At 41.4% G+C, this 72,089-nt stretch overlaps 1 protein-coding gene across 4 annotated transcripts; it reads left to right on the forward strand.

The window, feature by feature from the left end:
- The first annotated feature begins 3,887 nt into the window (after nt 1-3,887).
- MRPS31 (mitochondrial ribosomal protein S31) lies at nt 3,888-38,068 on the forward strand. 4 transcript variants are annotated; one of them, XM_077867941.1, is made up of 7 exons: nt 3,891-4,085; nt 8,797-9,081; nt 17,073-17,231; nt 18,373-18,510; nt 21,688-21,767; nt 25,073-25,216; nt 37,768-38,068. In XM_077867941.1, exons 1-7 carry the CDS (start codon nt 3,961-3,963, stop codon nt 37,995-37,997), a joined length of 1,161 nt encoding a protein of 386 aa, XP_077724067.1. In that variant the 5' UTR covers nt 3,891-3,960; the 3' UTR covers nt 37,998-38,068. The 4 variants fall into 4 exon arrangements, with proteins under 4 accessions (XP_077724068.1, XP_077724069.1, XP_077724067.1 ...); XM_077867944.1 differs by lacking the exon at nt 3,891-4,085 and adding an exon at nt 4,743-4,975; XM_077867942.1 differs by lacking the exon at nt 25,073-25,216 and having other exon boundaries at nt 3,888-4,085.
- The last annotated feature ends 34,021 nt before the right edge of the window (nt 38,069-72,089 follow it).

Genomic DNA, 72,089 nt, shown 5'->3' on the forward strand with positions numbered 1-72,089 from the left:
GGTGGCATATTCTGCTACCCTTCAGAGGCCATGTGGAGAGAGAGAGCAACCGAGAAAGAGAGAGAGAGAGAGAATTACCAGCCAGGTCCTGTTTCTTCTAGCCATCCCAGCTGCACCATTAGATATGTGAATGAAAAAAATATCTGGGACATCCAATCCAGCCTAGCTGCTATCTGACTGCAACCACATGACAGACCCCAAGTAGCAATAGCCCAGCCGAGCCCAGTGAACCACACAACTGTGAGAGAGAATAAATTGTTTTATGCCACTAAGTTTTGGGGTAATCTGTTATGCACCAATTGATAACTGGAATATAGAATGATTTTGTTTTTTCTGTTCATGGAAGGCTTGTCAAGTTAATTAGTGCAGAATTTCATGAGATATTTAGGACAAAGTCACTGATGTATATCAGGATCTATTTCAGTTGATTTGTTGCCTCCTGCCAAAGGCACATTATTCTAGAAAGTGTATTTCAAGGGGGCACTGAGAAGAAAATGACTAGCAAGTCCATGCCAAAATAGAAGAAGGAGGGAAAACATTTTCTATTTTCAGGCTACATTTTTGTTGTTCTCATAAAAGTATTTTTATGAGATTGCTCTAGACAATTGCACAAATTATGTTTTTTAAAAAGACAGGTTTTTCTTTTCTTAGGATATATTGAAATTCTCTGTGGTTTAATTGCAAATTTCTTTTTTTTTTTTTAAATTGCAAATTTCTAACTGCTTTAGTTATCTGTTTTGTTGAAGTCAGGTTTGCTATCAATTATATACAATAAAATTCATGCATTTTAGGTGTACAAGCCTGTGAGTTTTGGGAAGTGTGAAAGGCCATGATCCCCACCAGAGCCAAGATATAGAGTATTTCAATAAATTCAAAAAGTTCCCTTATGGGAAGCCTGGGTGGTTCAGTGGTTGTGCGTCTGCCTTCGGCTTGGGTTGTGATCCCAGGGTCCTGGGATGAAGTGCTGAGTCCAGCTCCTTGCAGGGAGCCTGCTTCTTCCTCTGCCTGTGTCTCTGCCTCTCTTTCAGTGTCTCTCATGAATGAATACAATCTTTTTTTTTTTAATGGTTTTATTTATGTATTCATGAGAGACAGAGAGAGAGAGAGAGAGAAAGGCAGAGGCACAGGCAGAGGGAGAAGCAGGCTCCATGCAGGGAACCCGACGTGGGATCTGATCCTGGGTCTCCAAGATCACGCCCTGGGCCAAAGGCAGGTGCCAAACTGCTGAGCCACCCAGGGATCCCTCCTGGTAACTTTTGAGCTGTTCTGTCCCTATAGCTTTATCTTTTTCACACTGTTATGTAAGCGGAATCATACAGTGTATGGTCTCTTAGGTCTGGCTCTGTTCACTGAGCCTAGTGACTTAAATGTCCATCCAGAGTAATAGTCTGATTATTACTTTTACTATTGTATCAATTATTGTTGTGCCCAAGATTGCGAATCCGAGAAACCACTGAGGAGCCGACACCGATGCAAGTACACGAGGGTTTATTAACAAGCTCAAGCTTGGGTCCAAGTATACCCGACACAGTGGAGCAGGGACTTGGACCCCAAGGGGGGTTACAGGTGGGTTTTTATGGGCTGGTCTAGGGGATTTTTAGAAGAGGTGGAGGAATTTCTTTAGCTCTGTTTTCTTCTTTTTTTTTTTTTTTTTTATGATAGTCACAGATAGAGAGAGAGAGAGGCAGAGACACAGGCAGAGGGAGAAGCAGGCTCCATGCACCGGGAGCCCGATGTGGGATTCGATCCCGGGTCTCCAGGATCGTGCCCTGGGCCAAAGGCAGGCGCCAAACCGCTGCGCCACCCAGGGATCCCTTTAGCTCTGTTTTCATTCCAATATGGGACTTTCTGTCTCTGTCAAGGGCGTTCTGAGCTCTGTTTTTATTCTGATATGGGACTTTCTCTCAAGGGCATTAAGCTCTGTTCTCATTCTGATATGGGACTCTCTGTCAAGGGTGTTCTGTGGTTTTTCCTGTAAAGTTCAGCTCTTATTCCCAGGGGCCTGAGATGGCTATACTTGTGCTAACGCTAAACTTGAGGTGGAATGGCCTTAATTTTTCTCGGCCTCCACAATTATAACACTTTTTCTTTATGTGTGTTCTAAGAGGATACAGAGCCATGAATAGCTAAATAAGCCAAATCATCATTGCAGTGTTTCTCAAAGTTTTGTCTGAAGACCACCTGCACCATAATCACCTGGGTGCTTGTTAAAGTCTCAGGTTCAGATCTTCTGGGCTACTCAGTAATGTGTATTAGGAGGTGTCCACACATGACTTGTACACATAAGGAAGATCATAAACCATCAGCTATTCTAGGATGAACAAGAATATCTGTTAAATGTTCTGAGTTTGAGTCTAACTCTGCCATTGATTAGCTGCAGGAACTTGAGTGAATTAAATAAACTCTCTGCACCTACTTTTTTCCTTTGTGCTTGGAAATAATTCATTCACAAAATATTTTTGAGCATCTATCGTATGACAGGCATGGTCCTAGGAACTAGAATTGCGGCAGTGGATAGGACAGAGTCCACTCCTTCACGGAAAACACATTCCGTCGGACAGGTAACAAGTATTGAAGCACGTAGATGTGAGAGAAATTTCACCTAGTGATGCTCCGTGGAAATGAATCAAGATTCTGACATAAGAGGGTACCTTAGTTAAGATTCAGTCTAGACACCGAGTCACAAGGAAACTCAAAAATACATTTACACAGGATGGAGTGGCCCCGCCCCGCCCCGCCCCGCCCCGCCCCCGCTTTCTCTCTGTCTGGAGGAGGTGGCGGGACGGGTAGGGCGGCCTCCTGGGCGCCTCTGACCCTCCCCTCTCCCGGCCCCAGCTCCTTCAGCTCCTGCCATCCCGTCTGTATCCCGACTAAGAGGAAGGAGGAGAGGTTTGTGGGCATTTCTGCCCATGTTTAGGGCACATCGCTTCCGTTCACATCCGTTGGTTGGACGCAGAGGTCCCTGCCCGCAGGCAGGCGGGGAACGGGGCGTCCGGCGGCCCCGGAGCCGAGCCCCGGAGGGAGAGGCGGGCGGGGGCCGGCGGGCGGCGGCGATCCCCGGCGGAGGGCGCGGCCGGAGGCGCAGAGGCCGTGGGCACCGAGCCGACCCGGGCGTCTCCGGCGCGGGCGGCGGGGGGAGGCCGCGGCCCTGCGCGCAGCCCTGGTGCGGCGGGGCTCGGCGGGCGTCCTTCCCCGCCGCCCGCCCCGCCCCGCCCCGTCCACGCCCACCTGCGGCCTCCGGAACACACCAGCACGTCTTCCAGGGCCCCGGGGGAGCGGCGCCTGCTCGGCGCCCGCGTCCGCTCCGTCCCGACGCCGGGGTCCCGAGCCCGCCCGCTGCGGCCCCGCCCCCTGGCTCGCGATGTCTGTCAAACCAATGAATGAATGAATGAAGTCTTTTAAAAAGCGAACATTTTACTTAAAAATTAAAAGAGAGAGAGAGAGAGACGCGCGGGCCGCCCGGGGGGTTGGGTGGTTCGCCCGGCGCCGCCTCCGCCAAGCCTGAGGGCCCGGCCTGTGGCTCCGTCACTCTCCCGAATACATAGAATCTTTATTAAAAAAAAGGACCCGACCTTAAAAAAAAGAGCCAAGACTGAAAAGAAATACTAATCCATCGGGCGGCATGTCCTACGACGATCTTTCTTTTTACCTTGGTGGCCACGGGCCGTTTCGAGAACGCGGCGAAGGCCGTGAGTCCTGCCGCCCCAGGGCCCCGCCGATCGCTCCCTCCGCCCTCCGGCTGCGGCGAGGCGGGGCCGAACCCCGCGTCCCGCCCGCCCGGGCCCCTGGGGCCGCCCCGGCAGGCCCGGAACTCAGTTCCCGACTCCTGGTGCACGTCGGACCGAGAAGGGAGGAACGCGCCGGGCTGGGGGCGGAAGCGGGAGCGGAGGGCGGGTGTGGGGGCGGGGGCGCCGCTCCGCGCCGCTCCGCGCTGCCGCCGGGTCGCTGTGCTTGTCGGCGATGTTTCCGAGGGTCTCCGCCGTCCGACCGCTGCGCCCCCTGGCCCGCTTCCCGCTCTGCTCCGGAGGCTCCGAGGCGCCGGCGGCGGCGACTGTGCTCCTCGGTGCTCCGCACGCGACGGCCAGGTACGGCGCCCGGCGCTGTGGGCCCCGCCCGGCTTCGGGCAAGCCCCGGCCCCCTCGGTGCTCTCGGTGCGCGCTCTCCGGCTTCCGGGGTCCCGTGTCACAGCCCGAGCACCCGAGAGGCGGTTGCTTTAAATTTGAGGAGAGGGAAACCCCGGGGAGGTGAAAGGACTTGCCCAAGGGCATACCGCGAGCCGGAGCTGCGGGTGCGCGGCTGCTGCGTCCCCGCCCGCGCCTCCTCGTGTCTTTCAGTCCAGGGTCCAGGCCCAAGGTCCAAGGGCGTCTTCTTTACTTCCTTTTTATTTGCTCGTTCGTCTCGCTTCCCAAGACTGTGATGGCCTGGCTCCTGCGCCCGGTGTGCGCTCGGGCTCACGCCCCGACAGCCGCCGTCCGGGTGCGGCCGCCACGGCCGCCGGTCCCCGCGCCCGCCGCCCAGGTGCAGCGCCGCAAAGCCGAGATGCTGCGCGAGCACCCGACGCTTTCTTTATCCAAGTAGCGCCGGGTGAGCCGGTCGGGACCACTGGCCACCGCAGGGGGCGTTCGGCGTATCCTTTCTGCAAAAGGAGCCTGACAAAATCGAGGGGCCCCCAGGGTCGCAGCCAGCCACACAGGGCAAGTCGCTATCCTTGCTCGGTGCTGCTGCTTCTCCCCAGAGAGCCCTCATCGGGACAGGAAGCTAGCTCCGTTGCGTCCGGCCCATACAGAACCATTTGGGGCCAGTGTGCGTAGGCGTAGCTCTAAGCAGGTCAGTAGCCACAGGATGGAGGAGGCGACCGGGTGGAGGGGAAGCTGGAGGATCGGCGCACCGCCAGTGGTAACGGAAGATTGAGGAGCAGCTTCGAGAACACTTTTTAAATCGGTCATAGTTTTTAGAATTCCAAGTATCTGTTACGGTAAGAAGCCCTTTCAGTACAGAAAGGTGAACGGTGGGCAGCCGGAGAGGGGAACTCTGGAATGTGGTTTTGGATATGCTGTATTTGAAGTGCTGAGGAGATGCTCTAAGTGGAAACAAGCTCAGATGGGAGGGTATGACTGAAATTTTATTTTTTTAGTGTTACGGATTTACTGCCTATACATGATCTTCCTGAAATAAATATAGATTACATTCTGTGGCCCCGTAGCAGTCCTAGAGGGAGACATTGAAGGATGGAGGGTTATATGTGAGATTCATTCTCCTGATTGCTACCTTTTGTTGTAATATCTTTAATACTAACTTAACTTTCACATGTGAGATAATAATCAGAGCATTTTCCTAAATCAAACTGTATCATATATTGAATGATAGTATGAAGAAGATCCTGTGTACTGATTATAAGGCTACTAGTTAGGCGATTGGTTTTCCATTCTGAGTGTTAAATCCAGATTTGATGCTTGTTAAAGTCTGACGTTTTTATAAGTGGATCAAATAGTTTGTTTCAGCATTCTTGGAAATAGCCATTTTGTCTTTCGTTAAAGGGTCCCTAGTCTGATACTGCTATTGGCTAGCTTTGAGAACTTGATATAATAAGTAACCCAGGGGTCTGATGTAGGGTCCTGAGATGAGTTGTATCAGAATCACCTGGCATTTTGATTACATGCAGGTCCTTGAGGGATCCCTGGGTGGCGCAGCGGTTTGGCGCCTGCCTTTGGCCCAGGGCGCGATCCTGGAGACCCGGGATCGAATCCCACGTCGGGCTCCCGGTGCATGGAGCCTGCTTCTCCCTCTGCCTGTGTCTCTGCGCCTCTCTCTCTCTCTCTGTGACTATCATAAATAAATAAAAAAAATTAAAAAAAAAATGCAGGTCCTTGGGCCACATTCCAACCTAGCAACTAAGAATCTCAGGAATATATTTTATTTATTTTTAAAGACTTTATTTATTTATTCATGAGAGACATACAGAGATAGGCAGATACACAGGCAGAGGGAGAAGCAGACTCCCTGTGCAGAGCCTGATGTGGGACTCGATCCTGGGATCATGACCTGAGCCAAAGGCAGACACTAAACCACTGAGCCACCCAGATGCCCCTCAGGAATATATTTTAAATAAATGAGCACCCTGAATAATTCATATGATCCCTAAAGTTTAAAAACCACTGATTTAACCTCTTTGAGCATCAATTTCTTCTATAATACAGAAGTAGTAAAACCTGTCCTATAAGATTGTAAGGATTAAATGACGTACATAACATGACTTCTCAGATGGGGTGCTCTCATGGGCAGTATCAGAATTACTTGGAAACTTATTAGAAATGCAAACAGTTGAGCTCCTCCTCAAAGCTACTGAGTCAGAATTCCTTGGCAGGACCACAGAACCTGTTGGTTTTTTTTAAAAAAATCCTCTGGGTAATTCTTACGCATATTGAAGTTTGAGAAATAGTACTTTAGCCTGTTCACTTCAGAAAGATAGGGACCAACAAATTCTTATTTACTAATGTATTGTCAATGTGTAATATAGTGCCCAGCACAGAGTAGATACTCATTGTATTTAATGAATGACTTTTTATGCGTTATACCTTCTTAATCTAACACATTCATTATCTTTTTGAGTTCTTCAGTCTCAGGGCACCTGGGCGGTGCAGTCAGTTAAACGTCTCTTAACATGGGCTCAGGTCATGATCTCAGGGTTGTAAGATCGAGTCCCACATGAGGTTCCGTCCTCAGTGCTGGTCTGCTTGGGATTCTTTCTCCCTCTTCCCTCCTGCTCATCCTTACACTCTCTCTAGTTCTTAAATAAATAAATATATCTTTTTTTTAAAAAAAAGTTCAATATCAAGTATCAAAAGATTTTTAACACCACAAAATAAAATTAATAAAAATAATAAAATTACTTAGATTTGGCAAATCTAAGTTTGCATGAATTTGAAATAGGTATAATCATTTGTGTTGTTCTTTTTCACAAATGTATCTAATGAAGAAAGCAGAAAGTAGCTATTGAATATCCTTTTTACTGGTCCATTTTAGATTAGCTTACAAATAGTGATTTGTTAAATGACATGTAGCTCAATGAGAAAGTTGATCAGATCAGAGTAATACCCAGTCATGTTTTTTAAAAGAAATTTTTCTTTATGAATAGAAATTTCTTTACTTTTATACTCTTTAATGAGGTATTATTATATCATGTTAAGAGCAAAGACTTGTGGGGCACCCAGGTGGTTCAGGTGGCTAAGTGTCTGCCTTCAACTCAGGTCATGATCCCACAGTCCTGGGATCAAACCCTATGTTGCGTTGGGCTCCCAGCTCAGCAGGGAGCCTCTTCTCCCTCTGCCTGCCGCTCCCCCTGCTTGTGCGCGCGCGTGCTCTCTCTCTCTCTCTGTCAAATAAATAATAAAATCTTAAAAGAAAAAAAGAGCAAGGATTTGGCAGTCAGTTTGGGGTTTGAACATAATAAATTGAAATTTATTAATGGTTTTGCAACTTTTTTTAATGTTAGTTCATATCTTTTATCAACCTATGAACAATTCCTTTCCAGTTTGTTGAAGCAATAGGTCAGACAACATTTGTCACAATAATGTCTGTCAAAGTGGCCAACCATAAAAACTCCAGAACCACATTCATCTGAAGGGCATTCCTGACAAAGGTGACTGATTTTGCCATTCTCATCCATCTTATAGTATTTTAGGGGCAGCTAACTTAAATCTTCTTTCTCTTATGCTTATTCTTCTTGGGAGTGATGTAAGACTTCTTCCTTTTCTTAGCATCACCATGAAGTCTCAACCCAAGATGAAGAGTGGGCTCGTTTTGAATGTTGTGTCAGAGAAAGTACGTCCATATTCCAGTTGCTTGCCAGCAAAGATCATGCCTCCTGCTCATCAGGAGGAATTCCTTCCTTATCCTGGATCTTGGCCTTTACATTTTCTCTCACTTTTTTTTTTTTTTTTTAAAGAAGATTTATTTATTTATTTGAGAGAGAGAGAGAGTGTGTGTGTGTGTGTGTGTGTGTATGTGTGTGTGTGGCATGAGCTGGGGGAGAAACAGAGGGAGAGGAAGAAGCAGGGAGCCCAAGGGGGCTGGATCCCAGGACTCTGAGATCATGGCCTGAACTGAAGGCAGATGTTTAACCAACTGAGCCACCCAGGTGCCCCAGCCCTTACATTTTCTATTGTATCTGAGGGTTCATTCTGGAGAGTGATGGTCTTCACCATAAGGATTTTCACGAAAATCTGTATCTTGGTAGCATTTCCACCTCAGATGGCAGATCAGAAAGTTTTGACCTCTTTTAAATGTCACAGAATGCAGAGAAAATGATCTTTGTATTAAACCCTGAGATAAATGGAGGGAGGCAGTGAATAGAAGTACCAGCAGCCCCAGGCCTCACCCAGCTACCTCAAGGACCAGGTGATCAGTCAGCCTCAGCACACCTGTAACCCATTTGTGACTCACGAACATGTCTTAGGCCTTAGTGAGTGCAGAGCTACATGACCTTGGGTAAGTCACTTCACTTCTCTGGTTTCTACTTTCCTTATCTACACAGTGAGGATAATACTTACCTTATGGAATTGATGTGGGTTTGAGGAAATGTATGTAAATATGTTGCACTAGACCTGGCACATAGTACATATTCAGTAAATGTTACATTGCTGTCATTATTATAGTTGCGGACAATAATGATAAAAAGCAAAAAGGAAGGGTGTGAATTGGAAAATTTTTAAAACACATAGTAGCAGTGTTTTGAATCCTTGCCTTATTATTTTGCGTTGTATTTTTCATTTTTTTTCCTTTAATGCTTCTTTCTAGGACAAAAAATAATGTCCAAAGATATTTTGGCACTAACAACACAATTTGTAGCAAGAAAGATGAGCAGCCTGCTTCAATGCATGAGATTTCCAAGGAAACAGAGAGCCAAGAGAGTGTAAAGGAGAATACCAAAAAAGATTTGTTAGGTATTATTAAAGGCATGAAAATTGAATTAAGCACAGTAAATGTACAAACAACCAAGCCGTCCAGCACAAGACAACTTAAAAGTGTGGAAGCTACAATCAACAAGCTTCAAAAAGCTCCAGGAGATGCCCCAAAGAAGAGGTAAAATGAATTGAATTTCAATTCAGTAATTTTTGAAACTCTTTTTTCTTTTAGGAAAAAAAAAATGAAGTTAGAGGACCTGGAGATGCTGCATGAAGACTATCAGTCTGTAAACACAAAGAGACTCTAACACTTACTTGAGAGATACTGTTACCCCCTGTATCAAAATAGGAAGGGTAGAGGTGCCTGACTGGTTCAGTGGGCAGAGCATGCAACTCTTGATCTTGGGGTTGTAAGTTCAAGCCCCATGTTGGGCTCCACATTGGGCATGGAGACTACTTAAAAAGGCGGGGGCTGGGGGGAGAAAAAAAATTCTTTTAAATAAGTAAATAAATTGGAAGGGGACATCTGCAATCTAGAGCGGAAAAGAGTCATGATCTAATTAAGAATTCCACATGCTTTCTTACATAGTCATCAGTATAATTAACTGCCATTTAATTGCCTCTTTAAACCGTTAATTATCAAATCATTTATATCCTGATTTGAAGGTAGTGTTGTGTGTCTGAAGGACTTGTTTATTTGAAATTTCCATTTTAAAAAGTCCACCTAGGATTTAACCATATTGGTTACAACTGTTTTATATGACTTCCTTTGACCAGTAATTATCAGTGCTCTCAGCTTATGTGGTTTCCTCAAAATATTGTAATTACTTGTGCTTGTCAAAAGAGTATTACATTTTGCCGATTCTAAGTGCAATCAATAATATTTCAGTACTGTGTTGTAGTTTAAATGACAGTGTTTAGTTGGGTTTTTATTAAGATTTTATTTATTTATTCATGAGAGACACAGAGAGGGCAGAGACACAGGCAGAGGGAGAAGCAGTCTCCCTGCTGGGAGCCCAATGTGGGACTCCACAGGATCATGCCCTGAGCCGGAAGGCAGACACTCAACCGCTGAGCCACCCAGGCGTTCCATCTGTGACTTCTCTTAGCAGAATCAACAGATAATGTAGATTGCTCTTTTTCAGAATGACTTAATATTTTTGTGAAGCTTCTTGGTTTCTATATTGTATCACATTGTATCAAAATTACCTCTGGAAAGCATAATTGAGTGGTAGAGAATAAGCTAATTCACATAGTGAGTACCCATCCATAGGTACCTCCTCCTCTATTTATTTATTTATTTTTACGTAATCTTTACAGTGTGGGGCTCAAACCCACAGCCCTGAGATCAAGAGTCAGATGTTCTTCTGACTGATCCAGCCAGGTGCAAATAAAACAAAAACATTATATAAAAGTATGTAGAATTAAATGATAAAAACACATATATAAATACTTATCAAGAGTTTTATTTTAAGCTTCCAGACCTGTTTGTGACTCAATGTGGTTTTTATTATAATTATGTAATTTAATTATGTAAAATGAATTGAATGTTTTGCAAAGACTCAGAAAAGGAAATTTAAAAAATTCCTTTCCAGGGACGCCTGGATGACTCAGTGGTTGAGCATCTACCTTCGGCTCGGTCCAGGGATCAAGTCCCGCATCGAGGTCCCTGCAGGGAGCCTGCTTCTCCCTCTATCTGTGTTTCTGCATCTCTCTGTGTGTCTCATGAATAAATAAATAAAATCTTTAAAAATAATAAAAATTCCTTTCCAATTAGGTATGAAGAGATAAGCAGAAAAATGTAAGAAAATTCTGTACTCAGAATTCTTTGTTAAACATTTTTAAGTTCTTGGTCTGTGTTTCCACTTTAAAGAAACCAAAATTGGAACTCTTGAAGGATGGAGTATGAGTGCAGTGTATATATAAAAGATGTTTGTTGGAACTTCTACTCAAAGAAGGGCTTTGGCCTCGCATGAAAAGATTGGTGAATGAGATATGTTTCTTTTAAAAATGTATCTTTTAGGGTTTCCTGGATGGCACAGTTGGTGGAGTGTCAGACTTTTGGTTTCAACTCAGGCCATGATATAGTGGTCCTGAGATCCAGCCCCACGATGGTCTCTGCACTCAGCATGGAGTCTGCTTGTCCCTCTCTTTTTATTCTTCCTACACACACACACTTTCTCACTTTGTCTCTCAAATAAATAAATCTTTTTTTAAAAAGGTTTTATTTATTTATACACAAGAGACAAAGAGAAGCAGAGACATAGGCAGAGATGCTCAACCACCGAGCCACCGAGGTGCCCAAATCCTTTTTTTTTTCTTTCCTTTTAATGTATCTTTTAGGAGCACTTGGCTGGCTCAGTCAGTGGAGCATGCAACACTTAATCTTGGTGTCATAAGTTTGAGCCCCACACTGGGCATAGACTTTACTTAATAAAAATTTTTTTATAAATGTATCTTTTAATGATTTTTTTCCCCACCCCACCTTTTTTTTTTTAAGGGAACCCAGATGCACAGATTTGGGTTGATCATCACCTTTGCTTTAGGACTGTGGTGGCTCCATGTATGCCCTGCTTTTAGTTTTTTTTAAATTTTTATTATACATTGAATGGCCATTGATACAGTTAGTGTGGCTACATGACAGTTACTGTAAGACTTAGTGGCATAAAACAACGATTTTTTATGCTCATGGATTCTATGGGTTATTTTGGACAGAACACAGTAGAGAAGGCTAATTCTGCTCTATTCTGTCTCATTCTGAAGACTTAGAAGTCCAATGGCTGGAATCATCTGAGGGTTTGCTCATTCATAGCTTTGAGGGTTGCAGCTGGCTGTTAGCTAAGACCTTAGTCAGGACTGTTACCAGAAACACCTACATGTGGCCTCTGTGTGGCCTGGGCTTTCTCAGTACATGGCAGTGGGGCTCCAGAGGCTAGTGGACCAAAAGAAAGCGAGCCAAAGGAGTTTGTATTTTTATGATATAGCCTTGGAATCAGGGTGGATACTACCACTCTCATTTCCTGTTTCATATTGATTTCTGAGGGGACTTGCTTTTTTATCATGGCAACTGCCAGAACCATTCACAAAAATATGATGTCATCAAAAGGAATGCAGTAGTCTAGGGTCAAAACTGTGAACTACAGTTCACATGGTCCCTGAGAGATAGCTGTATTTCTCCAGGGTGCTCCAGGATGCCGTAAGGCACTGTTTGGGAACTTAAGTCCTACTCTACATTGAGCTCCCTGTGCAAGGCTGTGAGACCACACCCAGAAGTTTTTAGAATTCCTGTTATCTGTTTATAGGCTCTCTGAGGTACCATTTTAAATCTTTCTAAGATCTTGGGGTGCCTAACAGGCGCAGTTGGTAGACTGTAATTCTTGATCTCAGGATTGTGAATTTGAGCCCCACATTTGTTGTAAAGATTACTTAAAAATAAATCTTTGAAAAAAATAAATCTAAGATTTTAACAAAGGGTTTTATAGTGATGCCTGTGGCTTTATCGTTAGACCATGTTTTCCTGACATTGCCCTGAATTTGATCACTGTTCAGAAGCCATTTCTAAACTTTAGCATCATTTGCTGAGAATGAGAAATGTTTTATTTTTGATCCCGCCAGTCTTGACTCCTTTATATGATACAGTTCTTTCTTATCTCTTCTCACATTTTACCCTCGGCAACTAAGAAGCCAGGAGGCATCTTCTATACTGGAAGTCTCCTTTTACTGGCTCACCCAATTCACTGAGTATATTAACTATTTTTTACATTACTTCAAGCAACAGTATTGCTAAATAGAAGTCCCCTTTCCTGCAGCTTCCAGTAATATTGGTTTTCCCAAAGTTCTCCCTCATAGCGGCTTTGAGGGCCCTCAGGCTCAAAGGTCTTTCCAATTTCTACCCACTGCCCAATACCCAAATTTATCCCATACATATTGTTTTTTTGTTACAGTAGCACCCAACTTCCAGACCCTAAAATCTGTTCCAATTACGTGTTGCTGCATAACAAACCATCCCGAGGCTTGGGTAGAGTGTGGCAGAGGTAGCTGTGTCTGCCCCACTCTGCACTAGGGAGGGCCTGTGCACGGTGGTGGTTTGCTCACTTACATTCCAGTGGCTGATGCTGGCTTTTGGCTGAGGCTGTCTTTGGGGCTCTCTGTAATCTGCTAGCTGAGTTCTATGGACAGACATCTCAAAAGAGAGCCAAACAAAAGCTGTGTTACTTTATATGACCTAGGCTCACAAGTCACAGTGAGTCATCTCTATCATTTTGTTCTTGGAGGCAGTCATAACGGTTCCCCTGGTTTTAAGGGGAGGGGACATGGATTCCCTCTCTTGGGGATTTGGCAAGGTTTTGGAAGAGTTCGTGGGACCAGAAATATGCTGTCTCTGTTTTCTAAAAATAGAATCTGCCACACCTGTTAACCTGATGACTGCTGATGTCTGATGTACTGAAGGGAACAATACCATGATAAAATTGACCCCTGATTGCATTCAGATTGGGAAAACTATAGGTACCTATGCTTCCTTGAGTGCAGTTACTCCTATAACTGCATTCCATTGTAGGGACCCTGGAAACTGTGGCCTTGTCATAAGAGCGCACCAATTCCCGTGGAGCACTAAACGAAGCAGCTCCCGTGCCTGCATGGTGTGGATCCTCTGTCCTAACTTTTGGATGGCATGTACAGTGTCATCCACATGAGTGCTGACCTGAGATTACTCTGCCAGCCTACTGTTGTTCTGTCCTTTATCTTCTGGATAGACTGGGCCAGGCATGTTTGTGGTAGTCCTGTGAGTCTGAATTTGTTGTGGAACCTAATAAGACCCATGGTGAGTACAGCAATAACCAAAATTTCTAGCTCCTACTTTATCTTAACTAAGCAACTACCTGTTCTGATTATCCAATAAGAAGGTTTCAGCTAGTTATTAATTGATGAATCCATGAGTTGAAATTTAGATTATTTCTAGCTTTTCATTAGTATAAAATAATGCTATGATTAACGTCTTTCATTCAGCAACTTTAGATTGTTGTTATATCTCAGGCATTGTCCAAGGAGATGGAGGTAGAACAGTGAACAAAACAGTCTCAAAAAAAGTAAAAAAAAAAAAAAAAAAAAAGTCTCTACTCCTTACATAATGGCAGGGGAATCACAGGGTGGGAGAGAGTATATATACTCATACCACACAGACACAAAGGGATCCTGGAAGAATAGTGATTGAGCAAAGACCTGAAATAAAGGAGCACTTAGGTTGCTCGGTTGGGTGTCCGGCTTTTGATTTCAGCTCAGGTCGTGATCTTGGGGTTGTGAGTTCAAGCCCTGCATCAGGCTTGGTACTAAGCGTGGAGTCTGCTTGAGATTCTCTCTCAGCTGCTTCTTCTGCCCCTCCCCTCACCAAGCATTCTCTCTAAAAAAAAAAAAAAAAAAAAAAAAAAAGACCTGAAATAAAGTTATGGATAAAGCTATGCAGATATCTGAGAGGTGACTTGCCTTTCAGACACAAGGATGAAACTACTTAGGCCTTAAATTTGGAGTGTGTAGTATTTCTCAAATTCCATGTATGTATCTGCTTATTTTCTTTAGACAAATAGTCCTGGAAGTAGAATTGCTAGGTAAAAGGATTTGCATTATATTTTGAGCTTGCTTTCTTCTTTCTTCTTCTTTCTTCTTTCTTCTTTCTTCTTCTTTCTTCCTTCTTCCTTCTTCTTCCTTCTCCTTCTCCTTCTCCTTCTCCTTCTTCTTCTTCTTCTTCTTTTTTATTGAAGAGGGAAGGAGCACAAGCGTAAGTAAGGGAGAAGCAGAGGGAGAATGAGTGCACCTTGGGGCTCCTCCTCCTAACCCTGAGATCATAACCTGAGCCAAAATTAAGTCAGGTGCTCAACCAACTGAGCCAGCCAGCAGCATCCCTTAGTCTTTAGATATATGTGATCAAGTTGCCAAAAATTATGGTAATTTCTGTGTCCCCTTAATAGTATCCTTCCCCTAATTAGAATTTTTTTTCCAGGGAATCCCAGGGTGGCTCAGTGGTTTAGGGCCTGCCTTCGGCCCAGGGCGCTATCCTGGAGTCCCAGGATCGAGTCCCATATCAGGCTCCCTGCATGGAGACTGCTTCTCCCTCTGTCTGTGTCTCTGCCATTCTCTCTGTGTCTCTCATGAATAAATAAAATCTTTAAAAAAAAAATTTTTTTTTCCAAACTTGTGTATGCCGTATAGTTCATTTTAAACAAATTTAGGAAGTACAGAAGGGTATAAAATATGTTTTCATGAAATAGTCTGAATTATAGGAAAGAATAGATTGTTAAAGGTTACTTTAAAGTTCTCATCACCTTTTAAAAATCTATGTAGAAAGATCTCAGTGTGTAAAGATTGTCTTATTTCAATGATGGAGGCTCCCTGAAAATTTTTATTAATTAGAACATTTCAAGTTATAAAGCCAGAAGCTATGATTACAAAGAACATCATCGTGATAAAATGCATGGCTCTAGAAAATGAACACTCATCTATATTCTTTGTATATTCTTTTTCTTTCTTTTTTTTCTTTGTATATTCTGATCAAATATGTATATTAAAATTTGAAAACAGACCTCTCAAGTAGTTTCTGTAAGTAATTTGAGATAAAGTTCAGACCTTATTCATAGATAATAGTTTTGAAAGTAGCTCTTTTTTTTTTTTTTTAAACTAATTGTAATATGCCCTCTTTTATTCTCCCGTTTTTCTTCTTTAGCAATCAGATTTTAGAACTCTCCTATCTTAGGTAAAGTCCTTAAATCTTTATCCAACAACTTCAAGGATTTGGGAACTTTGATTTGCATATTAGACAACCGATCATTATGTAGAAAGTCAAATATAGTAAAACATTAACTTGGATTCCACTCACTGAGGTAGCAGTTCTTTGTGAGAATATGTAAATAAGCTAGATAATTTCTTTTTACATCTGGCACATTTTTGCATTAATTTACCCTGATTATTGCGAAGGAGCTTTTTTTTTTACAGCTTTTTCTTATGGAAAATTTAAAACAGTATCATGTTAATGAACCCCTTTGGACCTACAGAGTTTCAGTAACCAACATTTTGCCTTTCTTGTGTCATTTATATCTTTACCTACTTTCTATCTCATGCTAGATCATGATGATGATTTATGGTTCTTTTTTTTTTTTTTTCAGGTAAAATTTGTATACTTTGAAGCATGCACATCTTAGCTATAGGATTTTGTCAAATGGATATGATATGTCCATGTAGCCTCATGCTTATCAAGACACAGAGCATTTCTCATTTCTGTCTTCCTGTCAGTAGCCTTCTGCCTCACAACTATTCTGATTTTTTTTTCACCTTACATTAACTTTGCCTGTTCTAGAAGTTGATATAAATGGAATCATACAGTGCATACTTTTTTTTTAATCCAACTTTTCATTGTTTCATGTTTTTGGTGTGAGCTGAGTACTGTTATATGGATTTATCATGATAGGTGAATAGATTTAGCTACTTTAATATTTGCTTGCGGTATATATAGTTTCTGAAATAAATTGGCATCTAATTTAAAAATCCAGTAAATTATAATAGCCATTTTTTTCTTTTCCTCACCCCTCTACTTTAATATATTGTTCTGAGTTAGTATTATGCTTCAACGAGTATCCATTAACTTCAGCTTTTAACATTTTAAAGTTTATATAAGGGGCGCCTTGGTGACTCAGTTAAGCATCTGCCTTCTGCTCAGGTCATGATACTGGAGCCCCAGGATCCAGCCCCCCGACTCCAGCCCTATTGGGCTCCCTGCTAAGCAGGAAGTCTGCTTTTCCCCTCTGACCCTCCCCTATCTCATGCAAGCACACGCTCTCAATCTCTTTTTCAAATAAATGAGTCTTTTAAAATTTATATAAAACCAATATGTAGAGCCCCTGGGTGGCTCAGTGAATTGAATGTGTGGCTCTTGATCTTGGCTCAGGCCTCAGTGTCCTGAGTTTGAGCCCTACTTTAGGCTCCACCTTGTGTGTGGTACCTACTTAAAAAAAAAAAAAAAAAAAAAACCTAATATTTTAAAATTTTTGATTTTGTCAGAAATGGTATTTTTTGAATGGCAAAAAAGTTTTCTCTGAAAAAATCATTTTACTTTACACTAAACTAATGGCATAATAAGTAATGCCTTTTTTTTTTTAATTTGGTTTTCATTTTCTTTGTTAGAACCAAGTCCTTGAGTCCTGAGTTGGTAGCTGCTGCATCTGCTATTGCAGATTTTCTCCCTTTTGATAAGCAGACAACCAAGTCAGAGCTGCTCAGGCAGCTCCAGCAGCATGAAGAAGTCTCAAAGGCACAGAAAAATGGAGGAAGAGCAAAAATTAGGTTAGTGAATCAAATAGTTCTGTCTGTAATGCTAGTTTTTCAAAAGAGGCTCTTTTCATATGACTGGTGAGTAATGTACACAATATATTCATTTATATATATTTCTCCTAAGTGGAATATTAGTAATTTGCTTTTTTAAGAAAATTCACATCTTGAGGTGTCTGGGTGGTGCAGTTTGTTGGTCCAAGTTGTGGTTTTTGGCTCAAGTCTGATCTTAGGGTTGTGAGATCAAGCCCTATGTCAGACTTTGCACTCAGCAATGAGTCTGCTTGTGTTTCTCTAAAATAAATAATGAATCTTTAAAAAAAAAAGAAAAAGAAAACTCACATTTTAAGAAAGATTGCAGTTTTTAAAAGATCAATGGAGTTTGAACAGGGGTGCCTGGATGGCTCAGTAAGTTGAGTGTCTCCTTCCGCTCATGTCATGATCCTGAAGTCCTGGGACTGAGCCTCGCATCTGGCTCTCTGCTCAGTGGTGAGCCTGTTTTCCCCTTTCCTTCTGCAGCCCTTCCTGCTTGTGCTCAGTCTCCCTCTGTCAAATGGATAAATGAAATCTTTTTTAAAAAAAATAAAAGATCAGTGGAATGGTTTAAATTTTTCCCACAAAGTTACACAATTTCATGTCCCTGAAAAAGACAGTAAATTCAGTAATGTTATTAAAAACAAATAACAGAACAAGACAGTTTACTGAGAAAATTAACTTTTTCCTATTAACTAATCTGATCTTATACACAGTATCATGATCATCTTCAGTCCTGTTTCTTTCACTTGTTTCTCTTATCCTTTTAGCTGGCACCTTCTCAGGTAGCCTCTGATCTCATTACTTCATGCCAGGTTTGAAATTGATACACAACTTCAAATGTTTGATACTTTTTCATAAGTGACACTGATATTTTAAATGAACATTTCTAAAGAACACCTTCAAAAGTTATGTTTCAAAAGGAAACAAATCTTAGTGGTCTATGGAATGTAAATGTTAATGTGTGACATACAATCTTTCATTTAAACATAACATTTTATAATGTATTAGTGCATGGAAGTGAAAAAAAATGAATTAAGTGATATGAATCCCGTGTGCAAGAAAGTTTATTACTATCCTGTAGCTACAATTTCTAATATACTTGACCTTTTTCTTATTTCAGTGTCAGTAACATAATATCAGACATGAAAGTTGCCAAATCTGCCACAATTAGAGTTAGTACAAGACCAGTGCATCAAATTCAGTTTGATGAAGGATCTGATGACTACATGAGCCAAAAGACAAGTGATGTTAAAAAAAGGTATGCAGGCTTTGCAGTCTGTTTGGTTTTGTTTAATTCTCTGTATATGTACTTTATTCTGTGCGTGTTATTGCTGATAGATATTTGAGCATTATGGATGCATTTTTATCTGTCTTCACGCTCTGCATGTACCATTTCCTGTAAAGGAAAAGATGTTCTGGGTTTAGCAGTCTTATGCTTTTCTATACCATTAATCAAATTAGGCCCTGCCTTCCATTTATCCATGATGAATAGAAGTCTCCTGATTTAGGATAAGTGGAGCTGATTGAATTCTGAACAAATGAACATTTTGTAAGAAGCATCATTTTTCATTCTGATATGTATATAACAATGTATATTTATATAATCTTTATATCTCTCTGTATAATTATCATTATTCATACCTTGGAGAAATAATCCCCACCATCAAAAAAAAAGAAAGGAAGACCCATTATAATACCTTAACGTGGTAAATTATTTGTAGCAATTTGAATTTGGTAATTTGCAGACTTAAAGATGTTAAGCCATGCCTTATGTAATTATTCTATGATAGAAAGCTGTCTGTATTTATAGAAAGTTTGTTTTCTCTCCTTCGAGGCCAAGAAATGGTAGTTGAGAAGGGGGAACCAGATATTAGTATGCTCTAATGCTCTAATAAAAACTAATTGATCTTTGTAGAAGATGATGCTTACAGTTGGGAGTGTTTTTAGTGTGTTATGTGTTCTGTAGATTTTAAGTATAATCCCAGCAACTTGAGTTAGCTCCATTCAGAAGTTCAAGTACTAATTTGTACAGGACAATTGTAAAAGATACTCAACAGTTAAAAATGAAGTTCAAGAAGTTATTTATAGTTGACTTAGGGAGATTATTTGAATTACTAGTTTAAAGTGATTTTATACCTATGACATATTATTGAATAAAGTAGAATGTGTACTTAGTGTTTTACTAAGATTCCTCAAGAATATTTAATTTCAGGGGTCCCTGGCTGACTCAGTCAGTAGAGGTGGGACTCAGGAAGTTGTGAGTTCAAGCCCTGTGTTGGCCGTAGAGCTTACTTAAAAAAAAAATTGTTTTTGATTTGTCTTGTTTGAATTAGTCTTCTTTGAAATGATCCCATGTAGCTACATCAGAATGGTATATCATAATTTAATTCTTAATGATATTAGTTGTCATTAACAATTAGAAGGTGATGGGGCGCCTGGGTGGCTCAGTTGGTTAAGTGTCCATCTCTTAATTTCAGCTCAGGTCATGATCTCAGGGTTGTGAAATTGAGTCCCGCATGGGCTCTGTGTTGGGCATGGAGCCTCCTTAAGATTCTGTCTCTCCCTCTGCCCCCACCCCCACCCCCAATGCACATATCAAAAAAAAAAAAAAAAAAAGTTTTAAAAATTAGAAGGTGGCAAGGGAGAAGCTAAAAAATTAGGACAGGTGTTTATGTACATATAATGACTGTGTTAAAAAGCTGGCTGAAGGACTCTAGAGTAAGGGGAAGCCGTGGTCAGATACCAGTGTATTCACTGTGCTTTGTTGTGGGACAGCCTGAGACAGTCTTGGCCTGAACTGATCACCACAAATGTACTCTGGGCTTATTCTTTCAGCAAGAGACAGAGAGGGGTGAGGCACAGGGCACTGGAGTCATTCTGGCCTGCCTCAGAATCTTGGCACTGTGCCAGTGACTAATTCTGGGACTGGGGCAACTTCTATAGCCTCGTTGGTCTGTTTCCTTATCTATAAAATGCTAAAATTGAAGCCTAACTTAAATGGCTTTCTTGATAAATAGGAAAGGAATGTGCCAACTATATATAGTAGATGCATAGCAAATGACTGTTCCCTTCGCTTCCTCTTTAGTACATTCTAAAATTCCATACTTGACCAAATCATTCCCTCTTTACTGTGAGTTACCTTAATGCATCATCCTGTTTACCTGATGCAAAGTGAGGGAGTGCAGGTGGGGAGAAGAATACAAAGCACTGAGAAGAGTTGGGGAGCATAAATACCTTTATTTAAGAATACTTGAGGACCCAGACACCTGGGTGGCTCAGCCATTGAGGCTTTGGCTCAGGGCATGACACTGGGGCCCTGGGATTGAGTCCCACATCAGGCTCATGAATAAATAAATAAAATCATAAATAAAAGAAAAAAAATACTTGGGAGCCAGCTAGAGGAAAACTTAAGTGATTTAAGATCACTTTATCTAATTTCAATATGGTATTTAAATTTTTTCAGTTAATATAATTTCATAGAAGAAAGTAACTTGATTCAGAAGAGAATTCAAAATTATTTTAAAGTGAACTCTCCAGTTTTGCATTAGTTTTTAATCTACCAGTAAATTTATTCAAGTATGAATGTGAATTGATGCATAAAGCAGTTGATTAAAATACACAGGGAAAAGTTACCTATTAACTCCCTGACATTAATTTCAATAGTTAATTATAAATGTTATGTAAAAAAAAGTTAATCATTATGTTAAAATTGCAGAATGAGTGCCTTATAAGTGGGAATGTTTTGATTTATCTATTCCATCTTTTATAATTATAGTTTGTAATTAAACAGGCAGTGTTTTCTACCCTTAAACTAAGACAAATATTGGCTTTAACAGTTTATAATTTAGCATATTCTAATAGCTTTCTAATGTTGAGTTTTCTAAAACTTCAATATGAAATGGATCACATAAAAATTATAGCACATTAAGCTAATCTTTTCAGTTAGATATTTTGGAAATTAAGCTGCTTAAACTGCTTTATTGTATCATGATGCAAAATTTCAAGTGCATTTGTTCCAGTTTTTAGTTACCAGTTCTAAAGATCTGACAATTTAGTTAAAATGTCTGGTGTGAAAAAAATAAAAATAAAATGTCTGGTGTGGGTCAGTGGAATTTTTAAAAAGTTCTATCCTAGTCTTTCATATAAAATTTTTTTCTTGGGGATCCTTGGATGGCTCAGTGGTTTAGTGCCTACCTTTGGCCCAGGGCACGATCCTGAAGTCCTGGAATCGAATGCCCCATCAGACTCCCTGCATGAAGCCTGCCTCTCCTTCTGCCTGTGTGTCTGCCTCTCTCTCTCTGTGTGTGTCTTTCATAAATAAATAAATAAATAAATAAATACATACATACATACAATCTTTTAAAAATAATTTTTTTTCTTAAATAATTTTTTCTTGGCAATGTATAAAAATATTAAATTATTTTTTCTTTTTCAGTCTTAGGAAAAATATGCTCAAAGGGAAGAGACTTAATATTTTTGACCTTAAGGCAGTTACTGAAGAGACATCTGAAACAGGTTTGTTAAGAACACTATTTCTCAGGGATGCCTGGGAGGCTCAGCAGTTGAGCATCTGCCTTTTGCTCAGGATGTGATCCCGGGGTCCAGGGATTGAGACCCACATCGGGTTCCCTGCAGGAAGTCTGCTTCTTCCCTCTGCCTGTGACTCTGCCATTCTCTCTCTGTCTCTCATGAATACATAAATAAATCTTTAAACAAACAAACAAACATTATTTCTCAGGTGTAGAAACATCCCATCTTTCAAAAATCCTTAATGTTTTGATTGCACAATGTCAGGTATTTTAATAATCCATCCTGTCATTGGCCTGGATCCTGGTTATGAATGTAGTTGTTGACATTGCTAGTCTTGGTCAGATTCCTCCCTTGAAATGTTGCATTCTGTGGGACAATAGGAGATAGCTACTGCCAACTTCATAAATCCAGAGCTATCAGTTGGCTATTGATGTGGGTTAGAATATTAATGATCACCCCCGTTTGAAACTGTACTATTACAAAAGATAAACTGGGGTTTCTGCCCTAAGGCCGCTTGCTATCTAGAAGAGAAAATAGCATTTGTAGAAGTAACTTAATGAAGTGATTTAGTGATTGTGTAAGAGCTGGGAAGAAGAGCCTTCAAGAAATATATTTAGCGACCTGTGTGTGTATGTTTTCACAAAGAACCATGTTCTCTGTTCTTACCCCTTTTTTCTTTGGGTAAGAAGTCAGATCCTTCATATTTCCCATTTTAATTAATTAAAAGAGATATGAAAGTATCTTCTTCCTTGACATTAAATATGATTTACTGATTATTTATTTTAAGATTTTATTTATTTATTCATGAGAGACACAGAGAGAGGCAGAGGGAGAAGCAGGGTCCATGCTGGGGACCCGATGCAGGACTCGATCCCCAGACCGGGGATCATACCCTGAGCCAAAGGCAGACACTCAACCACTGAGCCACCCAGGCATCCCAATTTACTGATAATGTAAAATAAATGAGGAAACTCGATACAAGTGGTCTTCAGTTTACAAGTGACTTTCATTTCCAAAGATTAGAAGTTACCTTTTTGGACTTGATAAAAATAATTTTATAATTAATATTTAAGTTCTGAGGCTAGCCTCTAATGGCTCATATAATCCGTCAGTTACTTATATAAACATCTGATTTTTCCCACTATTCAGCAAACTCCTAAATATTAGGGGCTGGATTTCACTGATTTATGTATACCTAGAAGCACCTAGCCAAATGGCTGACAGATCATAGCAATTATCTTAAATCATAAATGCCTTTTTTAAATAAATTGAGCTATAAAATATCTAGCCATAGAGGAAAGGAGTTAATTCAATCAGTGTTCATTTAAACTGAAGATGGGGATCCCTGGGTGGCGGAGCGGTTTGGCACCTGCCTTTGGCCCAGGGCGCGATCCTGGAGACCCGGGATCGAGTCCCACGTCGGGCTCCCGGTGCATGGAGCCTGCTTCTCCCCCTGCCTATGTCTCTGCCTCTCTCTCTTTCTCTCTCTGTGTGACTATCATAAATAAATAAAAATTTTTTAAAAAATAAAAAAATAAAAATAAACTGAAGATGAGGGACGCCTGGGTGGCTCAGCGGTTGAACATCCGTCGTAATGATGGAATGAATGAGTTCTTCTCTCCCACGGTTCCCACATTTTGCTCCCCTCCAGGTTCCTACCACTCATCCTGGAGTAATCTAGAGCTGAGAGACAATATAGCTTTAGTGGAAGGAGTCTGATAGATGTGGATTATTCAAATTCAGTTTCTGCCAGACTAACTTCTCTGAGTTCCCTTTCTCCATCTAGAAAATGGAGCTAATACATACTTCTGAAGGATTAAATGAGGTAATATAATTAAAGTGTCAGGCACAATGCCAGGAACACAGGGTACATTCAGTACCGCGTTGTAGCTATGAGCAGTAATGATGATGGTGGTGATGATCATGGTCACAGAAAAGACATGAGTTGGTCAGTGTCCACTGAACAAATCTATAAACTGTGACTATAATCACTCAATTATTTTGCTGCTGTGATTACTCTTGTAGATGCGGCTAATTAAGTTAACTGATGTGATCTTTTCTCTCCCTCAGATTCCTAGGGCCCACATGCTTAATTTACAGCAGTCAGTACATGGTCAGGCCTAGTCACACATGAACCTTCACATAAAGTCTGTGTGGACACATATATTTTCTTTGGGGGAAATATCTAGGAGTCAGATAGTTGTACACTAAATGTATTTATAACTTTTTTAAGAAACTGCCAAACTATTTTTCAAAGAGGTTGTTCCGTTTTACATTCCTACTAGCAGTGCCTGGTGGAAATAGGATTCATTCTTGCAAGATGTCTTCAATTTCCAAAGCAAATAAATGATTGAAATGCAATATGATGGTGGTTATAACAGCTAACATTATATGAACTTACAGAGTTGGTAGTGAGGATCAAATGAACTAATGCATAAAACGCATTAACACAGGGACGTCTGGGTGGCTCAGTGGTTGAGTGTCTGCCTTTGGCTCAGGGCATGATCCCGGGGTCAAGGGATTGAGTCTCCCCACAGGGAACCTGCTTCTCCCTCTGCCTGTGTCTTTGGCTCCTTCTCTGTGTCTCTCATGAATAAATGGAAAAACATCCTAAAAAAAATAAAAAGCATTAACACAGAGTAAGTGCTCCATATTCATTAGTAGTGGTGTCATTATTTTTATGTTAATTTAATATATTTGGTCTTTAATGGTAGAACATTGTGATTTATCTTGACAGACTAAAAATAAATAGGCTGAAGTTTAAATATCAAAGTCACATGTTATATAAAAAATATTCACATTTGTGGGGCCCCTGTGTGGTTCAGTCGATAAAGCATCCAACTCTTGATTTTGGCTCAGATCTGTTCTCAGGGTTGTGAGATCTACGCTCAGCGGGGAGTCTGCTTGAGATTCTCTATTACCCCCCCTTCACTCATGTGCTTTCTCTCTCTAAAATAAATAAACCTTTTTTAAAAATATTCGCATTCATGAAAACATTCTTAAACAAAATATGCCTTTTTATTCCTTTCCAGTAGAGGGGGCAGTGAGACTTTAGAGATTGCTTGCCTAGCAGTGTAGTAAAACAAAAGGCTTGCAGTAATTGTCACTGTAGGCTTTTTATGTCATTTTTGTTTAGTTTTAGCTCTCAAGAGTGACCTTTCATCATATACTGTTTATTTCTAAGCCGCAGGGCCTGAAGTGTGTTACCAATTTGGAGTTAATTGTATTACATTAAAAAAAATAAAGATATATACATTGACTTGTGATGATTTGAAATGTTTCTATTATAGAGACTACACCTTCACTCTGGGATATAGAATTTGCTAAGCAGTTAGCTGCAGTAAATGAACAGCCGCTTCAGAATGGTTTTGCAGAAATGATCCAGTGGACGAAAGATGGGAAGCTGTGGGAGTTTCCAATTAACAATGAAGCAGGTAGGTCTTAATTTCAGAGGTTTATAAAATTCAGTATGGAAAAAAAATTCAGTATGGAGATGAAATCTGGCAGGTGTTCAGAGTCTAGATATTTACATGAATTTTAGAGCTTTGTATAAACATCCTTGTGGTGTCTGAAAAGAAATTTGACAGTTTGGGGCATATGGATGGCTCAGTCAGTTAAGTATCTGCCTCCAGCTTGGGTTATGATCTCAGGGTCCTGGGATTGAGCCCCATATTGGGCTCCCTGCTTAGCTTCTTCTCCCTCTGCCTGCAGCTCCCCATTTATGCTCACTTTCTCTCTCTTTGTCAAATAAATAAAATCTTAAAAAAAAAAAAAAAAAAAAGAGAAAAAAACTTTAAAACTTTAAGTTGGAATTTCACTTAATTCTAGGGTTGTTTGTTTTAAGATTTTTTTATTTATCCATGAGGGACACAGAGAAAGGCAGAGACACAGGCAGAGGGAGAAGCAGACTCCTCACAGGGAGCCTGATATGGGATTCGATCCCTGGACTGAGCTGAAGGCAGACACTCAACCGAAATTCTAGGTTTTTAATAAGGAAAAGAAAGAAGTAAAATTCGGGGGGCCTGGGTGGCTCAGTCGTTAAGTGTCCAACTCTTTTTTTTTTTTTTTTTTTTAAGATTGTATTTATTTATTTGAGAGTGAGCACAAGCAGTGTGGAGGGGCAGAGGGAGAGGGAGAAGGAGAACAGCTGCTGAGCAGGGAGCCCACCATGGGGCTTGTTCCCAGGACCCCAAGATCATGACCTTAGCCAAAGGCAGATGGTTAACTGACTGAGCCACCGATGCACCGCTAAGCATCCAGTTCTTTTTTTTTTTTTTTTTTTTTTTTTTTTAGCATCCAGTTCTTGATCTCCGCTCAGGTCTTGACCTCATGGTCATGAGCTCAAGCCCCATGTTGGGCTCTTTGCTGGTATAGAGACTACTTAAAAAAATAATACAAATTTTAAAAGGAAGTAAAATTATACAGCAGAAATGCATCATGAATTTTTACGTGACATGAAAGTATTGACTGGAAATGATGACAGTTTCCTAATTGCTGAGCAGGAGATTACCTGGAAAATCTCTTATATTAAATCCTGAGTATGAAATCAAATTTCAATTTTGGAGAACATTACAACTCTGAACGTTTTATGCTTAGTTATCTTTTACTCATAAAACTGTTGCATTAAAGAGATGCAAGGTTCTCCTGCTTGAAAGCTACCTAAAGGAAAGATGTTAGAAGGCTTCAAAATTTTTTGGAACTCAGGCTGCATACATACCTACATTCTTTGAATTACTAGATCTATTATCTACTTTCCTGAAGATTATTCTGGAGATGTTACCTCTTCCTCACTCAAAAGGGATATTGTATTACTGTGCTATTTATTTTATGCCATTTTTTATGTTATCATCAACTAAACAGTTTAGGTATATTTTCAATTAGAAGAGATTCATGTACAGTTAGCTAGGAATTGTAAACACCTCACTAAGTCGTAGGAAAATGTAGTCCATATTTTAACCTTTGTAGTATTATGCTGTCACTGTAACATTTTATTTTTTGAAAATCTCATTTGTTTGGATTAATAAGTAGAATAGAAGCTTAAATATCAGAAACATATTGTCTTGCATCTTCATAAAGTTTTACTTGATAGGAAAACTTTTTCAAGAATGATAATTCCTTTAACAAATTCTGAATATATTATGTATTTGTATGGTATATGCAGTAATAAAGGATGTTGTTTCATCTGTCACATAACATGAGTATTTCTCAAAGTATTATGCTTTCCATACTCTGGTGTGGGAATCAAGGAAAGGTGAAAAAAGCCCAAGGACTTTTTAGTTGGGCAAATCACGGTACAGATCCAACTCTCTTAGTGATTCGCCATTTGCCTTTGAGGAAACTATTTAACCTCTTGAGGTTAAAATACTAGTTGTGTCTCCTCGGTTGTAAAATTAAAGATATCTCATTGAAAGAATGTAAGAAGTAAGACAGTTATTTGAGTTGCTTAGCGCAGTTCTTGGTTTATAATACATATAAATGGTATTCACCCCCTGATGTGAACACAGATTTTTAAAAGGAGAAAAAAGTTAACAATACATTAAGGGAAGATTTCATTATTTGATGAAACTTGGATATTCTAAGTCCTGATAGTTAAAAACATGGTTTTAAGACCCAATATTGAAGTAGGATAACTTGTGACTTTATTTAGGAGAGACAGTGATTAGGAGTTCAAGTTTTGAGTGAATTGTATGCTTAATCTCACTAAGCCTCATGAAATAATGTCTATGAAATAAGGGCAATAATGATAGGATTTATTTTACAGGATTCTTCTGAGAAACAAGTGAGGTTGTACAAGTAAAGCATCATCAACCATCATCATCTCTGTTCCTACAACAATATCGTGAAAGGGTTTACTATACTAGAAGGATCTCAAATCTTTTTTTTTTTTTAAGATTTTATTTATTTATTCATGAGACACACAGAAAGAGAGAGAGAGACACAGGCAAAGGGAGAAGCATGCTCCATGCAGAGAGCCTGATGTGGGAGTTGATCCCGGGTCTCCAGGATCACACCCTGGGTCAAAGGCGGCGCTAAACCACTGAGCCACCCAGGCTGCCCAGGATCTCAAATCTTAAACTATTAGTGAGGATGTGTATTTTCTAGGAACCACCAAATAGGGTAACTGGAAAATAAGAGTTAGTGTACATTCTCATCAAGAGTAAAACACTTCAGTTCATCAAAATTTTAATTGTCCAAACTCCAAAGGAATTTATCTTAAATTTGACCTGGTTGTTGAGAAAGTTTAATTTTTACAAAAGGAAAAAAAAAAATATGTCTCTTGGTCAGGTTAGGGAGATAAATGTGACAAGTTTCCGTATGCACTCTGCATATTATTGATGCTTTAGGGTGGGTGGGAAGGGGAGGTATCTCATTTCCAGCTCCTTGAGGCAATTGTTATCTGAACGAAAAACAGGAAAGGAACTGTGGAAACTCTCTCACTTTGATCACTCCCCTCAGTATACACTTAGGAACTTCAGAATACTTTGAGAGACTGGCATTAGAATTTGGAGCTTCAAGAGTTCGATAATATTCTTCTGTATTTCTTATTTCTAAATTTTAAGATTAGTAAAATGTCATGTACTCTCTACTAACAGCTTCCAGAAGATTAACTTTGATGCTTTTGGGGAAAGGTGTTTTATTTTTAGGGGTGAGTCATGCCATGCCAGTTTCTGAACCTAATACTGAAAATGACAAAATGACATGTCCTGTGTTTATAGCTTTGCTTCCCAGTGCTGTGTTTTTCATTTATGTAAAAAATTAGTTTGTTGTTTTACCACATAAAATATATAAATTATTTCCCAGTTTTTTTTCTAAATTTTTTTTTATTTTTTTTATTTATTTATGATAGTCACAGAGAGAGAGAGAGAGGCAGAGACACAGGCAGAGGGAGAAGCAGGCTCCATGCACCGGGAGCCTGATGTGGGATTCGATCCCAGGTCTCCAGGATCGCGCCCTGGGCCAAAGGCAGGCGCCAAACCGCTGCGCCACCCAGGGATCCCTATTTCCCAGTTTGAAGTAGCTTTTATCCAGTTTGGGTTTTTTTTGTTTTTGAGAACTGGTTTACGCCTTCTGTCTTGCTTTGTCAGCATAGGGATTTATAGGAGCAGTAAGGTGGCATTATTCCTACTTAGGTTTTGTAGTAGTTATTATATATTGGATTGATTTAAAAAATCATTTTTATTTTAGCTTTGACCTTGACTTTAAATTTAATCATGTTTGCTACTACCCAGTCAACAGTCTTGCTCTTGAATATTCTTTAGCCATATATATGCCACCAAAAAAGTGTAAGTGTAATGTGTTGTCAGTTTTTGATATGTAACATGCTACCCCTGAAACTTAGTACAACTAAGTTATAACTGATCATGAATTTATGGGCTTTCTTGTTAGTTTTGGCAGCTTAGTTGAGGGCGGTTCCCTCTAGAGTGGCTTGTTTCACATGTTTGGTTGTTGGTGCTGGCTGTTGTCAGGGGAGATGGAGGTAACTGGGTTATATGTCACTCATCATCTCATAGAGTAGCTTGGGCTCTACTACATGGCTGTAATAGAGTTCCTAGTGGCAAGGAAGAGCAAGGATTAACATGTAAGTACTTTTCAAGCCTTTGTTTGCACTGTGTTTAGTAATATCCCATTGACCAAAGCAGGTCACTTGGCCAATGCTGAATCAAGTGTTTGAGAAACAGCCTCCATTTATGGGGAGAATGACAGAGTCACATTGTGAAGGGGCATGTATAGAGGCATAGAAGTGATATGTGGCCATTTGTCAATCTGCCACCTTGATTTAGTTTGTATTTACTTTAGCTTCAATAAAAATAACACATAGATCTTTAAACGTCCAAATAAATAAAAAAAAAATCTCTTTCAGTAAATATAAACTAACTCCAAGTAAGTAGAAAGCATTTAAGACTTTTATTTTGAGAGAATTGTATATTCACACGCCATTGAAGAAGTAAGTATCCTGGTTAGCCTTTACACAGTTTCACCCAACAGTTACTTCCTACAAAATCATATTACAGTATTACAGCCAGGCAATTGACATTGATACAATTCAACCATGTTCAGTTGTCACCAGTTTTATAAGTACTCCTTTACATGTACATATTTAGTTCTGTACAATTTTATCACATATGTAGACTCACGTGACCACCACTGCAGTCAAGATACACAGTTCCATCACTTCAAAGAGCCCTCGTATAGCCCTTTTGTGACCACACCTGCTTGCCTTCCACTGCCTCCCTTTCTTAGTCCTGGATCCCTCACAATCACTAAATCCTTTCACCATTTCTATAAATTTGTCACTTCAAGGAATATATACGAATATGATCTTACAGTGTGTAACCTTTGGGAATTAACTTTTTTTAACTCAGCCTGAATAATTATCTGGAGATTTATCCAAGTTGTTGCATCTATCAGTATGTTTGTAGCTTGTTTTTAGTTGAGTAATAGTCCATGATTTGAATGTGACATATAGTTTGTGTAGCCATTCACCTGGAAAAAGACATCTGGCTTGTTAACCAGTTTGTAATCTCTACACCTAACATGGGGCTCAAACTCATAACCCCAAGGTCAAGAGGTGCATTACTCTACCAACTCAGCCAGCCAGGTACCCCACATGTTTAGTTTTTGTTTTCTAAGATTATATTTATTTATTTGAGAGGGAGTGCAAGCATAAGCAGGTAGAGGGGAGGAGAGAGAGGGAGAAACAGACTTCCCACTGAACAGGGAACCTGACATAGTACTCGGTCAGGACCCTGAGATCATGATCTGAGCCAAAATCAGGGACACTTAACCAACTGAGCCACCCACACACGTCCACTGCATGCTTAGTTTTTCTTTCTTTCTTTTTTTTTTTTTAAGATTTTATTTATTCATGAATGACACAGAGAGAGAGAGAGAGAGAGAGGCAGAGACACAGGCAGAGGGAGAAGCAGGCTCCATGTAGGGAGCCCGATGTGGGACCCGATCTCAGGAGTCCAGGATCACACTCTGGGCCAAAGGCAGGCGCTAAACCGCTGAGCCACCCAGGGATCCCGCATGTTTAGTTTTTTAAAGGAACTTCCAAACTTTTTTCTAGAGCGGCTGTGCCATTTTATATTCCCACCAGCAGTGTGTGAACGACTAGCTTTTAATTTTCACCAGCAGTTAATAATGTCACTATTTTTTTTTAGATGTGTTTACATTCTGATAGATGTGTAATGATAGCTCATTTTGGGTTTTTTTTTTTTTTTTTTTTTTTTTTTTTTTAAGATTTATTTATTTATGATAGTCACAGAGAGAGAGAGGCAGAGACACAGGCAGAGGGAGAAGCAGGCTCCATGCACCGGGAGCCCGATGTGGGATTCGATCCTGGGTCTCCAGGATCGCGCCCTGGGCCAAACCGCTGCGCCACCCAGGGATCCCTCATTTTGGTTTTAATCTGCATTTCCCTAATGGCTAGAGAGGTTGAATGTGTTTTTCTTGTGTTTGTCATCTGTATATCTTCTTCAATGAAAAGTCTGTTCTTGTTTTTTAAGATTTTATTTTTTTATTCATGAGAGAGACAGAGACATGAGTGGAGGGAGAAGCAGGCTCTCTGCAGGGAGCCTGATGTGGGACTCAATCTCAGGACCAAGGATCACAACCTGAGCCACAGGTAGATGCTCAACCACTGAGCCACCCAAGTGCCCCAAGAGGATTTTTTAATATTTTCCAGACACTAGTCCTTTATTGAATATTTGTTTTGCATTGGGGCGTCTGAGTGGCTCAGTTGGTTAGGCATCCAACTCTTGATTTTGGCTCAGGTCATGTCAGAGTTGTGAGATCAAGCCCTAAGTCAGGCTCTGTGCTGGGTGTGGAGCCTGCTTAAGATTCTCTCTCACCTTCTCCCTGTGCCCCTCCCTGGCTCGTTCTCTCTTAAAAAAAGAAGACGACTTGGTTTGCAGTCTGTAGTTTGTCTTTGCATTCTCTTAACAGAATCTTTCACAGAGCAAAAGTTTCTCATTTTGATGGGGTCCAGTTTTTCCTTTTATGGATGGTGCTTTTGGTGTCATGTTCTTGGCCAGCCCTTGAACTAGATTTTGAACTAGATCGATCTTTCTTTCTTTCTTTCTTTCTTTCTTTCTTTCTTTCTTTCTTTCTTTTCTTTCTTTTCTTCTCCTTTCTTTCTTTTTCTTTCTTTCTTTCTTTCTTTCTTTCTTTCTTTCTTTCTTTCTTTCTTTCTTTCTTTCTTTCTTTCTTTTCTTCTTTTCTTTTTTTCATTTTTAAGATTTTGTTTTTAAGCATTCTCTGTACCCAACGTGGGGCTTAAACTCATAACCCCAAGATCAAGAGTCACACGCTCTACTGACTAAGCCAGCCAAGCACCTCTCCCCCCTATATTTTTTTCTATAAGATTTATAGTTTTAAATTTATGATCCATTTGGGGTTAATTTGTATGAGGTATGACATTTAGGTTGAGGTTCTTTGTGTGTGTGTCAGTAGATATCCAGTACCTCTAGCATAATTTGTTGAAAAGACTATCCTTTTATCATTAAATTGTCTTTGCACCTTTGTTTTAAAAAATTGGGCACATTAGAAACGACAAATACCCACCATTTGTTTCGATGTGGATGGAACTGGAGGGTATTATTCTGAGTGAAATAAGTCCATCGGAGAAGGACAAACATTATATGGTCTCATTCATTTGGGGAATATAAAAAATAGTGAAAGGGAATAAAAATAAGTGGGAAATATCAGAAAGGGAGACAGAACATGAAAGACTCCTAACTCTGGGAAACGAACTAGGGGTGGTGGAAGGGGAGGAGGGCGGGGGGTGGGGGTGACTGGGTGGCGGGCACTGAGGTGGGCACTTGACGGGATGAGCACTGGGTGTTACTCTGTATGTTGACAAATTGAACACCAATAAAAAATAAATTTATTTTTAAAAAATTGGGCACATTTGTGTTTGTCTATATTACTCTACCAGGGCTGCCATAATAAAATAGCGGAGATTGGGTGGCTTAAAATAACAGATTTATTTTCTCATATTTCTGGAGGCTGGAAGTCCAAAATCAGGGTGCCGGCAGGTTTTATTTCTCCTGAGGCCTCTTTTCTTGGTTTGTAGATGTTTGTCTTCTCTTTGTCTCTTCATGCAATCTTTTCTCTGTGGGCACTCTTCATATTTCTTGCTCTTCTTATAAGGACACCAGTCCATCCTATTCGATCAGGGCTCAATTGTTACAACTTCATTTAACCTTAATTACCTCCTTAAATGTCCTATCTCTAGGGATCCCTGGGTGGCGCAGCGGTTTGGCGCCTGCCTTTGGCCCAGGGCGCGATCCTGGAGACCCGGGATCGAATCCCACGTCGGGCTCCCGGTGCATGGAGCCTGCTTCTCCCTCTGCCTGTGTCTCTGTGCCTCTCTCTCTCTCTCTGTGACTATCATAAATAAATAAAAATTAAAAAAAAAAAAAATGTCCTATCTCTAAATATAGTCACATTGGGGATTAGGACCTCAGCCTATCAATTTTGAGGGGTTATAGTTCAATCCATAATAGGGTCTATTCCTGGGCCCTCTCTTCTGTCAATCTGTGTGTCTGTCCCTCTGCTAATACCAAGTGCTTTTTTTATTTTTTTAAGATTTCATTTATTTATTTGAGAGAGAGAGAGAGAGTGCAGAAACTGGGGTGGGAGGGGCAGAGGGAGCCTGACACAGGGCTTGATCCGGGGACTCTGAAATCAAAACCAGGACCTGAGCCAAAGGCAGATGCTTAACTGACTAAGCTACCCAGGCGTTCCTGCTAATACCACACTTTTGATTATTGTAGCTATTTCAGTCAATCTTAGCATTATTGGTCCTATTTTATTCTTCTCTTTCAAGATTGTTGTAATATTCTAGGTCTTGTGCCTTTCCATATAAATTTTAGAATAAACTTGTCAGTGGCACTTTCCTGAGATTTTGATAGGAAGTATATTCAACATAATAGATCAGTTTGGAGAGAATTAATATCTTAATATGTTGAGTCTTCCAATTTAAATGTAATTAGAAATGTGACTGATTTTTTTTGTGTTGATGTTGACTAGCTCTAGGAGGGGTTCTTTAGTAGATTCTTGGGGATTTTCTATGTAGACAAACATGTCATATATAAATAGGAATGGTTCTATTTCTTTCTTTGCCATCTATATGCCTTTGCTTTCTCCCTTATTGCGGTGGCTAAACTTTTAGTACTGTGTTGAGTAAAAGTGAAAGAGCTGACTTTGTTGTCTAGGAACTTAGGGAAAAAGCCTTTAATCTTTCACCATGAAGTATGATATTAGCTATATAGATTTTTTTGTAGATGCTCTTTATCAAGTTGAAGTAGTTTTTCTTTTTTTTTTTTATTTTATTATTTTTTTTTAATTTGGTGAGAATTTTTATCAAAAATAGGTGTTGTGGAGCAGCCCGGGTTTAGCGCCGCCTTCAGCCCAGGGCATGATCCTAGAGACCTGGGATCAAGTCCCACGTTGGGCTCCCTGCATGGAGCCTGCTTCTCCCTCTGCCTCCTGTGTCTCTGCCTCTCTCTCTCTCTCTCTCTCTCTCTCTCTGTGTGTCTCTCATGAATAAATAAATAACATCTTTAAAAAAATAGGTGTTGTGGGGTGCCTGGGTGCCTTAGTTGGTTAAACATCTGCCTTTGGCTCAGGTCATGATCCCAGGGTCCTGGAATTGAGCCCCATGTCAGGCTTCCTGCTCAGCGGGGAGTCTACTTCTCCTTCTCCCTCTGTCCTTCCCCCTTGTGCTTTCTCAAATAAATCAATAAAATCTTTTAAAAAAAAGGGCGGGGGGGAGAATCCCTGGGTGGCGCAGTGATTTAGCGCCTGCCTTTGGCCCAGGGCGCGATCCTGGAGACCCAGGATCGAATCCCACATCGGGCTCCCGGTGCATGGAGCCTGCTTCTCCCTCTGCCTATGTCTCTGCTTCTCTCTCTCTCTCTCTGTGTGACTATCATAAATAAATAAAAATTTAAAAAAATAAAAGGGGGGGGTGTTGTGTCATAGGACATTCCTTCTTTAACCCTTTGATATGATGGATTACATTGATTTCCAAATGTTAAACCGCCCTGCATAGCTGTTTTAAGTCCCACTTAATCTTGGTATATAAATCTCTTTATTAATTGTTGGTTTGTTTGCTAATTTCGTTAAAAGTTTCTGCCTCCAAGTTCATTAGAGATAATGGTTTGTAACTCTCTCTCAGTTCATTTATTTGTTTTGTGGTTGTGTCTTTGGTTTGATAACAAGGTAATACTGGCCTTATAAAATGAGTTAGGAGTATTTACTTTCTGGAAGAGATTGTGTAAAGCTGGTGTTAGTTTTTCTTTCAGTGTTAAATAAAATTCTCAGTTGAAGCCATGTGGGCTGAGGAATTTCTTTTTTGAGACCTTTATTTTTATTTTTTTAAAGATTTTATTTACTTATTCATGAGAGACAGAGAGAGAGAGAAGCTCCAGAGACACAGGCAGAGGGAGAAGCAGGCTCTGTGCAGGGAGCCTGATGCGGGACTCAATCCTGGGTCTCCAGGATCACACCCTGGGCCAAAGGCAGGCACTAAACCACTGAGCCACCCAGGGATCCCCTTTTGAGACCTTTTAAACTACAAATTCCTTTTCTTTAATAGTTATGAGACTATTCAAGTAATCTATTTTATTTTGACTTGAATTTTGGTCCTTTAGTGCATTTTTTTAAGTTGTCCATTTTTTTAAGTTGTTGAGCTACTTGTTTGTGGTATTCCCTTATCCCTAATGATTTCAGTTTTTATAGCAATAACTTCCTTTTCATTTCTGTGTCACTCCTCTCCTCTTTTCTTTATCAGACTTAATAGAAATTTATCAATTTTACTGATTCTTTTTTTTTTGAAGAACTAGTATTGGTTTTGTTGCTTTGTCTCTATTTTTCTGTTTTCAATTTTACTGATTTTGGATGTTTTCTTTATTATTTCCTTCCTTTTTCTTTCTTTTTTTTTTTAAGATTTTATTTATTTATTTATTTATTTATTCATTCATTCATTCATTCATTCATTCATGAGAGAGAGAGAGGCAGAGACACAGACAGAGGGAGAAGCAGGCTTCAGGCAGGGAGCAAGATATGGGACTTGATCCTGGGACTCCAGGATCACGCCCTGGGCTGAAGGCAGACACTCAACTGTTGAGCCACCCTCCTTCATTTTTCTTGCTTTAGGATTATTTTGCTCCTTTGCTAGGTTCTTGAGGTGGGAACGTAGATTATTGATTTGAGATTTTTGCTCTTACGTATTCATTTAGTGCTACATGTATACCTCTTAGCACTGCTTTAGTCTTGTCCCACTGATTTTGATTTGTTTTGTTTTCATTTTTCATTCAATTCTGAGTGTTTTCTGAATTATCTTTGAGATTTCAGCTAGACCTATGAATTATTTTTAAGTATATTTAATTTTTAACTGTTTCCTATTGTCTTTCTGTTACTGATTTCTAGTTGGATTCCATTATGATCTGAGAATGTACTGTGTATCACTCCAGTTATTTTAAATGTCTTGTAGTTTGTAACCCCGCATGTGGTCCAGCCAGGTGAATGTTCCGTGAATGCTTGAAAAGAATTCGTATTCTGAAATAGTTTGGTGGAGGGTTCTGTAGACATCAGTTTGATAATGTTTGTTGATGTTGTTCGGAGCTTCTTTATCCTGGCTAATTTTCTACCTCATAGTTCTCAAAGTTACTGACAGTAGACTGTTGAAATCCCCACTATAACTGTCAGCTTTTCTATTTCTCCTTTATTTCTATCATATTTTCTTTCATGTATTTAGAAACTCTGTTGTTTAGTGCATATGTAATTCACTCTTTGTGGATTGACCCTTGAGCCTTTTGTTATGTAATGTTTTTCTTTCTCCCTAGTAATTTTCTTTGCTCTGAAGTCTCTTTTGTCTGATAATCATATAACCACTCATGCTTCCTTTTTTTATTTTTATTTTTTTTAAGATTTTATTTATTTATTCATAGAGAGAGAGGCAGAGACACAGGCAGAGGGAGAAGCAGGCATCATACAGAGAGCCTGATGTGGGACTCGATCCAGGGTCTCCAGGATCATGCCCTGGGCTGCAGGCGGGCTAAACCGCTGCGCCACTGGGTCTGCCCTCATGCTTCCTTTTTTTAAAAATTTAATGTTAAGATACATTTTTCTCCATCTTTTTCTTTTCAAACTATCTATGTATGTTGTGTTCGAAGTGAGTATCTTATAGAAAGCATATAGTTGGATGCATTTTTTTATACCTACTCTGCAATCTGTATCTTTTGATCAGTGTATTTATTTTTTTTAAAGATTTTATTTATTTATTCTTGAGAGAGAGAGAGGCAGAGACACAGGCAGAGGGAGAAGCAGGCTCCATGCAGGGAGCCCGACGTGGGAATCGATCCAGGGTCTCCAGGATCAGGCCCTGGGCTGAAGGCAGCGCTAAACCGCTGAGCCACCCAGGCTGCCCTGATCAATGTATTTAGATCATTTACATTTGAAGTAATTATTGATTTGTTAGGACTTAAGTCTCCTATTTCATTACTTGTTTTCTGTTCATTTTCTCCATTTCTCATTCCCCTTTTTGGGGCGGCCTCATGTGCTCTGCTTGAACATGTTTTAGGATTCTATTTTGTTTTATTTATGTAAATTTTTTTAGTATAGTTTGTAAAGTGTTCTTAGTGGTTGCTTTAGATTTTAAGTTTTCATTAGCAGTAGCTGCTGCTACACTTTGAACATGTATAATATGCTAAGAGTTATAAAAGAGTTGTATAAGCTGTGTGTCTATGTAATCTTTACAGAAACCCCACAAGAAGGTTCTTTTTTAATCTTCATTTTATTCCCCAAAACTGTTGCTCAGAGAAGTTAATTTGCCCAGTCACACGGTTGTTAAATTGGTGGGCAAACCTAGGTCTAACTCCAAGGTTCATGGCTTTAACTGCAATACTCATCAATGTTAATTTTATGGTAGAGGTTATACACCAAAATTATAATGGATTTTTATTTCATTTCCTAGGTTTTGATGATGAGGGTTCGGAATTTCATGAACATATATTTCTGGATATACACCTGAAAGATTTTCCAAAGCAAGGACCAATTCGCCACTTCATGGAACTGGTGACCTGTGGCCTTTCCAAAAACCCATACCTGAGTGTTAAACAGAAGATTGAACACATAGAGTGGTTTAGAAATTATTTTAATGAAAAACAAGACATTCTAAAAGAAAATGGCATAGAGTTCAATTGAAGACCATGGAAATTGTTATTTCAAGCTGTTGGAGATGGGTATTATAACTAAATAAAATAATTTACTAAAAATTTTCCTATACTGTGTTATTACATCTGATTTGAATGGTATAAATGTAAAATTGCTTAAAAGTATATAATGCTGGGACGCCTGGGTGGCTCAGCAGTTGGCGCCTGCCTTTGGCTCAGGTCGTGATCCGAGGATCTGGGATTGAGTCCTGCATTGGGCTCTCTGCGAGGAGCCTGCTTCTCCCTCTGCCTATGTGTCTCATGAATAAATAAATAAATCTTTATTTTAAAAAATTCATTAAAAATAAAAAATAAAAGTATGTAATGCTAACTGAAGAATATTCTTTTGTGGAGAAAAGTTGTCAACATTCACAGATTCAACTAGCAATTCTTAACAAGAAGAATATCTTAGAATTAGTAATTTTTAAGACACCCTCGTTTAACCTTTTTCTTTTCAGTGACTATACTTCTTTGAAATAAAATTATTAGCCAATATCTGGTGACTTCAGAGTGCTGTAACAGTTGAGATGATTTACAACCAGCTTTATATGCACTATGTCTATCTACATACACATATATTTTACACATTTGTATATAGACATATTTATATTTTTTTTATATTTCATCCTAAATTAACTACCCTTGCCTAAGTCTGGGTCACCAGTGAGAAGTAACCTTGTAGAAATAAGCAGCTTATTCTAAACCCTTCTTGTCCTTTAGGTCTTCATGCCAAACTTAGAACTATTTATTTTCTCTTACATTAGCAGTGTGACTCAAATTCATACAACTCAAAGGAATGAAGATTCTAAAAAACTCACAGCAAGAATTTAGCTTACAGTGGTTGTAGGCCAGTGGTGTTTTAGGCCCCTGGCATAAGCAAATGAAAATCATACGAAGGAACCTATCGACTCAGGATTCAAATTATAAAATACATAAGGAAACAAAATAGTGCGCCTGTACACAAGCAGAAGCAGACTTGGAAAGCCTTTAAATTTTGGGCTTTGGGCACCTGGGTGGCTCAGTCTGTTAAGCATCTGCCTCTCGATTTCAGTTCAGGTCATGGTCTCAGTGTGCTGAGACCGAGCCCTGTGTCCAGCTCCATGTCTTTCTTGAATGAATAAATAAAATCTTAAAAAGCAACAAAAAAAATTGGGATTATGTTCTTTTTGCTTAAAGCACATGTTTGGGAGGGTAACGGCCTGTTGTTAGCCAACTACTTTTGTTTATCTGACAAATGTATTTAACCTTTACTTTTAAAAAAGATTTTGAGAGAGCAAGAGCACAAGCATAAGCGGGGGTGGGGAGAGCCAGGGGGAGAGGGAGAAGCAGACTCCCTGCTAAGCAGGGAGCCCAATGCAGGGCTTGATCCCAGGACCCTGAGATCATGACCTGAGCCAAAGGTAGATGCTTAACTGACTGAGCTACCCAGGCACCCCTTAACCCTCACTTTAAAGATATTTTATGTTCTGTACTCCTCTCCCACTAGTATGACATGAGAAAAAATAACCAAAAAGAAAGCAACAAAGACTACAAAGGATACACAAAAAAAGCTAGTAAAAATAAATCCAAACATATCAGTAACTATGATAAAAATAAGTGAACTAAATGCTGAAAATAAAAACCTTTAGGTGGGGCAGCCCTGGTGGCACAGCGGTTTGGCACTGCCTGCAGCCTGGGGTGTGATCCTGGAGACCCCGGATCGAGTCCCACGTCAGGCTCCCTCCATGGAGACTGCTTCTCCCTCTGCCTGTGTCTCTGCCTCTCTCTCTGTGTCTATGAATAAATAAATAAAATCTTTAAAAAGAAAAAACTTTAGGTGTCCCAATGTACTTATAAAGAATGTATTTGTTGTTGGGTGCAGTTATGACCAAGAGATTACGGTCTGTGAATTGATGTCTTTTATAAATCATAAAAAATCCTCATCCATTAACTATTCAAAGATAGCTTCTGACCCATGTCTTCTTTTCTCTCCTGGAAATCTGATTGCACAACTGTTACCTTTAAAAAAAAGAAAAAAAAAAATTTTTTTAAAGTCGTTCTCCATGCCCAATGTGGGACTTGCACTCATGACTCTGAGATCAAGAGTCACATGCTCCACCAACTGAGCCAGCCAGGTGCCTAAGAAATGTTACCTTCTTTTTTTTTTTTTTTTTTTTAAGATTTTATTTGTTCATAAGAGACACAGGCAGAGACATAGAGGGAGAAGCAGGCTCCCCACGGGAGCCTGACATGGAACCCAATCCCAGAACCCCAGGATCACAACCTGAGCTGAAGGCAGACACTCATCCACTGAGCCATCCACGTGCCCCCAAAGTTACCTTCTTTTTTTTTTTTTAATTTTTTTTTTTTTTTTTTTATGATAGTCACAGAGAGAGAGAGAGAGGCAGAGACATAGGCAGAGGGAGAAGCAGGCTCCATGCACCGGGAGCCCGACATGGGATTCGATCCCGGGTCTCCAAGATCGCGCCCTGGGCCAAAGGCAGGCACCAAACCGCTGCGCCACCCAGGGATCCCCCAAAGTTACCTTCTTATATCAGTCTTTACCTCTCTTTCATATTTTTTCTGTTTTCTTCTCTGCATTACATATGGATTTTTTTTAGGTAGGCTCCATGCTAGGTAGTTGGTTTTGGTTTTTTGTTTTTGTTTTTGTTTTTTAACGATTTTATTTATTCATGAGAGACACAGAGAGAGAGAGAGGCAGAGACGGAGAAGCAGGCTCCATGCAGGGAGCCTGATGTGGGACACGATACCGGGACTCCAGGATCACGCCCTGGGCCGAAGGTGCTGCCAAACTGCTGAGCCACCCAAGCTGCCCATGTTTGTTTCTTTTTAAGGAGGCTCAACATAGGGCTTGAGTTCCCGACCTGAGATCAAGACCTGAGCTGAGATCAAGAGTTGGATGCTTAATTCATGAGCCACCCAGATGCCCCCATATGGATTTCTTTATTTTTTTTAATACGGATTTCTTTAGATCTACTTTCATGTTTAATTTGTTACACTCCCTCAATTAAATTCTTTTCCAAAGTCTAGTCACTTTTATTGTCACCTCCTCTGTATTTTACTCTATCTTACATATAGTTCATAGTATGAATATGATAAGCCCAATATTCATTTATTTATTTACTTATTTGAGAGAGGGCAGGGGAATCTCAAGCAGGGTCCTAGAACTGAACCTGCATCAGGCTCCCTGCTCAGTGGGGAGCTTATTTCTACCTCTCCCTCTGTCCCTGCGTGTGTGCTCTCTTTCTCTCTCTCTTGCTCACTCTGCCTCTCAAATAAATAAAAACTTAAAAAAATAATAAAAAACATACAGAAAGAGAGAAAAAATTGTCATTATTAGAAAGTCTATGTTTATGTAGGAAAAAAATATAAACTGTAATAAGAGAATTTAGCAAGTTTGCAACCATATTTTTATAAACCAGTGACAAATGATTTATAAGATACTGTTCATAGGAGCATCAAAAATATAAATGAATAAAATCTTAATGAAAGCTATTTAGGGGGACACCTGGGTGGCTCAGCAGTTGCGCACCTGCCTTCGGCTCAGGTCGTGATCCCAGGATCCAGGATCAACTCCCACAATAGGCTTCCTTCGAGGAGCCTGCTTCTCCCTCTGCCTGTGTCTCTGCCTCTCTCTCAGTCTGTGTCTTTCATGAATAAATAAATTTTTTAAAAAAATTTTTAAAGAAAGCTATGTAGGATGTTTGTGAAGAAAACCTCTTAAAACTTTAATGAAACATAGTAAGTAATAAAAAAATAATGAAAAAAAGGACGCCTGGCTGACTCAGTCAGTAGTGCATGAGACTCTTGATCTCAGGGTCGCAAAATTTGAAATCCACATTGTGCATGGAACCTACTTAAAATAATAATAATAATAATAATAATAATAATAATGAAAAAGATTTAAGTAAGTAAATGGATAAAAAGTTCATGGATAAGAAGACTCAATATTATAAAGATTTGATTCTTTCCAAGTTTATCTATATATTGAATGCAATTTCATTAAAAAATCCCAACAAGGTTTTTCATAGAGCTTCACAAATTTATGATAAAGTTATAGGGGGAAACAACTGGAAGAGCCAAATGTTATTGAAAAAGGACACAAGATGAGGTGAGGGAGTTGCCTTGATTTGAAGTTATCCAGACTTATCATAAAACTATAATTTGTTTTTAAGATTTTATTCATGAGAGACACACAGAGAGAGGCAGAGAAGCAGGCTCCCTGTGAGAAGACTGGTGTGGGACTCGATTCCAGGACCCAGAGATCATGCCCTGAGCCGAAGGCAGACACTCAACCACCAAGCCACCCAGGCATCCCTCATAAAGCTATAATTACTTGACAACAGGATATCCCTCACGGATATAGTTAAATAAATTTGTGAATAAAATAGAAAACACAGAGGGATGTCTGGGTGGCTCAGTGGTTGAGCATCTTCCTTCAGCTCAGAGCATGATGGTGGGGTCCTGGGATGGAGCCTGCTTCTCCCTCTGCCTGTGTCTCTGCTCTCTCTCTCTCTCTCTCTCTGTCTCTCATGAATAAATAAATAAAATCTTAAAAAAATAGACAACACAGAAATAGACCCCACAGTATATGGAAACTAGACGCATGACAAAGTTAGTATTGCAAGTCAATGGGAAAAGAGTAAGTATTCCACAAATGGTGTTAGGATAATGAGTTATCCATATGAAAGAAAAAAGAGGATTTTTACTTCATGCTATTTTTTTAAAATCCAGTTCAATTATTCAATGAGAAAGGAAAATTTGGGACGCCTGGGTGGCTCAGTGGTTGGGGGTCTGCCTTTGCCTCAGGGCTGATCCTGGAATCCCAGGATCGAGTCCCACGGGGGTCTGCCTGCACGGAGCCTGCTTCTCTTTCTCTGACTGTGTCTCTGCCTCTCTTTCTCTGTGTCTTCCATGAATAAGTAAATAAATTCTTTAAAACATGAAAATTAAAAAAAAAATTAAAACATTTAAAACAAAAATGTAGAACACCTTTACAGCTCTGGGATAGACAAGGATGTAAAATATCAAAAGCACAATCTCTAAGGAAAAGATTCACAAATTTGTTAAAATTTAGAACTTTTAATAAAAAAAGGCAGCACTGGGGCAGCCCGGGTGGCGCAGCGGTTCAGCGCCGCCTTCGGCCCAGGGCATGATCCTGGAGACCCCGGATCGAGTCCCACGTCGGGCTCCCTGCGTGGAGCCTGCTTCTCTCTCTGCCTGTGTCTCTGCCTCTCTCTCTCTCTCTCTCTCTCTCTCTATCTCTCATGAAAAAATAAATAAAATCTTACAAAAAAAAAAAAAGAAATCCATGCTTTGACAGATCGTTTAAAAAAATATAAATAAATAAATAAATAAATAAATAAATAAATAAATAAATAAATCTTAAAAGAAAAAGAAAAAGAAAAGAAAAAATAAATCTGTTCGCTGCACAAGAATAGAAGGACTGCTTTCCAAGATCTCAGTGGCATCTTTATGGAGAATGAAATATGGGTGCTCCCATTGAATGTAGTACAGAATGTGAAAACACTTAGTCATGGTCTCTGGCACAGTACCCCTAACAGGGAGGATTTCATGTATCTGATAGTGGTTTACCTTTACCATTTTTTTTTTTTTTTTTTGAGAGGGAGAGCAGGAGCTGGGGGGTGAGGAGAGGAGGGGGACACAGAGGGAGAGAGAATCTTAACCAGGTTTCACACTCAGTGCGTAGGGCTCAATCTCATAACACTGAGATCTTGACCTGAGCTGAAACCAAGAGTTGGTCTCAACCCACTGAGCCACCTGGGTACCCTACCTTTACTAAGTTTAATTGTGACAGATTTAATGTACCTGTCTTGCTGTCAAAGGGAAAGTAACCACTGGTCTGAAATAGTTAGCTTTACATGCTGTACTATCTACTTGTACTATCTACTGAGGTGTTCAGAGGGCAAGAAAGCAAACAGAAATGCTCTAATCATTTCTTTGCTTGCCAGCTCCTGAATTGTTGACAGTTGTACAGTGCCCTTCCTGCTTTTTCATCCACTTTCTTTGGTTTTCTTCTCTGCTTTGGTGTTGGAAGCTTCAGTTCAAATCCTATGTCAGTAGGAGCTGTGATCGTGAGAACATGGCTTAATCTTTCAGCCTGTTTCCTCCTTTGTGGACGATGCTCACAATTCCCTTCTTTCGGGACCTGCAGGTGTTAGGATCAAATGAGGCAATGTACATCACAGTCACTGGCACTTACTATGGACTTCAAAAACGATGTTCTTTTTCTTTCTCTATATTCCTTCCCAGGACCCCAGTGTCAGGAAGGAAGAGTCATTTTTTTCACAATCCCACATTTATTTGGAAATGGCAGCTTGCTCCTTTTTTTTTCAGCTTGCTCCTTTTACAGTTTCAGATCCAGTTATCATTACCTTCCATCACTGAAACAGAATACTTAATTTTTTTTATAATGCTCTCTTCCTCCAGGATCCATAAATAGCCTTATGCCCATCGTCATCACTATGTAGTGGATTCTTGCTTCCACAGGTGGAAATGGGGACAGGCAGGCATTGGGATAGAAGGGCCTCCTCTGTGCTGGCTGGGAGCTCAATCCTGTACGTGATAGCTCCAGGCTCACTCCTAGTGAGAGGGGCCTGGGTCTGTCCAAATGGGCAGATGCCCAAATGAATATCTTCTCCTGTGGCCTGCCTCAGTGTCTCTTCAGGTACCCCAAGATTGTAGAATAAAGGTAGATCTACTCGCATCAGCCAGTGATAACGATCAGCCCTGTGTGCTACTTTCAGAGCGTGTGAAGTGTTTCCACAGCCATCATTCATTCGTCGCTCAGCCACGTGCCAGGCCTCTGCCAGGCAACAGAGTATAAATGCGCTGGTGAGGCTCTCATGGCCTTGACATGTCATCTTAAAAGTCACTTCCCAAGAAAGCCTTCTCTCCCTGCTTTGTTAAGTAGTTTTTCCCTGCGTATTGTCTAACACAGCACTCTGTTTACTTCCTGTATGACATCCCCCATCCTGAGCTCCTCAAGGACAGAGATTGTGTCAGCTTCTGTCGCCTTGTGAGATCCTGTGCTCAAGACCTAGCATATTACTAGGCCCTAGACAGGCACTTAATAAAGCTGGTTAATGGAGGAAAAGAAAGGACGAATGACACATGCTCACAGAGAAGAGAAAAAGATTCCGTCGCTCTACAGTGTGATGGGTGCCAAGGCCAGGAAATGGGATGAAGATATAAAAGGCAAACATTTAATCACACTGCATGTCTGCTGGAATTTTTACTTCCTGCAGGCTGAAAGCTGTCTCTGGCCAGCAGTGTCTGAGAGTGGCTGGGTAGACCTGCTCAAATCTGGGGTGCAGAATTTGGAGGGCTCTCTGTTCACAAATAAAGGTAAGCTGCATTATCCAAAATCAGCTTTGTTTATAATAAACATAATAGTCTGGTTTCCACATGCCATACTTTTTTTTTGAGGGGGGGAGGGGCAGAGGGGCAGGGACAGAGAGAGTATCTCAAGCAGACTCCCGCTGAGCATGGAGCCCCTGAGATCATGACCTGGGCAGAAATCAAGAGTCAGATGCTTAACTGGCTGAGTCACCCAGGGCCCCTCCCTATGCCATGCTTTTTATTGTTTATCTCTTGAATGGTTCAGAACTTGGGGAGGGAAGAGGCACACTATTTATTGCCCCCTACCATAATTTTTTTTTAAAGACTTTATTTATTCTTGAGAGACACACACACAGAGAGAGAGAGAGAGAGAGAGAGAGAGAGGCAGAGACACAGGCAGAGGGAGAAGCAGGCTCCATGCAGGGAGCCGGATGTGGGACCCGATCCCAGGTCTTCAGGATCAGGCCCTGGGCTGATGGCAGCGCTAAACCACTTAGCTTCCCCGGGCTGCCCCCCTCCCATACTTTTTAAATGAAATATCCACTTCTGCTACCATTTTGTCTGCTCTTCTTACCACTTAAAACTGACATGAGGGTGTTTGAGAAATATACTATATTTCTCTTTTGGAAGAGGAAATAAAAGAGGTGAATGGCTTACACTGCCCACTCACAGAATTAGAATTGCAGTCTTTATGTTGCCACAAAATGAGGAAACAGCCAAAAAGAAGATAAAAACTCTTCCATAATTCTCTTCCTGGGATTCAGTGTATTAGTATGATGAAATGCAACAGGTCTGAAAATAAAGATATAAAATGTTGCAGAGCATAAAATAGGAGAAAGTCACAATAGTTAAACAGTGGACACATTCCAAAAGTCTATCAATGGATGACTGGATAAACAAAATGTGATAGGGATCCCTGGGTGGCGCAGCGGTTTAGCACCTGCCTTCGGCCCAGGGCGCGATCCTGGAGACCCGGGATCGAATCCCACATCGGGCTCCCGGTGCATGGAGCCTGCTTCTCCCTCTGCCTGTGTCTCTGCCTCTCTCTCTCTCTCTCTCGCTCTCTGATGACTATCATAAATAAATAAATTAAAAAAAAACAAAATGTGATAGATGTGTACAGTGGAGCAGTATTTAGCTCCACTAAGAAATGTAAGAAGAAATGACATTCTGATACAGGCTATGGCATGGACGAACCCTGACAGTATGATGCTCAGTAAAGAAAGCCAGACCCAAGTGGGCACACAGTGCATGATGCCCCTTCTGGGATGTATCTACAACAGCAAATGAGTCGTGGCTGTCAGGGGCTGTAGAGAGGCGTGAATGGAGAGCTATTCTGTAATGGGTGCAGAGTTTTTGTTCGGGAAGATGAACAACATTCTGGAGATGGATAATGGTGATAGCTGTGCAACAGTGTGAATGTACCTAATGCCACTGAGCGAGGCACTTCCAATGGTTAAGGGGCGGATCATATGTATATATCATTACAATTAAAAAATGTTTATGATAAATTGCAGACCATGAGTATAATAAAGATACTTCAGGGGCACCCAGCTGGCTCAGTTGGTAAAACCTATGACTCTTGACCTTGGGGTTGTAAGTTTGAGCCCTGTGTTGAGTGTAGAGATTACTTAAAAATAAGATCTTTAGGGGCACTTGGGTGGCTCAGTGGTTGAGCACCTGCCTTTGGCTCAGGGCGTGACCCTGGGGTCCCGGGATCAAGTCCCACATCGGGCTCCCCACCGGGACCCTGCTTCTCCCTCTGCTTGTGTCTTTGCCTCTCTCTATGTGTCTCTCATGAATAACTAAATAAAATCTTTAAAATATATAAAATCTTTGAAAACAAACAAATGATACTCCAACCATTTGAAGGACTGCTCTGTTCTCATGCCACAGAGGACCACATAACATCCCAAGAAAGAGCACATGTTAGCTAAGGGTGCAGGCAAGAGGAAGGGGTATAGTCTAGTGGCTGAGGTCAGTAGAAGGAATTGGTCTGTGCATTCTAGTCTATGCGTAATTACCTTCATCTTTATTTTTTTTAATATTTTATTTATTTATTCATGAGAGACACATAGAGAGGCAGAGACACAGGCAGAGGCAGGGAGCCGGATGTGGGACTCTATCCCAGGACGCTAGGATCATGACCTGAGCTGAAGGTAGATGACCAACCACTGAGCCACTTTGGTGTCCCTCTCACTGAAGTTTTTGAACATCCTCTGAGGTAGATTTTATTCCCATATAGAGGAATTTAAGAAGTTTCTGGGGCAGCCCCAGTGGCTTAGTGGTTTAGCACCACCCTCAGCCTGGGGTGTGATCCTGGAGACCCAGGATCAAGTCCCACATCGGTCTTCCTGTGTGGAGCCTGCTTCTCCCTCTGCCTGTATCTCTGCCTCTCTCTCTCTCTCTCTCTCTCTCTCTGTGTGTGTGTGTGTCTCTCATGAATAAATAAATACAATCTTTAAAAAAAAAAAAAAAAAAAAGAAGTTTCTGAAGGTTTCCAAACAGTGATGCAACTGGGATTTAAATCCTAGATAGCGGGCAGCCCCAGTGGCTCAGTGGTTTAGCGCCAACTTCGGCCCAGGGTGTGATCCTGGAGACCCGGGATCAAGTCCCACGTCGGGCTCCCTGCATGGAGCCTGCGTCTCCCTCTGCCTGTGTCTCTGGTTCTCTCTCCTCTCTGTGTAATCTCATGAATAAATACATAAAATTTTAAAAAATAAATAAATAAATAAATCCTAGATAGCAACTTCAAATCCAAGTATTTTTCCGGTACCCCTCCAGAGTAGATTTTTGGAGCAATTATATGGATAATCTGGGGGAAAGGGAATAGGAATTTTCTCATTAGAGTTGAGTGAGATGTACCAATGGGATGACAGCAAACATGGGAACTTTGGAGTGGTAGTTAATGTTTAGATGAAAAATCATTAAAGAGTTTAAAGAGTGGAATACCAATGCAATCAAAGAGTTCCTGGAGGCTAATTTGGTAGGGCTACTTGGGAATGATTGAGTGGGAAAATATTAAAGCCAGAGAGCTCAGTGGAGCAAATGCCACAGTGGCCACAATGAAAAAAAGAATTTTAAAAATGGGATGGTGAGGGATCCCTGGGTGGCGCAGCGGTTTGGCGCCTGCCTTTGGCCCAGGGCACGATCCTGGAGACCCAGGATCGAATCCCACATCGGGCTCCCAGTGCATGGAGCCTGCTTCTCCCTCTGCCTATGTCTCTGCCTCTCTCTCTCTCTCTCTGTGTGTGTGTGTGTGACTATCATAAATAAATAAAAATTTTTTAAAAAATGGGATGGTGAGAAATCCTTTAGATTTCAGGTCAGCTTGTAATAATCTGGATATTGGTGATGTAGACTACGGATCTCTCTGACTTGGAGTATGTCTTTGTCCCCTATCTCATAACCAGGAGGGATCAGAGAAAGAAAATAAATGGAAGGAGCTGGTGTGCCATACTTCCGGCTGCTGAAAAATGCTTGCATGGGAAGGGAATCGGAAATGTCCTGAGACAAACATTCTGATTTAGATGGATTGAGTTTCACCCTGTGAAAGTAGTTCATTGCTATTTATTACTTGTATAATCAAGATATTTCCATGAGATTAACATCTTTAAGAAAGATCTTTATTAAACTTTCTGAGCTATTAAAAAATTAAGACTCCAATTACCTCTGTCACATAGTTTGGTTAATGAATTGACATATTGAGCCACAAATTGCATTTACAGTCTTTTGTGACTTCTTTTTTTTTTTCTTTAAAGAATTTATTCATTTATTTGAGAGGGAGAGAGAGAGAGAGCAAGCATTAGCAGGAGGGAGAGGCAGACTTCCCACTGAATAGGGAGCCTGACGTGGAACTTGATCCCAGGACCCCGGGATCATGACCTGAGCTTAAGGCAGATGTTTAACTGACTGAACCACCCAGGAGCCCAAGTCTTTGGTGACTTCTATACCCAAAGCTGTTAGCCTCACATGGAGGTGAAGGCCAAGCTGAGGTAAGAATAAGGAAGAATGAAGTGTGGGATTCTCCCACTGAGAAAGACAAATATCTTTTTCTAGTTCTCTCACTGTATAGGTTGGAAAATTGAGGCCCAGAGGGAGTCACATGCCAATGATTTTACAGTTCATTTATGGCAGAGCTGAGATATGAACCTCAGATCCCAGATCAGGAACCCTTCCACTGTGTCATAATTCTCGTTTACATAAATTAGTATTTAAACTGGTAAGAATTATTTTCTGAACTAACTACAGGGAACTCAATAAACTCATAAAATGAAAGGAGAAATAAAATGCAAATTGTTTTTAAAACATTTCAGGGTTTGTGAAAGCACATGGTTTAGATGAAGAGCACTCCAGTATTAGGTGAAATTCTGAATAATATTCAAATCCTCAGCATAGCCATTATCTGGAGGATGCATTTTTAAATGTGCGCTATGAAAATTGCTACTGAGATGAAGCTCGTTCTCATTATTAATCAATATTTTTATTTTTATTGGGGTGCCTAGGTGGCTCAGTCTGTTAATGATCTGACTTTGGCTCAGGTCATAATCTTGGGGTTTGTGATTGAGCCTGAGTCTCAGGTTCCACACTCAGTGGGAAGTCTGCTTGTCCCTCTCCTCCGCCCCTCCCCTCACTTGTGCGCTCTCATTCTTTCTCTCTCTCTCCCTCAAATAAGTGAATAAAATCTTTAAAATGTATTTTATTTTATTGATTTGGGAAATAACTGTAGACCTAAAGAAACATTGTAAAAATAATATAGAGTTTATATATACCTTCATCCAGCTTCTTCCCAGTGTTAAAAACTTATATAACCATAACTCATGATCCAAATCAGAAGATGGACATTGATCCAATACTATCAGTTAAACTACGGACTTCATTTGCATTTCACCATTTTCCTCCTTGACATTCTTTTCATGTTCCAGCCTGGAACCCAAAATCCCACCTTGCATTTAGTTCCTGCGTCTCCTCAGACTCCTCCAACCCATGCTGACTTCTCAGTCTTTGCTTATCTTCCATGGACTCTTTTGAGGAGTCCTGGCCAACTATTTTTAGAATGTCCTTCAATTTGAGTTTGGCCAATGCTTTTCTCATGGTTAGACTGAGGTTACAGTCTTGGGGGAAGAATACCCCAGAAGTGAAGTGCTCTTCCCATTATTTCATGTTAGGGATACAGGATGTCAACATGACTTATCCTAGTGAAGTTTGATCACTTGGTTAAGGTGGTAAGAATCTGCCCAGTTTCTCAACTATAAAGCTACTATTTTCCCCTCCCCTTTGTATCGATAAGTATATTGGAGAGGTACTTTGATTCTGTACTAACATCCTGCCTCTGCAAACTCTTCCTGTTGAGTGTTATATCCATTGGTGGATCTTACCTGCAGCAAGATGTTCTAATGGGATTTTGTATTGTCCTCATTCCTTTTACATTCATAAGTTACAGTTCTGGGATCCCTGGGTGGCGCAGCGGTTTGGCGCCTGCCTTTGGCCCAGGGCGCGATCCTGGAGACCCGGGATCGAATCCCACGTCGGGCTCCCGGTGCATGGAGCCTGCTTCTCCCTCTGCCTGTATCTCTGCCTCTCTCTCTCTGTGTGTGACTATCATAAGTAAATAAATAAGAAAATTAAAAAAAAAAGTTACAGTTCTTCTGAAGGAAGAGTTGTTCTTCTCCTCCACATTTACTTTTTCAATCACTTATTTATATCAGTACAGATGTATGGATATTCGTTTTATTCTATGGCTTATAATCTCACACTGCTGATATTTTTTTAGAGGAAGGAAAGGACAGGGGGCAAGGGAAAGAGAATCTTAAGCAGGTTTCCTGCTGAGCAGGGCTCCATCCCAGGTCCCTGAGATCATGACCTGAGCCAAAATCAAGAGTCTGTCTGATGCTTAACTGACTGAGCCACCCAAGCACCCCTAACATTATTATCATTTATTTGTGCTCAAGCTGTTCCATCTTTAGCCTTTGGAAGCTTTTTTCACGTTGGCTTTGTGTCCTTCTGACAAGCTCCTATCTTTGTAGAGCATTTCGTTGTTGTCTGTGCCGGATGTTCCAGGCTCATCTTGTCCCTGCCCTAGTTGAGAATCAATCATTTCTTTCAGAAACCCTGATTTCTCTTACTGGAGAATAACATTTACAAATAAGATGTGCGTATCAGGTGGAAGCTTATTCTTTGATGATTGTAAAGCTTACGTGTCAGAAAATTTACCAATATAGGATCACGCAGTATCTTCAGTAATAATTCTGAGACAGAGCAGCCAAATATATAAGAGTTAGCTTTAAAGTGCTTTAAAATGTTCTGCTTGCTCTGAGAGATGCTTCGGGCATGAGTGCCATTTATATCAAAGTTGAGAGTGCTTTTCCTTCCTAAAATGGTCCTTTATTCCTTAGTAGGAAAATTGGTTTTCTTCTTTTCAGTTACATAGCCTTCTATCCATCATGTCAAAGTTATTACATCTTCCATTTTAAATAAGAGAATAGTAAATGTTTAATCTCATCGATAATCAAAGTCATACAAAGTTAGCAATGGGATTATTGCCATGTTATGAAAATATTAACAAATACCGAAAAGATTAATATCCTCTATTGTTAAGAACGTGAGAAAACAGCTCCTCTATAGCACACTCTTTTTTTTTTAAGATTTTATTTATTTATTTGAGATAGAGTGAGAGAGAGGGCATGAGCAGGGGGGCAGAGGGAGAGGGAGAAGCAGACTCCCCACTAAGCAGGGATCCCGATGTGGGGCTTGACCCCAGGACCCCAGGATCATGGTTACTCAACTGACTGAGCCCCCCAGGAGCCCCCTCTATAGCACTCTCTTGAGAGCAACTGGTAGTATTGATTGAAATGATATATGTGCATTTGTCTTAGAAGTTTCACTTCCATAAATGGGTCTATCAGAGATGAGAGTACAAGTATAAAAAGATGTATGTGGGGGAATCTCTGGGTGGCTCAGCGGTTTGGTGCCTGCCTTCGGCCCAGGGCACTATCCTGGAGACCTGGGATCGAGTCCCACATCGGGATCCCGGCATGGAGCCTGCTTCTCCCTCTGCCTGTGTCTCTGCCTCTCTCTCTCTCTGTCTATCGTAAATAAATAAAAATTTTAAAAAAAAGATGTATGTGTATCTGTGTGTCTGTGTTTGTGTCTCTGTCTGCATTGCCGGGATTGATGAAAAACTGGAGATACAACTTACATGTCCATCAAGAGAGGGCTGGCTAAATACTTTGAACTACTGTACTAGGCAGCTGGAGAGAGCTGTGGAAGGCTTCCTAGAAGGCTAGGTAAGTTGTGAACTAAAGAATGAATAGGAGGGTGGGCACTTGGTTGGCTCAGTCAGTAAAGCATGTGACTCTCAATGTCGGGGTTGTAAGTCTCTACACCCCAGTTGGGTGTAGAGATTACTTAAAAATAAAATCTTGGGATGCCTTGGTGGCTCATGTGGTTGAGCATCTGCTTTTGGCTCAAGTTGTGATCCCTGGATCCTGGGATTAAGTCCCACATCAGGTTCACTGCGGGGAGCCTGCTTCTCCCTCTGCCTATGTCTCTGTCTCTCTCTCTCTGTGTGTCTCTCATGAATAAATAAAATCTTTTAAAATAATAAAATCTTTTAAAAAAAAGAATGAATAGGAATAAGCTATTTGAAGTGTACATGTGGGGCAACCCCAAGTGGCTCAGTGGTAGTACTGCCTTCAGCTGAGGGTGTGATCCCGGAGACCAGGGATCAAGTCCCATGTTGGGCTCCCTGCATGGAGCCTGCTTCTCCCTCTGCCTGTGTCTCTGCCTCTCTCTCTCTCATTCTGTGTCTCTCATGAATAAATAAATAAAATATTTAAAAAAAAATGAAGTGTACATGTGTGCTTGTGTGTGTTTAGGAAGTGGGGGAGGACACTCAAGAAGAAAGTATCGGAGGCTCATAGGTTTAGTTCAGCCTTCGGCCCAGGGCCTGATCCTGGAGACCCAGGATCGAGTCCCGCGTCGGGCTCCCTTCTTCCTCTGCCTGTGTCTCTCCCTCTCTCTCTCTGTCTCTCATTAATGGATAAATAAAATCTTAAAAAAAAAAAAAGGAAGAAAGAAGAAGAAGAAGAAGAAGAGAAGAAGAAGAAGAAAGTATCACACATAGAGTGGCCTTGAGGCAAGAAGGAAGAAGTGTTGAAGATATGAAGATTAAGACAGAGTGATGGGGAGAGGAGCTCCAGAAGGAACCGCGGAAGGTGGGGATGGATGGTGTAGAAAGCATGTTGGGCTTCATGCAGAGGACACTGCGATAGCACAAGGTTCCTCACAGTTTAGCCCATGGGTCCTTCATGGTGGACCACAGACCAGAACCAAGTTTAGTCTGACCTCAAATCATTCCTTTATTTCATGCACAACCGCTTCCAGAGATCCACTGGGCTTTCCTGTGTTATTGCATCTGCATATTAAATTGCCATCATTTTTATTCAGGTGTCAATCTCTCCATTTTCACTGTTGAGCTCCTTACAGTTTTTTAAATTCTTGCATCTTGGGGATTCCTGGGTGGCTCAGCGGTCTGGCACCTGCCTTCGGCTCAGGGCATGATCCTGGAGACCCGGGATCGAATCCCACATCGGGCTCCTGGTGCATGGAGCCTGCTTCTCCCTCTGCCTGTGTCTCTGCCTCTTTCTCTGTGTGTGTCTCTCATGAATAAATAAATAAAATATTTTAAATAAATAAATAAATTCTTGCATCTTTATGTTTAGCAAGACTGATGTTTAATAAACAACTGTTGAATTAATGAAGTACAGTTGACCTTTAAACAGCATGGTTTTGAACTGTATGGGTCCACTTATACATGGATTTTTTTCAATAAATACGGTACAGTTTTGTATATATATTTTTTCCTCCTTTTGATTTTCTTTTCTTTCTCTTTCTTTCTTTCTTTCTTTCTTTCTTTCTTTCTTTCTTTCTTTCTTTCTTCTTTCTTTCTTCTTTTTCTTCTCTTTTTTTGTAAGCTTTAAGCCATGGGGCTTGAACTCATGACCCTGAGGTCAAGAGTCCTATGATTAGCTATTTGAGCCAGCCAGGCACCTTCCCCCTTTTTCTTCTTTCTTATGATTTTCTTTTTTTTTTTTAATTTTTTTTCTTTATTTATTTATGATAGTCACAGAGAGAGAGAGAGAGAGAGGCAGAGACACAGGCAGAGGGAGAAGCAGGCTCCATGCACCGGGAGCCTGACGTGGGACTCGATCCCGGGTCTCCAGGATCACGCCCTGGGCCAAAGGCAGGCGCCAAACCACTGCGCCACCCAGGGATCCCTCTTACGATTTTCTTAATCACATTTTCCTTTCTCTAGCTGACTTTATTCTAAGAACATATACTATATGTATATAACATACCAAATATGTGGGTTTTTTAAAAAGATTTTATTTATTTATTCATAGAGACAGAGAGAGAGAGAAGCAGAGACACAGGCAGAGGGAGACGCAGGCTCCATGCAGGGAGCTCGACGTGGGACTCAATCCCGGTTCTCCAGGATCACACCCCAGGCTGCAGGCGATGCGAAACCGCTGTGCCACTGGGGCTGCTCAACATACCAAATATGTGCTAATCAACTGTTTATGTTATTGGTAAGGCTTCTGGTCAGGAGTAGGCTATTAGTGGGTTTTGAGGAAGTCAAAAGTTATACGTGGATTTTCTTCACTTTCTTTTTTTTTTAAGTGGGCTCAGTGTGGAGCTTGAACTCATGACCTTGAGATCAAGACCTGAGCTGAGATCAAGAGCCAGAGGCTTAACTGACTAAGCCATCCAGGTGCCCCTAAAAGTTATATGTGGATTTTCTTTTTTTTCTTTTCCTTAAGATTTTATTTATTTATTCACTAGAGACACAGAGAGAGAGAGAGAGAGAGGCAGAACTCACAGGCAGAGGGAGAAGCAGGCTCCATGCAGAGAGCCTGACATGGGACTTGATCCCAGGTCTCCAGGATCAGGCCCTGGGCTGAAGGCGGCACTAAACTGCTGAGCCACCCAGGCTGCCCTATATGTGGATTTTCAACTGCACCAGGCCGGCACCCATAACACCCAAGTCATTCAACGGTCAGCTGTGTTCAACTATCTACCATTGGAATAGGGGTGTTTGTTTTTTTTAATATATATATTTTAAAAGTAGGTTCCATGCCCAGTGTGGAGTCCAACACAGGGCTTGAACTCATGACCATGAGATCAAGACCTGGGCTGAGATCAAAAGTCGGATGTTTGGGACACCTGGGTGGCTCAGCAGTTGAATGTCTACAGGTTGTGATCTCGGAATCCCTGGACTGAGTCCTGCATTGGGCTCCCTGCAGGGAGCCTGCTTCTTCCTCTGCCTGTGTTTCTGTCTCTCTCTGTGTGTCTCTCAAGAATAAATAAATAAAATATATTTTTAAAAAGTTGGATGTTTAACTGACTGAGCCACACAGATAGTCCAAGGTCTTGTTGAGAAAAGAGGTGTGTCTACGATAGAGTTCAGGGTGGGGGGAGTGTCTGTGAACTTAGATAAGAAAAAATATCCTGGGATCCCTGGGTGGCGCAGCGGTTTGGCGCCTGCCTTTGGCCCAGGGCGCGATCCTGGAGACCCGGGATCGAATCCCACGTCAGGCTCCCAGTGCATGGAGCCTGCTTCTCTCTCTCTCTCTCTCTCTGTGTGTGTGTGACTATCATAAATAAAAAAATAAAAAAATAAAATAAAATAAATTTTAAAAAGAAAAAATATCCTATTTCCACTCACCTGTCATGGAAAATTAGCCTTCTCTTCAATTATAAATGTGCACACCACAACACAGGCCTATTAGCCATACCATGACTTTGTCACCCATAGAAGTCATAGCTATTTTCAGAGCACATTAGAACATTGTTGCAGTTATCTCAAAATATAATTTATACTCATTACCTTTTGAAAATTACAGTAATTATTAGACCCGCCACTAGATATTGTTATTTAATGTGTCAATAAGGTAATAACTCTTATTATATCATATTTCAAAAATATTTTGATAACTGTACTTCAACATAATTAGCTCTCATAATCCTAAATATTTTATTTTATGCATTTAAAGACATTATTCTGAAAGGAAGTCTACAGGCTTCTCTAAAATGTATGGGAGGGGCATCTGGGTGGCTCAGTGGTTAAGTATCTGTCTACAGCTCTGATCCTGATCCTGGGGTCCTGGGATCGAGTCCTGCATCAGGCTCCCTGCATGGAGCCTGCTTCTCCCTCTGCCTGTGTCTCTGCCTCTCTCTTCCTCTCTCTCCCTCTATCTGTGTGTCTCTCATGAATAAATAAATAAAATCTTTTTAAAAATAAATAAATGAATAATAAAATGTCCATGGGACAAGTGGTTAAGAACCCTACTCTGAGAGTGCAGCATATACAAAATTTATACCACACTCTCCACGATAAAGTATTGTAATGGGAATTGCAAGTGTCACACCCAATTCTCTTTCTGTCAAACAGGTACCACTATTTTTTTTTTTAAGATTTTATTTATCTATTTGAGAGTGAGAGCATGCACATGTGTGTGGAAGCACCAGCGGGGAGAGGGAAAGAATCCTGAGCAGACTCCCCGCTGAGCATGGAGTCCAATGTGGGGCTCAATCCCACCACCCTGAGACCATGACCTGAGCCGAAACCAAGAGTCCAATGCTTAACCAACTGAGCCACCCAGGTACCCCAAACAGGGACCATTTTGCTCTTCCCATCCCATTCTGGTCTCTTTCCACTCTCTTCAGTTGGACAAACCCCTTGTTCACATGATTTCCATTCTTATTTCAATAAGAATGAAAAAATAATAAGAAGAAGAATGATTATTAAATATAAATAGCCAGCCTGGCCTCTCTCTGAGCCCTAATTGCGTAGTAACAATTGTCTATATTTCTTGTTATGTGCCCAACATTATCTCAAGTTCTCCATTTTTCTCCACAAATTACCTCTTTTTCCTAATATTTGTCTTCTCTTATTCTCCCAAGAGCAAAATGCAACTTCTCGGCTTTGAGTGCTCTGTCTTTTAAGTTTCTGCTAGTTGGGCAACAAAGCACATAAATTCTCCTAGGCCTCTGAGTTTCAGTGTCCAATTGTATGATGATTTACTTTTAAATACTTTAATATTAACAGTGTGATGTATGTGTGTATAAATTAACTTGAAGCTATACCTGAGAGGCAGTGTACATGTAAAGTACCCTAATTAAGAATCCATGCTCTAGGGAAGGATTAGTTAGCATTTGAAGTATCCTAATCAGAAATTCATTCCTTGAGATGTTACACAAGCGCTTCAAATCCATTACTGATTTACAAATGAAATGATATATGGTCTCATTCATTTGGGGAATATAAAAAATAGTGAAAGGGAAAAAAGGGGAAAGGAGAAAAAAATGAGTGGAAATATCAGAAAGGGAGACAGAACATGAACGACTCCTAAGTCTGGGAAACGAACTAGGGGTGGTGGAAGGGAAGGTGGGCAGGGGGTGGAGGGGACTGGGTGACGGGCACTGAGGGGGGCACTTGACGGGATGAGCACTGGGTGTTATTCTATATGTTGGCAAATTGAACACCAATAAAAAATAAATTTATATATAAAAAAAAGAAATGATATGATGCCTGGGATTTGCTTCAAAATAATCCAGAAGGCGGGCCAAATAGGTAGGAATGTGGATTGAAACAAGATAGACTTTGAACTGGTAGTTGTTGAAACTGGTGGTGGGTAACGGTGTGGATGGTTCATTAACATTATATGTATCCTGTATATATTTGAAACTTTCCATAATAAAAACTTTTGCATTATGCTATGCAATCTCTACTAGAGGTCTGTCTAAAAATAACAAACTGGGGTGCCTGGGTGGCTCAGTTGGTTAAGCGTCTGCCTTTAGCTCAGGTTATGATCCCAAGGTCCTGGGATGGAGCCCTGCATTGCGGCGAGACCACTGCTCCCTCTCCCTCTGCGTCTCTCTTGCTCTCACTCTCTCAAATAAATAAATAAAATTTTTTTTAAAAAAGATAACAAACTGAACACATGCCATCTACCTTCCTTCCTGAATCCTCACTAAAATGACTGTAGGGGGAGTTTTCCTTTAAAAAAGGAGGCCCAAGTGCATAAAGTTGGACAGAATGGAAGGAAACATTTTGGAGGTTGGTTGAACAATGGTTGACTGATAAAGGATTAGCTGACCAAGGAAATGGGACCAACCTGTTTTATGCTACAGAATCGACTCCCTGGAGATGCCTGGGTGGCTCAGCAGTTTAGCTCCTGCCTCAGCCCAGGGTGTGATCCTGGAGTTCCAAAATCGGGCTCCCCCATTGAGTCCCACATCCGGCTCCCTGCGTAAAGCTGCTTCTCCCTCTGCCTGTGTCTCTGCTTCTGTGTGTCTCTCCTGAATAAGTAAATTAAAATCGAATACATACATACATACACACATAAGTACACAAGAATCTAGGTGTCTGTCTCACCTACCACACTCACGAAACACTGGAGATGTGCTCCAGAGAGGGTAAAACAGGTTTGGGCTGGTAGATACCAGGCTCTGATAAGAAGGTACTGTACTAATAACAGAGAGATTAAATGGACACTCTCTAAAGGTCTAGATCTCTTGTGTTACACAAGATAACGCAAGATGCTTCTGTGTTCTCAGTTTCACCTTCCTGGAGAAGTCTTGCCTGGGAGCTCCTCACCTGCAATGGACTGGCTGCCCCCTGCCCGGGGTGAATAGCAGTCATCCTAGGATCTCTCTTTACCTCTTCCTAAGGGCACCTCTCTCCTGTGTTGCCTATCGTTCTCCCTAGATTGCTTAGATTCTTCCTCTTTCTTAATTTACTTCATCTTTTGCTGAAGCACATCCTACAATAGCTATTTGAGAAAGACAGTATTGCTCAGTTCTCGCTATAACGTGCTCTATACCAACCACAATACCTTACGTGGGCACCAGCCTTCAGCAGGGTACTAGATTCAGTTGGGCTTCCTTTAAACTAGTAATCCTGATTGGTTATGACAATCAGCGGCTCCTGGGTGGCTCGAGGGTTGAGCGTCTGCCTTTGGCTCCGGGCGTGATCCCGGAGTTCTGGGATCGAGTCCCGCATCGGGCTCCCTGCATGGAGCCTGCTTCTCCCTCTGCCTGTGTCTCTGCCTCTCTCTGTGTCTCTCGTGAATAAATAAATAAAATATTTAAAAAGAGAGATGGGGATCCCTGGGTGGCGCAGCGGTTTGGCGCCTGCCTTTTGCCCAGGGCGCGATCCTGGAGACCCGGGATCGAATCCTACGTCGGGCTCCCGGTGCATGGAGCCTGCTTCTCCCTCTGCCTGGGTCTCTGCCTCTCTCTCTCTCTCTCTCTGTGACTATCATAAATAAATAAAAATTTTTAAAAAACTAGAAAAAAATAAATAAAATCTCTAAAAAGAGAGAGAATCACCTAGGATGCTTGTTAAAAGCCTGCAGATTCCTGGGACCCACCACGGACTTTCTGGTTAGAACCTCTCAGGTAAGAACTTGGAAGTTGAATAAATTCTGCCATCTGGAAAGAATGAGAAACACTCCTGTGGATGTTTGGTTCTATAAACCCAAGTCTTCAAATGTTTCCCCGGGAGGCATATTAGAGCCACCTGGGGAGTTTGACAAAAATACAAATGCTGCTAAAAAGAAAAAAATGCAAATGCTACTGATTCAGCCCCAGAGATTCTGATTTCAGAGGATCTGATGCGAGTCTTGGGAATCTGAAGTTTTAATAATCCCTCTCTCCCTCTGGGGATTCTGAAATGCAGCCAGGAGCCAGGGGACCAATGCATTAGCACATAGTGCTACCAGTTAATTCAACTTCTTATATCATTTCTTCACTTCCCATTGATTTTGACCTTTATGATGTTCAAGGTACTTCCTGTTATTTGCAGATCTACTGTGAGAGATAAAGGTCACTAAGTCATGATCCCTAGCTACAACAGCTTCAGTCTAGAGTGAAAGACAGGCATAAAACAGTTAGCTAGAAGACAATGCTCATCAGAGGTCAGTATATTTTAACCCAATCAGATTATGTATGCTCCCAATTGTACCACGTGCATTTGTTGAGTGCCTATTTCTGTGTTAGGTACTGTGTGGTTTGAACACTTGACACTCCTCCAAATCCATATATAAATTTAGGGGACATGAGCTTTATTTTTGGTGGTGGTGGTAGTTTAATTACAAAGCAAGGGGAATCCCTGGGTGGCTCAGCGGGTTGGCGCCTGCCTTTGGCCCAGGGCACAGCCCTGGAGTCCTGGGATCGAGTCCCACGTCGGGCTCCTGGTATGGAGCCTGCTTCTCCCTCTGCCTGTGTCTCTGCCTCTCTCTCTCTCTGTCTATCGTGAATAAATAAATAAAATCTTTTTAAAAAATAATAATTACAAAGCAATCTGAATCATAATTTCTGATTCTGATGTTGTGTCCTCTATTTTGGGAAATCAAATTTCCCTCTATATTGGGAAATCACTTGATGAATTATTTTACTACAGGATAAATGGAAATATCAGGACACTTACTTAAAATTCTATCTAAACTCATTATGAAATGTTACCACCCCACTCAGAGGATATTTGGGAATATGTATGACAGGAGGATAGTTTTTGAGTTTTGGCTGCCACCATGGTTCTCAGGAGACGGTTGTGTTAGTGGGAGCCAGGACTGCTAAGGACTATCCTGGTGATATGCAGGACAGTCCAGTGTGTTGAAGAACTGCCCTAAATCCCACTATTGCCCCTGCTGCGATATAGTGGTAGCATATTTCTTCTTTTTAAAATTTTGTATTTATTTTTCTTACAACATGGGGCTTGAACTCCAAGATCAAGAGTTGCATACTCTACAGACTGAGCCAGCTAGGTGCCCCTCAGATCCTTGATTTCCCCACTTGGGAGACACTGAGAGCTCAGCCCCAGGTATGCTGGGCTTGCCCAGCCTCTTTTCCCAGTCTTGCATCCAGCACAAGAGGAGGAAGTTTCAAATCCCTGATCTCTCTCTCAATCCTCATCACCTTTGCAAATACCAGCTCAGCCTACTCAGGGTTGTGAGATCATCCTGTAATCTACAAACACAGAGGGGGCTAAAGCCAGATTTGGGTAGGAGGGGCTCCCCTAATGGAAACATAATTTACTGCAGCATAGCCCTGCAAGAAGATACTAAGAGAACACTTTGCATGTCTTCCTGAAGCATCACAGTACTGTGGACCCCAAGAAAAATGAGGATAAATTTCCTTCTATATGCGTAACTAAAAGAGCCCAAAATAGATAAAATTTCTCCAGAATGATTGTTTTTTAAAGACACAGTGTTGGTCAGCTTCTCTTCAAAAAACCTCCTACCCCATCCAAAGTCTTCCATAGCCTTGCAGTGATTAAATGGCAGGCATTTTTTATCTTTCCATGTGCTGTTCCATGTTGGAGGCACCACACCCTTCTTTCATTGAGAAATACTTTGCCATTTCCTTTTTTTTTTATTTATTTTTTATTTTTTTTATTTATGATAGTCACAGAGAGAGAGAGAGAGAGAGGCAGAGACATAGGCAGAGGGAGAAGCAGGCTCCATGCACCGGGAGCCCGACGTGGGATTCGATCCCGGGTCTCCAGGATCGCGCCCTGGGCCAAAGGCAGGCGCCAAACCGCTGCGCCACCCAGGGATCCCTACTTTGCCATTTCCAAAAAAGAGCTTAGCAGTGGCTGCCTGGGGCTTCCCTTCCAGGATCTGCCTACAGAGCTGGCCCTGGTCCCCTTGCTTCTAAGGGACAGTGTGGCACAGCATCAATGCAGCACACCACTCTTAGGTCACCAACATGGGAAGCCTGGCTCCATGATGAGCTGTGTCATTGTGCATGAATTATTCATCACCTCTGTGCCTTCTTTTATTCATTTGACAGTGATTGTAAAACTTGTTCCTACCTTGTAGGATTGCTGTGTTATCCTATATAATATGAATGAAGCCACATACTAAGCATGAACTAAATGTTAGCCCTTATTCAAACATCTCTACTGTAGCTTTCAACATTGCGTAAGTAGGCTTCACTGAATTTCTTGTTGAACAACAATGTAATTGTAGGTTTTCTCTAAGCTAATGGTGGAACTCAGCATAAAGAAAATCAGGGCAGGGCAATCCTGGTGGCTCAAAGGTTTAGCGCTGCCTTTGGTCCAGGGCGTGATCCTAGAGATCCAGGATGGAGTCCCACATGGGGCTCCCTGCGTGGAGCCTGCTTCTCCCTCTGCCTGTGTCTCTGCCTCTGTGTGTGTGTGTGTCTCTCATAAATAAATAAATAAAATCTTTAAAAAAAAGAAAGAAAGAAAGAAAATCAGGGCAGACTGTAGCTATCCTTGTGGTGAGCAGAGCATAATGTATAAATTTGTCAAATCACTAAAACTAATGTAATGTGTGTGTCAACTATACTCAAATTAAAAAAGAAGAAAGAAAAGAAAAAAAAAAAAAGAATCAGGATAACTGCTTTGTACATCAGAGTTGCCAACTTTCCCTACCTGTAGGAGTTGAGTTGTGCTTTTAAAGCATATTCGAGACTGCATAAGCCATAATGTGTTTGTGGGTGATGGTCTATTTTTACTCTTTCTTTGAGCTAGATATTTTAGTCAAATTATGGAATGCAGATAAATATGAATTCCTTCATGAGAATGATCTGAATGTTAATAGGCTTGCTTATAAAAAAATATTCATCCTGTCTCTTCCCTTCCCCCTGGAGCATGAGCTGAGATGTACAGTTGAGTCAAATTTATAATGTGCTTCTGACCTTATGAGAAATAAGCCCTTGGAGACAAGCATGGATTTCCAAGTTGTCTAGTTCCTGTGAAATTATAATGGGTAGGTTTGGTTTTAGATGAACTGTCAGTTAAGGCAGTTTTTCCCCCCTACAGTATGAGTAATAATGGTAGTTATTAACATAGAAGCCAAAATACCTAGAATTAAGATTTTGGCAGAACACACTGAGACATTCCACAGTTTTGGACATTTAAGTATATGCCTTGATGAAATGTTCGCTTCTCACTTAACAGATTTTAAAAGCCAGAGGTGGAAATAAGTGATAGAAATAAAAGTAATGACAAATGTACCTCAAATGCTCTCCTCCAGTGAATTTTAAAATTAAAATTAGGATAAAGATAAAAAGCCTAAGAAGATCAGGTCTAAGGGATTTGCAAACAGCTTAGAAAATACTTAAGAAACTAACAGAAGAGCATTTCAGACACTTTAAATTTCCTGGGAAGCTTTGCTCATTGTGAGGGTATAATACTTTGAAAATGTTTTTCATGTCAGGGCTGATCTTTCAAATCTAGCACAAAGTAATAAGTGAAATGGTTTCCTTTGGCCTATTTTTGACATAAATCTATCTCTAGTTTCCTTCTGGTTTTGCCAAAACAGGCCTGCCCGTCAACGACTGGAGTGGAAATCCCTGAATTGGTGTGTCTTATCCCCATCATGGGCCCCTGGGACCCATCACTACAAATCAGTCTCCACTTGGCTGTGGACTGCTGCTTGGACATTCCTTTAGATTTTCTCCTCTTCCTTCTGGCTAAGAGTGCACAGAGAGTGCTAGGCCATATGGGGTCCTTCTTGCCCTACTTGGCTGCATGTTCTAGACAAATGCAATGAGAAAAAGTGGTTTCTGTTTGCAAATCAATGTTGTGAAATTATTGTACTATCTAAAGCAGGGCTTGCTTCATTAAAGACAAAAATCTTTCTCCACATTTTTAAAAAATATTTTATTTATTTATTCATGAGAGACAGAGAGAGAGGCAGAGACACAGGCAGAGGGAGCAGCAGGCTCCCCAGAGGGAGCCCGATGCAGGATTCGATCCCAGGACCCCAGAATCATGCCCTGGGCTAAAGGTAGGTGCTTAACCACTGAGCCACACAGGCATCCCATCCACAGTTAATAGTCATTCTAGGGCTGCCCGGGAGGCTCAGCAGTTTAGTGCCGCCTTCAGCCCAGGGTGTGATCCTGGAGACCCGGAATCGAGTCCCACATCGGGCTCCCTGCATGGAGCCTGCTTCTCCCTCTGCCTGTGTCTCTGCCTCTCTCTGTATGTCTCTCATGAATAAATAAATAAAATCTTAAGAAAAAAGAAAAAGTCATTCTAGTTTCATCTCATCCCCCACCCTACCTGTTTACTTCAGTTCTTCTCTCCATGAGTGGTCGTTTCCTCTGTAGTCTCTCATGGGGCATGGAGTATTCTATTATCCTCCTAGGCATTTGAGGTTTTGTCATGATGGCTATTCATCAATCTCCTTCCATAATTATCATTGCTTATGAAAATCTAAGGCATAAATTTCCATTAAAAATCAATTCAGGGGCACCTGGGTGGCTCAGTCGGTTAAGCATCTGCCTTTAGCTCAGGTCATGAACCCAGGGTCCTGGGATGGAGCCCTGCTCAGCAGGGAGTCTGCTTCTCCCTCTCCCACTGCCCTTCCCACCACACCCATTCATGCTCTCCCTCTCTCTCAAATAAATACAAAAAACATTTTTTTAAAATAAATTCATTCCCAAAGCCTACTTCCTCCCTTTTTCTCAAGTGGAACAATGCTATTTTTGGACTAACAAAAAACGATGCTTCAGAGAGGGTGTGAAGATCTAAGGAAAATTTTCTCTCAGTAAGTGTATTTTCTCATTAAGTAAAAATGACCCCCCCCAAAAAAAATAAAATAATAAAAATAAAAATAAAAATGACCCAATTTCCAAACCTGTAAGTGATCAAGTTCCCCCCCCTGCAAAAACTAAATATTAGATTGTTTTGTTTAAAGATTTTACTTATTTATTCATGAAAGACACAGAGACACAGGCAGAGGGAGAAGCAGGCTCCATGCCCAGAGCCCAATGCAGGACTCAATCCCAGGAATCCAGGATCACACCCTGAGCCAAAGGCAGACGCTCAGCCACTGAGCCACCCAGGTCTCCCTAAATATTAGATTGAAAAAAAGATCTAATAGAGAATTCGAGACATTGGATGTTAAAGTGTGCCTATATAATGAACAATAATGAAAATGGTGGAGGATTTAAGTTACTCTTAAGAAATTTTTAAAATCAAGCAATTTCTAAAGGCTGATAAAAGACTTTTTTAACGTTTCTATGAATTTTTTGTCTTTAAAGGGTTAAGGGAACCTTTCTTGCAGACACACCACTAATGTTACATACCAGTAGGGGGCACTGAAACATTGCTTTTAAACATTATTTAAAGTACTTTAATCAAAAAGAAATAGGGCTTTTTGGCGACTTTTCTTTGCCCCTTCTTATTCATCAGAAGATGATAGAGGACATTGGCAAGGCAGAGAAATACAGTTCAAGTAGAAGATCAAAGCTAACAAAACCATGACTAAGTTTGCAGAGAATCATTTTCTGTGCAAAAAGCAGTGTGGCAACTATGTTTAATATGTTTAGAGTGAATGGCTCATGAATATAAAACTTCATGCTAGTTCTCTGACACCCCACAGTGACTGTAGACAATTATGTATGAGGATCCCCCAAACTGAAACAAATGGCCAAACTCAATTGTACATGGTCTATTGTACATTTTGATGGTTTAGAAAATGCAACTTTAGAAAATACTAGATTGTGAGGTGCCTGGGTGGCTCAGTGGTTGAACGTCTGTCTTCGGCTCAGGGTGTGATCCTGGGGTCCCAGGATCGAGTCCCACATCGGACTCCCCGCATGGAGCCTGCTTCTGTCTCTGCCTGTGTCTCTGCCTCTGTGTGTCTCTCATGAATAAATAAATAAAATATTTAAAAAAAGAAAATATTAGATTGTAATAGCTTTCAGAGATAATAGTTTAGGCCTGGAACATTTAGCTGTCCACTTGAGGTGTGGCAAGGATATACGGTGAAGAACGGCCACATGGTATTCTTGGGTGAGGGTGCCATATTCACCTGGGAAGTCTGGACTACTGGGGGCCTTGACTCCTGGCTGGGACAATCAACATTGTGAGATAAATGAACATCTTTTAAAACAGTGAGTGCTCAGGTTCTTGGAGTGTTTATTTCTCCGAGAACAGAGGGAAAAGCCAGCCCATGCATTTCCCTTTGGCCATGCCATACAGCTAGAGAATGTGCATTGCATTTAGCCCAGCTTGTGGCACTTTTGTCCTTTGGTTTGCAAATTTTAGTAGTACAGACAGAGGCCAACAGCACAGAAAAAAAAAATCCCAAAGGCTCTGAATATGTTAAGATTTATTTTATTTTTTTCCACCTTTTTTTTTAAGGATTTTATTTATTTATTCATGATAGACATAGAGACAGAGAGAGAGGCAGAGACACAGGCAGAGACACAGGCAGAGGGAGAAGCAGGCTCCATGCCGGGAGCCTGATGTCGGACTTGATCCCGGGTCTCGATCCCGGGTCTCCAGGATCACGCCCTAGGTCAAAGGCAGGCAATAAACCGCTGAGCCACCCAGGGATCCCCTAAGATTTATTTTAAATACCAGGCCCATGGGCAGGCCTGGTGGCTCAGCGAGCGGTTTAGCGCCGCCTTCAGCCCAGGACATGATCCTGGAGACCTGGGATCGAGTCCCTGCGTGGAGCCTGTTTCTCCCTCTGCCTGTGTGTCTGCCTCTCTCTCTGTGTGTGTCTCTCTCAAACAAACAAACAAATAAATAAATAAATAACCAGGCCCAGCCCTGCTCGTCTCTTGTGGGGTAAGCTTGGTGCTCTGTCCCTGCCAAGATGTAAAGAAGTCTCTCTGCAAGATAATTTAGCTTCTCCGGATAGGAGATGAGCAGGGTTTAGATCCGACATGGGAGGAGATGCAGGAATAGAACTGAGCCGAATGCAAGCTTCTGTGGGGGATGTCCATTTCAAAAGTGGGTTCTCGGGACACCTGGGTGGCTCAGCGTTTTAGTGCCTGCCTTCAGCCCAGGGCATTATCCTGGAGTCCCAGGATCAAGTCCCACATCGGGCTCCCTGCATGGAGCCTGCTTCTCCCTCTGCCTGTGTCTCTGCCTCTCTCTGTCTCTCTCTGTCTCTCTCTCTCTCTGAAACTCTCATGAACAAAAAACATCTTAAAATAAATAAACAAACAAACAAACAAACAAACAAATAAACATTGTCATCGGCCTAAACAGGTGTATGGCAAGGCATGGACAATGCTGCTGAGGCCAAGTTTCAGAGGTGGGAGTCACTAACAGCTCACATTACTAAGTGTGATTCTGTAAGGCCCAGCTGCCAGAGGCCTGGGAGGAAGCCTCAGAAGTTACCTGGAGGGCCAGTGTTCACAATCTGGGTGGACTGGGTCTAATGCAGACACATCTGAGGCCTGTTCCAGGGAAGGCTGGTGGCCTTAGAATGCCTCACAGCCACATGGACCATAGCGGGCACTGAGCTCCGAAGCACTCTGGGTGGCTGGGAGTGGGAGGGAGGAGGTTCAGGTAGGTTTTGCATGCTCCTGCTGGCTCTGGGGGAGGAGGGGGGTTCTGCTCCCGCGGGGTTTTGGGGGGCTGCCATAAGATCTGGTCTTGTGCTTGCTTTATCCAATAGGCCCGCCTTCCCTTTCTTTTTTTTTAAAGAATTCATATCTTTAAATAAATTCTACACCGTATGTGGGGCCTGAACTCACCACCTCGAGGTCAAGAGCCAGATGCCCCAGCCTTCCTGCACATGCTTATCATCCAAAGACTCTGCTTGTCCTTAGGGTGGTGTTTCTAAGGGCTCTGCAGAGCCTTAGGGAAGGAGGGAGAGAAGGCTCCAGGGGCTAGGGAAAGCTGGGTGGGGACCTCTTTTTCCTCCCATCCTTACTTGTCCAAGAATTGTTTACAAAAGGCCAGGATGGACCTGTGTGGATGGCATGGTTAAGCGCTCATGGACTATAGATACAAGACCAATCAAGGGCGCCTGGCTGGCTCTGTTGGAGGACACGATTCTTCTTTTTTTCTTTTTAAGATTTTATTTATTTATTCATGAGAGACACAGAGGCAGAGACACAGGCAGAGGGAGAAGCGGGCTCCATGCAGGGAGCCTGACGCGGGACTCGACTGTGGGCCTCCAGGATCACACCCTGGACTGAAGGTGGCGTTAAACCACTGAGCCACTCGGGCTGCATCAGTGGATGAGATTCTTGATCTCCCAGTGGTGAGTTCGAGCCCCACATTGGGTGTAGAGATTACTAACAAATAAACTTAAAAAAAAAAAAAAAAAAAAAAGACCAACTGGGAGGGGATATAAGCCCCCGATGGAACTAAGGCCATGGTGGATTCGCACTCAGCAGAGTACTCCTCTAAATATGTTCAGAAGGAATCGTGACCCGTAAACGTGTCTACAATGTCTGGGCCTAATCCCACCTACAAAGCACCTTTATAGGATTGTCTCAGTTGACCCCGCCACAGCAGGTAGTCATCATTCCATTAGGGGACATCATTATTATTCAGATAAAGAACCTACCTGGAGGGGTACGGGGCAGAGCATAAGTTTGAATTCAGGTCTTTTAATTTCCCTCCTAGTGTTCTCACCAGTTCTTATTGACCAGTGTTGGGTTGGTGAGGAAGGGTAATAGTAGTAAATTTACTTATTAAGGAAGCCGTTAGGGCAGCCCTGATGGCGCAGCGGTTTGGCGCCTCCTGCAGCCTGGGGTGTGATCCTGGAGACCCAGGATCGAGTCCCACCTCGGGCTTCCTGCATGGAGCCTGCTTCTCCCTCTGCCTGTGTCTCTGACTCTCTCTCTCTCTGTGTTTATGAATAAATAAAATCTTAAAAAAAAAAAAAAAAAGGAAGCCGTTAAAAGCAATGACTCTAGGGGATCCCTGGGTGGCTCAGCGGTTTAGTGCCACCTTTGGCCCAGGGGCAATCCTGGAGTACTGGGACCGAGTCCCACGTCGGGCTCCCTGCATGGAGTCTGCTTCTACCTTCTCCTGTGTCTCTGCCTCTCTCTTTCTATGTCTATCATAAATAAATAAATCTTAAAAAAAAAAAAAAAGCAATGACTCTAGACTTTCTCAGTATCCCAGCTCTCACACTAGCTAACTACATGACCTTGGGCTAGTGACTCAACCTCCCCATCCTCACCTGTAAGAGAAGACTACCTCCCCCCAAAGTTTTTTTTTTTTTTTTTCCCAAGATTTTAATTTAATCATGAGAGATACAGAGAGAGAGGCAGAGACGCTGAGGGAGAAGCAGGATCCTGGCAGGGAGCCCGACGTGGGACTCGATCCCAGGACCCTGAGATCACGCCCTGAGCCAAAGGCAGCCACCCAGGCGTCCCCCCTCCAAAGGTTTCTGAAGACGAAATGAGTTTATATGGTACAGTGCTTAGAACAAAACCTCCAATGCTGACCATGCCGCTTGTGAATAAACCCAGCATTAGCAGATGGATTTGGCTGAGGCTTTGGCTCTCAAATTAGTGTTTTATTAGTTCCTTCATGGAAGGTTAAAAATCTAACCTAATCTTTGAATAAAACATACCTGATCATTCAGTCAGTGTATTAGTTTGCTTAGGCTGCCATAACAAAATACTACACACTGCAGGGCTTACACAGCAGAAATTAATTTTCTCATGGTTCTGGAAGCTAGAAGTCCAAGATCAAGGTGCCAGCAGGATTGTTTGTGTTTTGGAAGCCTCTCTCCTTGGCAAGCAGAAGGCCTCCTTGTCTCAGTGTCCTCAAGTCATATGCCTCTGATGTCTTATCTTGTACCCAAATTTCTATTTATTCTTATAAGAAAACCAGTTAGATTGGATCTGGGCCCACCCTAATGACCTCATTTAACTTAGTTACCTCTTTAAAGACACTATCTCCAAATGCAGTCACATGGAGGTTCTGGGGGCTTCAATATATGAATTGGGGGAGGGGGGTGGATACAATTCAGCCCATAACAGATTCCTTATGCAAAAAAAAAAAAAAAAAAAAAAAGGGCAGCCCCGGTGGTGCAGCCCAGGGCGTGATCCTGGAGACCCGGGATCGAGTCCCATGTCGGGCTCCCTGCGAGGAGCCTGCTCTTCCCTCTGCCTGTGTCTCTGCCTCTCTCTATATATGTCTCTCGTGCATAAATAAATAAAATCTTAAAAAAAAAAAAAAACAGGGGCACCTGGGTGCCTCAGTGGTTGAGCATCTGCCCTTGGCTTAGGTCATCATCTCGGAGTCCTAGGATCGAGTCCCATATCAGGCTTCTTGTGAGGATCCTGCTTCTCCCTCTGCCTATGTCTCTGCCTCTCTTATTTATATAAAATAAAATCTTAAAAACAATCCAGATGCCTTAATATTCATCAAAGAATGTGACAGATGTTATTTAAAGGGAGAAGTTGAGGGGAGCCCCAGTAGCCCAGCGGTTTAGCACCCCCTTCAGCCTGGGGTGTGATCCTGGGGGCCAGGATTGAGTCCCACATTGGATTCCCAGCATGCAGCCTGCTTCTCCCTCTGCCTCTGTCTCTGCGTCTCTCTCTCTCTCTCTCTCTCTTTCTCTCTGTGTCTCTCATGAATAAATAAATAAAATCTTTTAAAAAATTTTTTTAAAAATAATAAAATAAAGGGAGAAGTTGAGAGCTTGAGAGCATCCACTGATGCTAGTGAGACTACCATCACATGAACAGGAGGATGTTCAAGCATGAAAGTACTCTCCAGATTTTCAACCAAGTAGGAGATCAGGATTTAAAATTGGTCAGGGGGAGCAGAGGGAAATTAGTGAGGACTGAGGAGAGCTATTTCAGGAACAATGATGGCCTATCCTTGTCACCCCTCCCGACCCCACACACCTGTCCATCTCAAGGAAGGCCTGTGAGTTACAGCATTTCTTGAGTTAAAGCCCTCCTTATCAGGCCTGATAAGGAAGAGTGCTTTACCCCTTATTACTATATTTTTAAAGGATTTTATCTTAAATTACTCTCTATACCCAACATGGGGCTCAAACTCACAACCCTAAGATCAAGAGTGGCATGCTCTACGGACTGAGCAAGCCCGGCACCCCGTACCCATTATTACTATTTTAGTAATTTCTCCATTATGACCTAGTTATTTATTTATTTGTTTATTTATTATTATTTTTTATGATAGTCACACACAGAGAGAGAGGCAGAGACACAGGCAGAGGGAGAAGCAGGCTCCATGCACCGGGAGCCCGACGTGGGATTCGATCCCGGGTCTCCAGGACCGCGCCCTGGGCCAAAGGCAGGCGCTAAACTGCTGCTAAACTGCTGCGCCACCCAGGGATCCCCATTATGACCCATTTAAAAATAATTTTTCCGGGCAGCCCTGGTGGCGCAGCGGTTTAGCGCCGCCTGCAGCCCAGGGTGTGATCCTGGAGACCCGGGATCGAGTCCCACATCAGGCTTGTTGCATGGAGCCTGCTTCTCCCTCTGCCTGTGTCTCTGTGTGTCTCTCTCTTTCTCTCTGTGCCTCTATGAATAAATAAATAAAATCTTTAAAAAAAAAAATTTTTTTTCCATTATGACCAGTTTAAGAATTGATTAGCAATGGCTCTTGCTAATAAAAGACTTCCACATCTTTAAATGTTTTGGGGTCACATTCTTTTTTTTTTTAATTTTTTATTTATTTATGATAGTCACAGAGAGAGAAAGAGAGAGAGGCAGAGACATAGGCAGAGGGAGAAGCAGGCTCCATGCCCCGGGAGCCCGATGTGGGATTCGATCCCGGGTCTCCAGGATCGCGCCCTGGGCCAAAGGCAGGTGCCAAACCGCTGCGCCACCCAGGGATCCCTTGGGGTCACATTCTTACCTTCACTAGGTGACTTTTTTTTTTTTTCCCCACTAGGTTATCTTAACAACTTTTTTTTGAAATTTCAGGTTCACCTGATTTCTT

The sequence above is a fragment of the Canis aureus genome, chromosome 24 (assembly GCF_053574225.1).
Source record: "Canis aureus isolate CA01 chromosome 24, VMU_Caureus_v.1.0, whole genome shotgun sequence".
Taxonomy (NCBI): Eukaryota; Metazoa; Chordata; class Mammalia; order Carnivora; family Canidae; genus Canis; species Canis aureus.

Coding starts and splice junctions, on each gene's coding strand:
- MRPS31 (XM_077867941.1), top strand. CDS start 3,961: ATGTTTCCGAGGGTCTCCGCCGTCCGACCGCTGCGCCCCCTGGCCCGC. Junction 18,511..21,687: donor ACAAGTGATGTTAAAAAAAG/GTATGCAGGCTT, acceptor TTTCTTTTTCAG/TCTTAGGAAAAATATGCTCA. Junction 25,217..37,767: donor TCCAATTAACAATGAAGCAG/GTAGGTCTTAAT, acceptor TTCATTTCCTAG/GTTTTGATGATGAGGGTTCG.